We start from the raw sequence: 72089 nt of genomic DNA on the forward strand, positions 1-72089 counted from the left end.
GCTCCCCAAGCATCTTGTGTTTGAAGACATACCAGCTTTTGTGGACCTCCTACAACCCTTGACTGTGAACATAACTTTGTACCCTTCAGCTAAGTGTTCAGGACCTCTGCACTAGAGAATTATTTGTAAAGAGCATGTAACACTTAACAGGTTGTCTTGGAGAACTTGTTTAATTTTCACTGAAAGGTAAGCTTACAATATCAGAGACAAAAAAACAGAGAACAGTATATTCTAATAAACAGGCTGTAATGCCATAGGACAACTGGGTCACATGAGCAATCTTCAGCACATTAACATCCCAGTAATACTTACCAGTTGTACCTTCTGGTTCTTGCCCATTGACCATCCATGGAAACCAGTCTGCAGGAGAAGAAGAGAGGGGTGTGACAAAAGACAGATTTTTATAGTCTGCAGGCTTTGTGAAATTTTAATGTATCCAGGAGACACTACTGCCCTCTGCTGAAGGGAGCAATGCTCTCTACTCAGCCTCAGCCTCCACTGCCGGCTGCATTTGCTGTTTAAGAGCTCGCGGATACAGCGGGTCCTGATCCTATCCCTGATGCTTCCACCAGGGGCAATGGCTAGGCACAGGGACAAGTTAGTAAATGCCTCCCGATCTGCTACCAGACTTTGCCTTCTGAAACCTCTTTTGATGCATTTTGAAAAAAACGATCGATGTGGCCTCCCTGCTCCGGAGGCTGAGCAAAATCCCTATCTCTATTTTATAAAAGAGGAAACTGAGTCATGGAAATTATTCACTTGGGGGCACGGATTGAGTCATTGGTACAGTAAAAAGCAGACTGCAGGTTTTGCAGCTCCTTAGGCAAATCATCCAGCCTGGGTATAGAGCACAGAGCAGATAATCTTTCCCCTCTCAGACTCTGGGTGAACTGGAGTAGGGCAATGATGAAGACTTGGTTGTGCATGCTACATGGAAGGAATTGAAACCGGGCTAGACTGTTTGTTTGTTTAAATATAAAGGGTGACAGAGCAGCTTCCTTAGAGCAGCCAGGAATAGGAAAATATTTCCTGCTAGCCACAGACGAGGGAAATGTCTGCATAACTGGGGTGGGATGAAGGAAGGAGTTGGCAGGAAAAAGCCAGTGATCTGGGGCACTGCAGGGATGTGTGCATGACCAGCCCAAAAATCAGTACATCCCGCTACGTCCTGCGACCTCAGCCTGCAGCTTTCTGCTCTTAATGGGAGCACTGTGTGGGTAAAAACTATCAGGTCTGGAGTTTTTGTCATAGTTCTTCCACATTCCAAGGGCAGTTACTTGCAGGCCACAGAGGCTCTCTTGGGACCCCTACATAATCCTGCTCTACAGCATTACAGGAGTTGCTGGACTCTGATATTCTGTTCCCCACCCAGCTGCCAGCTGCTGGTGGTTAACCCAGGGAGGACCAGACATGCATAATAACTTCACAATTTAATACAGCCCAAAAGTTCTCCTGTTCTGGGTAATCTCTTAATTGCAACAAGTAGGGAAGAAAATGGTGTTGATCACTTTCTCATTTGTTACTGATGCAAAAGGAAGGATGAAAATCCTGAAACCATTGCAGAAGCCAGCTGTGCTGGATTTGAAGAGATGTGTAGAAAAGACAGGGTGGCTCCTCCCCCTTTTCTAACTTTGAAAAGTCAGCTATTACGAATCTTGTTTTCCCCTAGGGGTTGAATAGAAAACCAGTCCAATTCTAAAACAAAAGGACATAAGTGAAGTGAAATCTCTGCATACAAGGCAAGGACACAAAAAGGGTGATTTTCTTATCCCACCTTCAATCACTTCAATTTATAATTACTATGGTACCAAATAAACAAGCCTTATAATCAACTGGACTTTCTTATCCGAGCTGCAGTAAATTCATCCTTGAGATCTAGAACTGAAACCTTAACTCACCAAATCTGTAGCTTACCCAAAATCAAAAGAAACAACGAGAGATCAGCTGGTGATTCCTGTTATTTTCCAAGTTAAAACAAACAAACCCAAAGAGAAGTGCTAAAACAAAATACTCAAAAGTAAGAAAAATTCCTTTCAGGCTTCCTTCATGTACAATAAAAACCACGGCCTTTTTTCGTTCCTGTTTCAAATTGTAGTTCACCTATAAGCTCATCTCTTGGATGCCTCACCTTCCTGCTTCACAGTCATAAACATGACATTATTTATTGTACACCTTTAAAAGAAAAAGTGCTGTTTGGAGCAGAATCGGGTTTCAGCATGAGGGGAGGATCAAGGAGGGTGTTAGAATAACCTAGTTTGAAAGTGATACATACAGTCTTTCCTGGACAAAGCTTTGTCCATTCCCTGAAATTAACCTTTCACTATCTGTCCTGAGTCTTCTGACTATAATGTCTGATGCTTGTTTTATTGTTTTATTAATTGTCCCTCTTGTTTTATTCTTTTTTGTTGTTGTTGTGCTTTTTTCTTTTTTTAAAAAAATATTTATCTGAATTTTTGCCAAAGTATCTCCTAGCAAACAAAGTAATGGAGACACAAACCAGAATAATAACAACCACCACCAGAAGCAGAAAATGGTCAGAACTACACAGGTGAGGTTTCTCAAAACAGCTGTACAAATACTACAAAACCTCCCAGCAGTGAAGTGGCTTGGAATGAGGTCATTCCAGCAGGAACTGCTAGTGACAGCAAACATGTCACAACTGTAACAGAACAAATTTTGCAGAGCACTGGGAAATGTCCTGCATATCATGCATACACAGGTGGCACAGCAGTAAGCACAAAGCACACCTAACCCTCTTTCTCATCTTGATCTGGACGTTTTGCTTACTGTAACATACCTGCAGAAGAAGCTGTGGACCTCTGTCTCTTGTGACTCCCAGTACTTACTGGAGAGTGTCACAGATGGGAAAGTGTTTCCAGTTCCTAATTTTCTCCTTACAATCCTATATCCACCTTGCCTTTCCTGTTCAGTCCTTCCTCCTTCTCTACCCCTCTACATATCTTTGTCTTTGTCCTTAGATCATTGCTCATTATTCTGTGTAGGAAACTCCACGGGGCCCAGATGGGGAAGAAATCCTTCCCCTGGGCATAAGGACTCACCAGCTGGGGACAAGAAGAGTGTTAAGATGCAAAACAGCATACAGGTTCCAGAGGTCTTCATCCCTGTGGAGTGGAGGAGAGAACAGAGGAAAGCTAAGAGAAGAACTGGTATACCCTCCCCTATGCCTCAGAAATTTTCCTTGTTGTACCCATTTTCCTCTCAAGACCATTTGGTCTTCTCAGCCTCCCTCCTGTCTCCCTTCTCATGTGGCCAGTTTCCCAGGTATTTCTGAAACATTCTGGACTGAACTTATAACACCACCTGCTTTGTTCCTCTTTTCCACCTCCTTTCTCCAGTCCCCATCTCTTTTCCCATTTGGAAGGCTAAGCCCTGCTCCACACCCTCAGCATGCAACGGAAAGTTTCTCCCAAGTTCTCTCCCTCCATTCTCTTCTACTTTTCAGCTATTTCGAGGAGCACTGAAAGAAAAGACAGAGTCCCCATCACTTACTGCAGCCCTCAGCTTCCACTCTCTTCAGCAGCAGACGCTCTGTTTTTCCCCTTCGGCGCCCCCCCACTTTGGCTATTGGGTAAATCACATGCAGCCACACCCAGAACACGTTCTCCTTTTGGTTGTCTTCAAAATACAATTTCTGGGAAAAGAGAAAAAAAAACCAAAACACAAGAAGCCAGCGAGATGGAGGGATATGGTATCATCATGCATGTGGAATGAGGGGGGGAGCGAGGAGCAGCAGCCCACACCCTCATTCCAGAGTTTATTGTCCTCTGAAGGGGCTCCTCCCATTCCCCCAGGATGGCCCAGCACCAGGGATGGATTCCTGGGTCTGCGTTGCACACTGGTGTCCCGTTTCGTCCTGCCCTTCTACGCAGCCCGGCTTCTCCTCAGGCCGCTACCTCTAGCCACGTTTCCCGTCTCAGCTGCCGCCAGTCCCCACCCCAATGCTCCGGTCCCCTTCCCCTTTTCGCTGGCTGCCTGTGGCACCGGCACACTGCGGAGCCCGCATCCCGCTCTCGCGCAGGACGTGCCCGGATGCTGCCCGCGGCTCTCCGCCCTGCGGCACCGAGCGGGGCCGGGGCCGGGGCCGGCTGGCAGGAGGGCATCGCCGGGCACGACAGCGGTGACATCACCCCGCTGCCGCGCTGGCGCTTGCCGGCGGGATACAGTGACTGGGCTTCCCGCTGGACCAGGCTCGCAGCGGGCAGGGAGCACAAGGAGCCCAAGGAACGGGAACAGGTACCGGCCACGGGGCCCGTCCTGCAGCGCCGCTGCCCTTCTGGCCTGAGAAAGGCAGGCAATAAAAAAAAAGAATTAAAAAAAAAAAAGTAGGAAAATGAGAGACACAAACTGAGAAGGAACGATGGATGAGACCTGACCTTCACTGCCATCCTCCTGACTCCCCTGTGCCTTCAAGCACAGTGCGTTTTATGATTGACAGAGGTGCAAGCCCCACAAGTCCCACTGGATTAGCCAGTCTCCCCTAACTCTTCCTCCAACAGCCTCTGGATCTGACCTCCTCCTGTTGCTTTCACTGCTTTCTTTTCCCTTTACTGCTTCTGTAAAAACTCTGCTGGGTTTGAGGAGGCACTGGATAAGCTTCAAGAGACAATCTCAGTCCTGGAGCCAAGGAGAAGTCTAGGAAATGACCCCAACTCCCTACCTCATACAGCAATGAAAGACAGAAACCTTGTGTCCCCTAAGGCTCATCCTGGTAGCTTGGTAGCCCCATTTCTTCTCAACTAATTTTAAACTGAAAATAAAATCCTACAATGCCTTACACAGAGTTACTAAGGAAATACTCACTATGTCCTCCTTGCCATGCCAGATCCAGGTTGCCCACACATGACATAACTGAAGCCACCACTTCTTACCTGACAGTGAACATTGTTTTCAGCAGTGATCAAGAGGAAAACGACTGTTCCTTCTTATTTGTGGTCCTCCCAAGACTCCTGGAGGATGCAGGAGTCTTGGGAGGACCCTGCCAAGTGGTGGACCATACCAGAAGAGGTGCAGAGGGGCTGGGGAAAGCTAAGCATTTCCCTGCTCACCAGGGCAGCCCTCTGAACCTAAACATTATTCCTCTCTTTCACTGGAGCAAGACACCACCATTCCCATTTTCAGGAACCGGCTAAAACTGAGTCCACTGGAAATACTCAAGAAGGATATGATGGAAACCACACACCAGTTTGAGGAATCCTCTCAGATACTTGGCTTTTTCTGGAAGTCCACATAGCAGTATGTTTGGACAATTTTCCACACACCTTGGTTTGGCTTTTGTTTTTCTCTGTGCCTCTGTGTTGTCATTTGAGCTGTTACTGCTTAAGAGGCTAACTAAAACATCCTGAAGTTTTCAACACATTTATTTGGAAATTTTCAGTGATGCCAAATGTTTTTGTCTACCAATGTGTTGATGTACCACCATTTCCCACAGAGCACAGGATCCACAGCCAGTACTGGGTGAGGTTTCTGCTGATCGCTTTTGAGCTTTACATTTTTCTCTCAAACTGGAAGACATTCTCCCTCAGCTGCTTGGTGGGAGTAGATCCCTTGTGCTAGCAAAACCTCTCCATTTGGAGAGCTTGGTGCGGATGGGGACGATGCTGCTGGTGATGGAATTGCTGGCTGGAAGCTGTCCAGTATTTTACATACAGACGAGCCCAGAGAAATAGCTGGAGGTGTCCTGCTGCTCTTGCTCGCGGCGGACACCGGAGGGAGCCGCAGCACACCGGCAGGCGAACGCCCCTTTCCTCTCTTGCAGTCCAAGCCCATTCTCTAAGAGATGTGGTGCTGCATCTGCAGGCCTTCATCCGGTATGAAGCATCTCCTCTTAGCTCTCCTCTTTTTCAGCCTACTGGATTAGCAACTGTTCAGCTTGGTTTTTTGTGATAGAAAACAATCTGGATTTCCTCCCCCCCACTCCTTGACTCATGACATTGACAAAGATTGCTGGATGCCCTTCATGGCTGGGAGAGACGAATACTTCACATACTTCTGCACGTTCTCTTCTCACTAATGTTGCTGTTTTCTGCTTTGCATGCTGCTGACCTACATCACAGGGTACCTTGGGGGACATCTACAGCTGATGACTCAAGCTAAAGCATTCTTTCTTCTAAAAGTTTAAAAGGTATCAGTGCCACAGTATGATGGGAAGAACTGTTCAAAAGAGAACTGTTTGCCACAGTAAATGGCGTGGGTGACTCATAAAGGAAACACATATATACATATATTCCCTCAAGGGCTGACCCCAGTGCCTGTAGGTGTTTACCTAAGATCAGATGCAGCAACAGTGATTCAGCAAAATCTTATATTCCTTTCCAGTTGTATGGATCCCATTATGTTTATCTGGGATGCTGTAGAGATGGTAGAATATTTTGGATGAGATACAAAATCAGCCTTCCTGGAAATTAAAATCTCCTGGTGCATTTCATCCTGTAGACTACTGCATCTGAACAGACAGGTTAAGTGATCCTGGGGCATGCTATTTGCAAAGGTCTTGGAGACTTTTACTTCTCTTTGTTTCCCTGGCCTTCACATATCCTCATGGTAACAGGGCATTAAGTTACATGCGAGTGATAAGAAATTAATGAACTGCTGTGAGATCTGTGAATGCATCATGTCAATAATGCAGCTCTAGTAGTCACGTGAATTGGGGCTGAAAGGAATTTTCTTGGGACCCCACTGCTGATGGCGTCCTTTAGTACCTGAGGTCTGGCACCATCCTGCAGTTGCTCCACTGGTGTTGCTGAGGTCATCAGTGGGAAGGGACATGAGTTAAAGGCCGGACCCATCTATCACCAATTTTGGGAGCTTCACATCTTCATCACATTGTAGAAGAGTGAACACTGCCAAGTACAGGAGCCTAGACAAACAATTTGTCTCTATTTTACTCACAGTTATGTTTTCTGTTGTCCCATCTACAAAAATAAGGAATTTTTAACCCCTTTATTTCCAAATCAACAAGGCAGTGCTTAGAGGGGAGGCAGACTTGCAGTCACGAAACACACTAAGGTAGTCCATGAAACTCTAATTAATACTGGCTCAGCTCCTTCAAATCCATTCAGCATTGTGAAGAACTGAGCACAAGAAGAGGAAATCAGTGAGCTCTTTGCTCTTTGGTTGGTGATTTGGCCCTGTGCTTCAGGCTTCTCATGGCCAAGGTGGTTATGGGGAGTTGTCAGGGCCTTCCTTCTTCACTGGTTGTGCTTTGGGGTTTCCTTCTCTGCTCTTTCTGTAGTTCTTACTCACAAACATCCTTCCTTTCTGATCCTTTGTACTGTCTCAGGGTCGATTCTTCCTTGCTGTTTCACCTGTTCCTCCACCTTCTCCTTTCTCCAAGGAGCTGAGCTCAACTATGGCTTTTCTCAGGGAACTTTTTCCAAAACTGTTCTCTTAGGGGATGCATAACACTTTAAGCTTAACAAAGATATAAATCCCTCCTGCAGGCTCAGTTATGTGTGTCCATACAGACTCTGGAGCACATAGAAACACCATATTTAATTCAACTGGTCCAATTTTATATACAGATGGGGCTGTAGACACAAGTAAAACACCAGCAAGGACATGATGGATTCTCGCCCCGCTTCTCCCATCTCTTCTGGACATCACAAACTCTGGAGCAAAGCCAGCAGGATTAATTCTCCTGTTGCAGCACAGCAATCGTGCCCTGGAGCAGTAACCAGAGCTGGCTGAAGAAGTCACTGCTGGGAAGTAGAGCTGTGTCTTACAGCGACACAGACAGGTTCACAGAGCTGCTCTGGCACAGATCAAGTCACAGCTGAGCTTTCCAAACAATACAGTATCTGTCTTACTTAAAATCCAGCCTCTTATACCATTTTAGTATATTTTAGTAGTCCTCCATGGTGGAATTTTAGTGGTTTTGTCCACCCTAACAGTCCAAAGCCAGCAAAACTATATTAATTATATTTAAAAATAGCATACCCTGTAAACTTTTAAACATCATTGGTGAAGGGGGCAAAGCTGTCGACTTTAAAAGCCATTTGCTTTAAATTCTGCAATGTTTATGAAAGATCAGTTCTCAAAGCCTTTTTAAAACTGGCCACATCCAAAATACTCAAACTGTTGAAGTCCTTCTCTGTGTCAGCATTGACAGCACTCACCCTGCTTCTGAAAGGACTTAAGAAAGAAGAACAAGTTGTACTGAGTAGAAGAAATGCAAATGATGTTATATGTTAGCAGACAGATTGATGAGGGTTTACATTGTAGGGAAATTAGGAAGCACCACTTTCAGGTTTGCATCCCTCCATTTCCTATACTTTCATAGGAACTGTAAAGTCTGACTTAAATATTCATTTATGTTTTATTCTACAGTTGACATTACAGGAATCTGAACAAAGATTTTGGGCATTACTGCAACTACATTTATATAAATCACTGTGTTTCCCATAGGTACTGCTGACTTCAGCCAGGTCACCTGAATTTTCCTGTGACCTTCCCCAGGTGTAGTCACCATTCTATTCAATGGCAGACTGATGTCAAGGCAAGCCATGTTAATGAAAGTCTGTCCTGATGTGAAATGTGTACATGTAAGAGGCCTGAACTGCTTTAGCTCACCTCAGCTTGAAACAGATGAAAACAGCAACAAATATAGATAATTCTATATATCAACATCAACTGCACCTTCACAACATGCCTATAAATGGGCAACACTGGTAGCTGAAAAATCTACTTTGGTACTATTCTAATAATTTCTTGCCTCTGTCCATCAATGCAGCTGCCCTGATATGTATCTTCTTATGAAAAAACCTTCAACTATTCACCCTTGAGTTTTCTTGCCATGTCTGCCATCTCAGGTTTCTCTCCAATTTAATTCTTGGGGTTTTTTTTGTTATGTTTTCTTTTTCCTGCATCTAATCTATCTTTCTTTCTTTCTTTCTTTCTTTCTTTCTTTCTTTCTTTCTTTCTTTCTTTCTTTCTTTCTTTCTTTCTTTCTTTCTTTCTTTCTTTCTTTCTTTCTTTCTTTCTTTCTTTCTTTTCCTTCTTTCTTTCTTTTCCTTCTTTCCTTATTCCTTTCTCTTCTTTTTCTCCTTTTTCTTATTTTTCCCTCTTCCCAAGTGTCGTCTCCCAGTTTTTCTATCTGAATCAAGCTTTTCTGACTCTGGTGTTCTCTCTGTCTCCTTGGTTTCCTTTCAGTCGCCCTCACTGGAATGTTGGCAGAAACATATTTTTCTTTGAAAACAAAGCGACTAAATAAGTAAAGGAATAAATAAAATAGCTGGAAGCAGATGGGAGGTCTCAGTTCCAGAAGGGTCTGTATTCTGCGAGCTTTTCTCACTTCCTAGCAAAGAAGGAGATAGTTGCACTCCCTGCCCACCCACCCTTGCCTCACAGGGAGCCAGGCTTCCCCCTCCCCTGGTGTGAGGACCTTTCTGGGAGTGATGGATTGCACTGCAGCGAGGGCTGGGAAACACTGCAGGGAGAGGAGGGGGAGGGATGAGGAAGGAAGGGAAGGAGAGAGGGAGGGAAGAAGGGAGGAGACTCGCTGCCAGCGTCAGGATAGGAAGGATGTAACGGGGCTGATGAGGAGAGATGAAGCGGGGATTGGAAAACGGGGATCGGGAGGGCATGGCTGGGAGAGCGTGCGTTTCTGCAGGCAGCACGGCTCCGATGAGATTGGAGCCCAGGAATGATGGAGGCACCAGGCAGTGGGGGCAAGGCTGGCACTGGGCAGCAGGGGAGACGGGCGGGGAAAATGGAAACGACATAGGGAAAGGGAGGAGGAGAGAAAGTCGGAGCTAGAGAAAATAAAGCTTTGGTTGTACAGCAACGATAAAAAGACAGAACTCTGGCAATCTGGATATCCTTGGAGCTGTAACAGAGGAGGCAGTGTTGATGTAGAAACACTCGAAAGGTCAAACAAAGAGTGCTGCAAACTGTACTGAAATGAGCTTTCATTGCATTCCGAAGGGTGGTAACAGGATGACCTCTGGGCAGTAGCGAGGTACATCTGTGCCGGCGAAACTACTGGTGATGGAGCTTGCAGCGTCTGGCTGCTGCAGCAGCTTCATTGCCCTGTGGATTTTGGCAAGGGGGATGCGTCCTTTTGCCTGGGCACTGTGAGGAATGCAGATGACCTCCTCCCCACTGAACCAATTGCAAGTGCTGCTGAAACATAACATGAGTTGTCATTGTTTGTTGCCTTTCACGCTTCTCTTCTCGCTCCCTTTTTTTTTTTTTAATATACATTTCTCCATCTGTTCCTCATTCATTGCCCAGATTTTTCCTCCATCTCTCCATTTCCAGCATTACCTTCATCCCTCCCTTCCTCTTCCTCTCCCCTGCCCACTCGCAGGCGCAGCGCTGGGAAGGGAAGGGGCTCGGCGGGCTCCTGGCGGCGGGAATCGGGGCCGCGGGGCTGGGGAGGATGGGGAGCCGGGCGGGGGTGCTGGCAGCCATGCGAGCAACCCGAAGAACGCTGTCCCGCCCTACAACTTCGCGGAGAGACCCTTCCCCCTCCCGCCATCCACTCATCCTCCTCTCGCCATCCACTCATCCCCCTCTGGCTACAGCTGGCTCTCCGCCCCCATCGCAGTGCACCAGCTGCGGTTTCCAGCGACACTGACCTAGTTTTGGCCTCCCTGCGAGGCACCTCTGTGCCCCTCCTCCCTTAGCACCTGGCGCAGGAGAAGGGAAGGGGAAGGGTCCCCTGGCGCCGCAGGGAGCCTCCTGAGCACTGCTCCTATCATGGCGCCGGACCCTGCGAGGGGAGACCAGAATTGGAGATGCAGGCGCCCGCCCCCTAATCAGCTCCATCGGCTCAAGGCAGGCGAGCGGAGCGGGGTGTGTAAGCACCCTTGCCAGCGGCGAGGGGAGACATCAGTTATATGAAGAAAAATGAAGAAACCGCTCCCCACGAATGAGAGAAGAAAACCTCTAGATTGCCAGCTCTCATCAGCTCCAGCGATAGAACTGCCGGACACAAGAGGAAAACACTAACATGTCTGGGATAAACTCGAGGACGTTTAACCTGCTGCCTGAAGCTCTTTAGCTCGGAGGGCAGATGTTTATCTGACTTAATGCAGCAAAGTGCCTGCGAGATACAGCCATCCTGTGGTTGCATCAGATCCTTCCCAACAGGCACTGAAATCCAAAGTCATCACTGCAACAGCATTCATCAAAAGACAATGGAGAAGGAGACAAAAAAGGGCAAAACAGGAGTCAAAAAGAGGTAAAGGAGCAGGAAACAAAGGCAGGCAGGCAGGAACTTTCTCAAGATGGTAAAGGAAAAATGCAGTCTGGGAAAAACAGCTGGAGAAGGGGCCAGGCAGACGACAGGGACTGGGAGAAGAGAGATGCAGACAAAGTGTTTTCCTTTCAAATGAGTGTGTCCATCGAAAGCGCATTCATCCTTCTGTCCAGCTCCTCAGTACCGTTCTCTGTTTCCCTGCAGCAGAACTGCAAATCAGTTGGGAGAAATGCACTCCTGTCTTGTGGAACTGGGAGCTGCTGGTTATATACCAGTCTTTGAAACTTACCAGCTGCTATTCATCCTTCCCTTTGTTTCTGTGTGCAACTATGCCCGCCTAGGCTTCTTTGTGTCTCTCAGTCCTCAAACTGTGCCCAGAATAAGGATAACAGGAGCCTCTGACCTTCTCCAAAGTTACCTATTCAATGAGATGCATGCACTCCTCCCTTATGTCCCCAAACGGTTGCTGTCTGTCAGGAAAGGTCTTTCAATGCCCCTGCAAGCCCTTTTCTTCTGTCAGGATTGTACCCTGAGCCTGAGACTCGTCTCAAATGCTGTAAAGAAGGCGCTTCCCATTCTTTCTATTCCACCACATGCACACGCAACTCTTATTTTGTCCCAGTATTAACAGCAAAATAATTATTTCCCCCCGCAGTAGCCTGCTGGCTCCCTTCCCACTGCCTGGCATAGGAAACGGGCAGTCGCACCCTCCCCTTGCCGGTGCGTTCGGCAGCGGTCACCCCTCCAGCCCTCCATCGCTCTCCATCCCAGCAGGGGTTCAGAGGTCCCCGAACGGCGCTACCCGGGCAGCATCACCCGCGCTGCCCCGGGCCCTCTGCCCCCGCCCGCTCCCCGCCCCAGGGTACTCCCGAGCCCGGCCCGCGCTGCCGCTGGCAGCACGGCGGCGCTGGCAGCCAGCCCGGCCGCCGAGACCTCGCCGCCGCCGCCGGCCCCAGCCGGCTGCCACGGGTAGGGCTGGGCTCCTCGGCACCGCCGCCACCAGCGCCGCCACCGCTGCCCGCAGCGGTCAGCCCGCCCGCGCCCGCGCACGGGCGAGGAGGATGTGGATGTGCGCTCGGGTGCGGGTGGGCAACGGAGGCGAGCTTGGGGCTGAACCCTCCTGCGCTGGAGCCGCAGCCTCCCCACCCCGACCCCTCTGCTGCCGCTCCGTGTGTCCGTGCCGGCAGCAGAGGCGGGCGGTCCCCACCGGGCTGGTCCCCACCCGAAGGCGAGGGCAGTGGAGCAGCTCGGCACTCGGTGCCAGGGGCAGCAAGGCATGGAGCTCTACGTAGGGAGCAGGATCACCTCTGGCATGGGAAGCCCGTGTGTGTAGGGCAATGGACTGTGTTTATGCAGAGACATGGGTGGGTTCGGTTTGATGAACCTCATGGAGTCAGGCACACGGGAGACAGACCCACCGGCAAGCTGGGGAGTCTCATTCTGGAGGGCATGGTGTGGGACTGAGTCAGTAAAACCTGGAACTTTCTGCAGATCCCCTTAGCTGGGAGTCCTTTGCGTTAGCAGTTGTTTCTCCATTTTCTATCTTACAGTAGTTAATTCAGAACAGGAATTAGTGCAACAGCAGAACCAATGAGAAGCTGGGGGTGTATGAAATTAAAGATGATTTTGCACCACTTGGCATAGTCCTCATTTTACATGGTATGAAACAAGAATGATATGGCCATTTTCCTGTTGAAACACAGGCCAGAAGTTGTTTCCCTTCACTGGACCATCTGTGTTCATATGTGAACCCAAGCATTCATGTGTGAACACAGGCCTATACCTTGCCTTATAAATATATTTTTTTTTACCATTCAGTCATCCAAGCAGGAAGCAGAAACATTGCTATGAGACTCAGCTGACCAAATGAGTAGCTACTGAAGACACAGGGGAGAACCCAGTCAGCACATGGGAAAATGAGTACAAATAATTAGGCTTAGCAACATTTGCAGGCTGGACTTTCCATCATTGTTGCATCACAAGGTCACACACCCAACCAGAGACAGTATATGAAACTTTACAATGTGAATAATGGGATAATATCCTGCAGGCTTTGGCTTCAGGACTAAACAGCTGGTTTGCAGTTGTAGTGAACTCAGTGACAAAAGATGTTTCATGGAATCAACCGTGAAATCAGATTTTGCATACATTAAGGCTTTGGACCAGTCCTTACATTATGCATTACAGAGTGCATGGGAAAAATCTCAAAAGAAAGGTGCCAGGATTTGTTAGTGTTCAGAGGCATCCATTCCTTGTTGATACTACAATTATAATTCTTCCCTAAAGGGTGAAGCTTGGTATTCTTTCTGGACCACTGACACTGGGGGCACTGTCCAATATCGTTCTTGCACAATAAAATAGTAAGAATTTTGTCCTGAGAATAGATTTATGGATAACAGGAGAGACCTTGCCTTCACTGGCAAAAAAAAAAAAAAAAAAAAAAAAAAAAAAAAAAAAATCTTGCCTATTTCTTGGAAACTATAACATCTACATGCAACTCAGTTGCAGTGACAACTCTTTATTAAAAAAAGAACTGAAAAGCTTCTGCAGCAGTAGGCACGTCCTAGGTTGGCACATCCTAAGTAATAAATTGACCCTTTCTTCTGTTCTACCTCTCCAAGAAAGGACAAAAGACTCTCATGATTCATTCCAAACTCACCTAATATTCTAGATGATGGGAAATTGTTCTAGAGATATAAGGTATACAAACTGTGACAAAGCTCAACTACTACAATTCCAGCAGCTCAATGAACAGTAATAAAAAGGATACAGGGCTACATTTTTGCATGAGAGAGCACTAGGAAGGTAAGTGGTAGTTGGCAGAATAAATTGTTACTAATAATTGTAAGACCCAGCTGAAGTATCCCAAATGGTTTGAGATCAAATATCTTACCGTTACCATGACAAGTGTTTTTCCTGTACTTGTAGAATGACTTCCTCTCAGATGTCTTATAACCAAACATGCATTTGTATGGCCAAAAATCTACATTCCTGAATTCCCCAGCTGTGCAATTCTCCTCCTTCCACAAACTGCTAACCGTGTTTGAGCAGCAGAGGCACCTGTCTTACCATTTGGCTGCTTACTGAAATATAAAAGAAAAAAAATTCTGCTATTACTGTGTCACTGTACTTATATAAATCCTAATGCAGACATTTTTCTTTCCTCTTTGCTTTATGCTGTCTTAAAACCAGCATGCAATTCTCACTCTGAAATACATGTGCATGCTGGCAATGTGCAGTTGTTGCACAATCTTCAGTAGAGCAGTGATACCACAGTAGCTCTTTGTTAGCAAATTCTCTGTGTAAACAAACCCCATGCACCTCACAGCCTGAAATTAAAACTTTTGAAAGTGCAGACTTCATGCACATGGGAACTCTGTTCTAGAAGGTTTCAGAATGCAGTAATTCTGTCACAGAAAGTAGTATTTTGCCACTGTCAAAACAACAAAAATGCTGTCTAGCATTTTGGTGTTCTTTATCTATATCTATTATCTATTGCTAGTTTACCCTGCTGGTACTTGCCTACGATTGCCTCCTGCTCTCAAGTTGTGCTTTCAAGTTTGCTTTGAAGTGGGTGATAGTATCTTTTTCCTTATACTGTTGTACAGAGTCAGAAGGAGGGGAGCTTGAATTTGGAAATGGTCTCCAGCTTGCAGCCGTGAGAAGCCAGAAGCCTTGGCAAGCAACACAAGCAGATGGGAGAGCATTGGATGATGTCTGTTAAATAGGGACTTTGGCCTCTGACATCATCTGTGAGGTAGCCTTGCCTCATACTCATTAAGCAAATCGTTTTCAGAAGAGCTGCCTGAATCACATGTGAGGTTTGGGCAGTAGGACCCAGATGTTTGTAGAACAAAATGAACAAACTGTCGTTTGGGTGAGAGAATTAAGAGGGGTAGGACAGCAGTGCCACATGCTGAAGAGGTAGAAGAAAGCAGGTTGAATGGGAACATTGATGGTAGGATGGGTGTTTGGGAATGACCAGTGGCTGTACCCCATATTTGCAAAGCTGGGAGTGCAACACAGGTTACTGAGGAACACACATGTTGCTCCTCTGGTGTGTAGCCTGGGTGATGTGTCTAGAGGTTCTGAAAGTTAGGTGAAGGAGAAGTTCACACAGGAAAATGTGAAATATACAGCTGATACAATATAGTGAATGAAAAGGGTGTGGTACCGAGGAAACTGAGTAGGTGTTCCACAGAAACTGATCAACAAGTATGTCGGTTGATAAAGGGGATGTGTCATGTTTGTTTGCTGCCAGCAGTTATTATTTCAGATAAGTGACAGCAGCAAGGGATGGTGCAGCCCAGGCTACACGCTGGGTATGTCAGGCACATGATGCTATATGATGTGTGGCATGGGGGACTTGTCACAGGACATAAGGTGAGAGGACATAGGCTTAAGCTGTGCCAGGCGAAGTTTATGATGGACATTAGGAATAATTTCTTCACTGAAAGTGTGATTAGATATCGGAAAGATCTGCCCAGGGACATGGTGGAGTCATTGCTCCTGGAGGTCTTTAAGGAAAGACTGGATATGGCACTCAGTGCCATGATCTACTGCCATGGTGGTGTTTGGTCATAGGTTGACTTGGTGATCTCAGAGGTCTTTTCCAATCAAATTGATGCTGTGGTTCTGTCACACCTTTACCTGTCACACAAAGTACAAGGGTTCTGGCTTTGCACACCACATGCCAACAGCAGCAGCGACAAGCACAACAGGTGTTGTATGTTTTGCTGCACTGACAGACGGGGCAACCAGGTGGGCATGGCAGGACCTGGCCTGTGGTCTGCCAGGGCAGTAGGAGCTGGACTGAAGCCCGGTCTGGGGCGGGGGAGAAGGGCAGGAGTAGGTGTAAGGAAGAGCATGAGGAAGAGCTTTGTCAGCAGGTCATGGGATGCGATCCTGCCCCTCTAGTGGGCCTTAGTGAGGCTGCATCTGGAGTGCAGCGTCCAGTCTGGGTTCCTCAGTAAGGAGAGACATGAAGCTCCTGGAGCAGGTCGGTGGGGGAGACGAGGATGATGAGGGGACTAGAGCAGCTCTCTTGCAAGGAACGGCAGAGAGAGCGGGGCCTGTTCAGCCTCGAGAAGAGGGGGGCACCTTCGCAATGTCTATAAGCAATTAAAGGGGGGATTCCAAGGGGATGGAGCTAGGCTCTGCTTGATGGTCATGAGGCAATGGGCAGAAACTCATGCCCTGGAAGTTCCACCTGATATGAGGAAGAACTTTGCTGAGTAGGTACCAAGCACTGGAACAGATTGCTCAGAAAGGTTGTGGAGTCTCCCTCACGGGAGATATTTGAGAACTGTGTGGACACAATCCTGTGCCATGTGTTCTGGGGTGGCCGGCTGCAGCAGGCAGATTGGACCAGACGATCACTGTGGTCCCTTCCAACCTGACCCATTCTGTGGGAGGCCTCAGCCGTTAGACAGGAGTGGCCTCAGCCACCTCAGCGGTGGTGCCGCCGCTCACGAGTTCAGTTCGGGCCGATCCGGTTCGGTCCGACCCGGTTCGCGCCGACCCGGTTCGGTCCGACCCGGTTCGGTCCGACCCGGTTCGCGCCAAGCCGGTTCGGGCCCGTCCAGTCCAGTCCGGTTCGGCTCGGTCCGGTTCGAGGCATCCCGGCGCCGCCGCCCTCGCGCTCCCCCGCGCGTGCCAAGCCCGGCCCGGCCGTTACGGCACCGCCGCCGCTTCGCTGTGAGGCGGCGGGAGCGAGCGCGGGAGGCGGCGGCGGGCGGGGGGCTCGGTGCAGGGAACAGCCGCGGCCTCCTCGCCTCAGCCGCGGGGAGGAGGGACACCGAGGAGGGGGGAAGGCGGGGTGGTGGTGGGGGGGACGAGCAGAGCGTCGCGTCGCGTCGCTCGCTTCCCTCTAGGACCGCGCCGCCGGCGGGGAGGAAGGGGCGCGTCTCCCCGGAGCCTTCGTCGCCCCGCGCCCTCCTTCCCAGGCCCGGTGCCGGAGGGGGTGGGGGTGGGCGCCCCGCGGGTCCCCTCAGGCTCGGCGGTGCCCGGGGCGGGTGAGATGTCGGGCTGAGCGGGCGCGAGCCCGCGGGGGTGGGGTCCGCCGTGCCCGGGGAGGGGGCGGGCGGGGGGGTGGTTGGGACCGTCCCCTCACAGCCGTCCCGCCCCGCCGCGCTGCGCCCATGGTGATTGTGCTGCATCCCCCGCGCGCGGAGCGGGGCGAGCTGCCCGCGCCTCCCCGCCGCGCCCGCCGGGGCGCCCAGGTGGGTGGCGGAGGGGAAGCGGCGGCGGCGGCCGCTCGTGGTGCGAGGGGAGAGGGGCGGGAGGGGCGGGGGGGCTTCGCCCCCGGCCCAGGACCCGCGTTCCGCGGGCGGGTCGGTCGAGCTGCGAGCGCGCGATGGGGGCCGCCGCCCCGCGGGCTCGCTCGGCGGCCGCGTCCCCGCACGGGTCCGTGGGGATCGGTGGTGGCTGTGGGGGCTTATCTTCACGTGATGGAGCCAGGGGGATGTGTGGCTGGCGTTGGGTCTGGCAGCAAGATCTTCCCAACTAGGTTTCCTCTCCCCTTTTGTTTTCCGGTGTTTAAAAAAGAGCTGGTGGCACATCGGTGTCTTTACTGCCTGAGATCTTACCAGGGGCTCCGTGTTCCAAGCGTGCCACTCTGTTAATCTTGGATTGATTCCATCATTTAAGCAAGCATCCTCTAGACATGTTATTTTGGTTTGGGCTTTTTTGCTTTTTCTTTTTTTTTTTGTCACCGTTTATAAACCACTGTTTATTTTCTGTGGCAGCGTGTGTTTTAATGCATGGGTGTACATGCTTCTAATGCATAGGCATACACGCTTCAGAACTGAAACGTACTTTTCTCCAGTCTCGTCTGAATCCTAAGGGTTATTCTGGGGGAGAGGTTTAAAGGCTCACAAATAAATAGGAATAGTTTTTGTAGGTTTAGAAACTTAATTTCCTCATACGTTCCCCTGTAGGTATGGATTTATCTATCCATTGAATGTACATTCTTAAGTAAAAGAACAAACTGCTTAGCTTTGTGGGCTTTTTCCCCCTTAAAATTGGTTTCTGTGATAGTATGTTTGTGTAAAATACTTAAAGTTGCACATTTCCCCTAGTTATTTTCATGTTATAATTTTCTATTGACTTTCCTTACTGTTTTGAATAGCACCTTTTCTTCCTTTGGGATTTAGTGTATTTCATACCCTTGTATGTTTATGTCTAATAGGGATGTTTCTTCTTTTTTCTTTTTCCTCCCTAGGTGTTGGTGACTTCAGTCATTTAGGGGTTTAGTTCTGAGGAAGCAGAGACACAAGGATTTTTTTTTTACATAGAAAGCTGCAGCTCTTCACCAGTACTCTTTTTACTCCTTCCCATCCTTCCCTGCTCCTTAGGGGAGAACAATTTGGGAATAATTTTAAACATTCATTTACTCCCCCTTCCCTCCCTCAGAAATCTACCCTGGTCCCAGAGGCATCCGCTAGACAGTGCCTGACAGGACCAGGAGAACGCTATCATTGCTTGCTTGCTTTGGGAGCTTCAGTAGTACCCTTCCCTCCTTTGGGGTGTAGTGCAGGGAGGCATCCAGAAGACTTCCGTGCCACCGTTTTTGGTTAGTAGAGGATCCAGGAAAAGGGGTACCTAGCAAGACACGTGACCTCCTTAAGGGAGCCAGAACTGAAGCAGCACTTGGCACGCTGAAGGAAACACCCATCTTTAGTGTCTTTTTCGTCTTCCACTCCTTCCTCACCAAATTTCTGGTAAGTCTCTTCAGCCCATTCATTCACGCAGTGCATGTTTCCCTTCCCCCACTCCAGGCGCTGGGAGAGGCATGCACGGAGACTGTGGGGTGGGGGAAGGGAGGAGGGAAAACTGGCTGTGTACACACGGATCGGGGAGGAGAAGGGGGTATTGTACCACACTGCGGGGGAACCTGGCACAGGTGGAAAAGCAGCTGATGTGGGAGGAAATGGTGTGTTTTATTTGCACACGGGCGTGCGTGCGCACACAGGGACAGTGCATGGGCGTGAAAAAGCTGAGAGCCTGTTGTTGGAAAAAATACCAAGACCAAAGTAGAAGGATGGCTGATACTGACCAGTATTGGGCTCATGTTGCGGGGCGGAAAGAGAATGGATTATTTGGTGGTGATCGGGAAGTGGGGTGTGGGAATGAGGAATCTTGCCTTTTACTTGCAAGCGTGAGCACAGAGGAGGAAAGACAGGGGGTGTGGATGTCCGCCTTTCAGAGGCAGCTGTGCCTGGGAGGATTGCTGCTAGCATCTTGAACATCACTCAGTGCAAAGGTGGAGACAAGGAGATGAAAGCCATCATGGGGAGTGCAGTTGCCCGTCTGCAGGGGTGGCAATGAATTGGAACAATTAATATATTCCCATATCCTTTGGCTGTTGCAGTCTACAAATCTCAAAGGGAAAAGGAGGTGAATACTGTGATGTGCTTTCAAAGAGGTGTGCTTGGGGTTCACCTGCCTGCAGAGGCTTTCAGTTCTCCGATGCATGTGTAGAGGGTGGATGATAATGCAGCAGCAGTGGACAGATTGTGCTGCAGCTTTTCAATATATTATATAAAATGCATTTAAATAAATATTTTAATTTTTCAGATTCTTCAGCTTTTAAAAATGTGTTCTTTCCAAAGATTCTCAAACAGTTATGTGACAATCTTAGGAAAACTAGTTTCTGGTACGTAAAAGAGGAATTTTTCTTGATGTTGGCCTTAAGCATCACCATGAAGCAGCATTGTCAGGAACGAGTTGACTTATCTTAGATTTATTTTTCTGAAGATGTCAGTTCTTTTTTCTATCACCATGTGATATATTCATCATCCATACATATTTCGTAACATTTTCTTTAGATCATCATTCTGGTATCTTTGTGTGGAAAAAAAAATCACTTGTGCTTTATGCTCGAAACAGCTGTGAACTGTTTGCAGACCTGCTCTCCCTATGACATAGAAAGTCCTATTTCTGGGATGTTTCAAATACTGCTCTCTTCTCATTAAGATGAGACAGAGATTTCCATGACAGTGTATGATGGATTACATGCTGGGTCATGTGCTGGACAACTGTTCATTAGCTGTTTAACTGGTCTGCTATCTAAGATTGACTTTATAATTCAGATCTGCCTTGAGGTGTCTCCTGAAGGAGATGACTTGCAAGCATCTGCCAGCCATTCTTAGGTCTTCACTGTCTTGAAATGCATCCTGCTAGCCATTCTAGAAACTGCTGTAATGGTAGAGATGATTGGTTTATTGGAAGTGTGTACTCAGTTCCAAGCCTTAGCTAATTTATGATGAAAAGGAAATCAAAATACCTTTTCCAGCTTGAATAGCACTGTTCTGAAAATGAGTATTCAGGGACAAACATTAATGGTGTTGTTAATGTTACTCATAGTGAGGCGAGTGCTTGGAGCAATGTTTCTTCTCCTTTTCCCATGGTGGTTGTGACTGTCAGTCTTTTGCTCATTCCTTCTCAATTCCCTGAGATTTTTATTGTCAGTATCTCAGATGTAGGGATTAAACATGCCTAGAGGTATGCTAGAACTAAGATTAGGTTTTACCTCTCTTTTAGACACTGTGGAGTTTGTTATCTGCACAGTGCTGTACCTGAGAGTCTGAGCCAAGCTCTAAAAAAGGGGCTATTCTGGGAGGGGCTGCTGGTAATAACTGTTCCACTAAGGTGTTTCCCAGATCCCACTGTAGGCAGCGGGAGTGTGCTGCAACATCAGATCACAGGTCGAGCAGGTGGAACAGCTAGATCACATTGATCCTTGATGCTATAAACATCTGGGATTCCATTTATTATTCCCATAGGGAAGACACAACCTAGACTTTTTAATTTACAAAAGCATTGAGTAGTTGCATCGTGAACAAAAAAGAATATTGAATTTTTTTTGCATACTAGATACCTTTTATCTTACACATTTATCAATAATACATAAATTAATCAGTATCCCCTAAAAATGGTTTCTTGCTTCATCTTAAGGGAAATACATTGTGGTGAAAAAGAAAAAGAAATTAGTCTATTTTTCTCCTACTTTTGGGTGTTGAAGATAGGAGAATAAGTAAATGAGCCATGGAGACCAATCTCCCATTCCTGGAGGGAGAGGGAAGTCTCTAATCTCTGTGAAGAGAACACCTCCTTCAAGGCAAAAAGAGTGGTCTTCAGAGAAGATTTCCAGATCTCTCTAGACAGCTGATCTGATTGGCTGAATTCCCTGTTATTTCAATAAAACATATTCATATATGATGTAAAGTCGAAAAGGAGCACAGTGAGTGCTTTTGTTAGAGCAGCTGCTAGAGGTATACTGCAGATTTTAGGAATGTGGGAGGAAATAGGTTTGCATGTGCTGGGGAGGGAAGGAAGCTGCTGTGTGATTGCTGGAGTAAGGCCTGGCTTAAGCAGGGTAAGGGTTCCACGGCTGAAAGTTGAGGTGAGCTTTCATTCCCTCTATGAATTGCAAGGAATCTGTTCCACGCATTGTATTCCTGAAGCAGTTGTGGCAGTGTCTGCTTGGCTGGTGTGACACGCAGTTTGATTTTTATTACAGACCTTTTACTTTGATACCACCTTTTTTTCGTCTCCCAGTCTGTTACATGCAGTCAAGTTTATGATTATTTTTTGCCTTCGAATTTCATAAATCTGGGAAGTAGTTATTGAAAGATTGTACTTACTTTGACTGTAGTAGCTTTGAGTGAAAAGTGCATTTGAAGTGGCCATCTTGAAGTTGTTTAAACATCTGCTCTTCCCCTTATATATACCATAGTTACTTTGCAATAGATGCTCTCATGGATTAGGAAGTATTCTCTGCACACCCAGCATTGTCTGAGGCTGTGTCTTTTAGATTGAAATGGGTGGAGCTGGTTTTCAGGGAAGAATTCTGGCAGTAATATCCAAATTCAGAGCATAATGCTTTTGTGCATCTGACTGCAAGGCCAGCTTTCCTCCTACAAACCATTTTCTTGAAAATGTGGAAGGGATTTTTAAGATGTTCGGGTTAATAGGGTAAATGCAAGTTTTGTTATGTGAGATTTCTAACACAATCAAAATAGATTATAAGGTGAGGCTGAAACTGATGAATATATTCTGGTTTTAGGAGCAGAATGTTAGAAAAATAAATTCTTTTGGGTAGAAAAAAAATACGGTATTGGGTTGGAGTTGAAGGATCCAAGATTTAGGACTGCTAGTTTCTGTCTCTGCTGCTGGCTTGTAGCTTGTTCTAAAGTGAGCTTCTCAGTCATTACTTGCAGACTTGAGATTGTTGTTTGCCTTTCTTATGGTAAGATGGGAGCTTTTGTATATATGTTTATAAAACCATTAAGATTTTGAGCAAATGCGATGTAGTATTAGGAGAGAGATGAATAGCCATACCCAAGGCATTTTTATACACCTGCTGGTTTAATATCCTCATTTGATATATGGACAGCCCTTCTTGACAATGTTATAATTTCTTTCAAAAGTAGAAGATGGAGGAAAGAGAAGGATATACTTTTTTTCTTTCTTTTTTTGACCCTTGGCTGATTTTTAAGGAATTAAGTGCTGAAATGACAGTCAGGGAGAGGTGATGGTGTATTTAAGGGGGTGGAGGTGGGGCCACATAGAGAAGAGATTTGCGAAAACTTGAAGCAGATTTGCAAAGAAAGCAAAAATGGGGAGAAAATACTTGGTTCTTGTATTAGTGTTAGAACCAGTACTGAGGGGGAAAAGCTTCAAACCACAAAAACCCAAACTAAAACCCCAAGCGGGCAGAAATACGTGATGGTTTCTGATTTATGGTTTTTCTCTTTAACGCTGAGGAAGCGTGGCGGTGTGTTTTTCCATGCCCTCGGCGTTCTCCCGCGGTTGTGTGGGATGTGCCCGTCCCGGCCGGGGGCAGTGCGGCGCTGCCCGGCAGGGGCGGCAGGTGGCGCTGCTGGGCCTCGCCAGCCCCTCTGCAAATGGCAGCGCTGAGGGGCAGTGCCCCGGGCTCCGGGCTAGGGCTGCGGCGGGGCGTTCCTGCCCCAGAAACACAGGCTGTCCCGCTGCCCAGCACAGGATGTTGCTCCAGGAAGTTCCATGTAAACTACCCCGTCCAGACGTGCATTGTTGAGGGAGACACAAGTGGGGCAGGGTCTGAGAGATGTCAGCCATTGCCAGCCCAAGCCTCATCTTGTCCTTTCCAATTCGAGCTGCTTTGAAGAACAGAGGTTCTTCAAGAGATCAAAAGATACTCCTTATAACCTTCCACACCCATTTTTCTGCAAACACTCTTTTTCCTGCTTTACCTCGAACATCTTGACTACATTGAAGGGCTGGTCTGGATCTGTGATCGTGTTTCCATAGCTTCTGCCTTTTTCCAGTCTGTTAGTATGAAGAACAACTGTAGTCCTTGGCTTTATTGTTGCACCTCATTTACCAAATCAATGAAAAACAAGTCACAGTCTTTGTGTTTTGTTACAATGGTTCTCAGTACCAGGAATAAAAATGTCCACTTAAAATTTTACCTTCTTATTAAGAAAAAGTTGTTGTTGTAGGAAAAAAAAATAGTTTTTTTAATGCTAGAAAAACCTAGCAGGTTCTTATGGTTGTAACTAAACAATCCTTTTGTCCCAAGGCCTGCTGCAGAAAGATTCTTTGTAATATCAAGTAATAGCAATTATATACTAAAGGTGTTTTTGTGTTTACATTGTCTGCTGGCAGCAGTCATTATGACTACCAGGCAAAACGCCTGTTTCTGTCACAGAGTTCAGTTCTGCTAGGAACTCATGTCAGTTATATTGGTGAAAGTTACGATTTTTGCATCTTTATTTTAATAGGAAAGTTTAAAGGCGGCACAGAAAACTGTTCTGGTTTTCTCCAGAATTCCTGTTCCCTACACTATGCTTTTCTTGAACATAAAGGAGTAGTCCATTTTTGTACCTGTAACTGGTTTACAGCTTTAAAAATAAAGCTGTAAAAATATATTCAGTAAAAATACATTCAGTCAAAAATAGTCCAAGTTCTCCAAAGCAAAAGGAGCAGAACCTTGCTATTATCTGTTCTAATCCTACTGAAATTCTTCAATTTGAACTGTGGTTTTGGTTCTCGGTCCTGAATTCATTGGTGCTGTTTATGTATAAAGGTGATCTTAAAAAAATTATTTGAACCAAGAAAGAGCTACCACTGAAACTCTGGCCTTGATTTTGCTTTATTTTACATGTCTTAATGTTCTGACATTTTGTTGGTGCTCCTTGTTCCATTGGTTTTTCCATTATTATGTGTTCTGGATACTACTTAATATATTTCTAAGTATATCACAGCAGATGTGAAATATTTGTGAAAGCAAAACAGTCCTAAATAGTTACCTGGAACATTCTGTGGGAATGAATTTCTGTTCTTCTGGTCTGCTTTTTTAACATAAAGACTTTGTCACACTCTTCCATTTGTGGGGGAAAGAGATGAATCGAGTTTGTTACTGGGTATTTTAGCAGTGCCTAGGAGAAGGGCGGAGTTATTTCAGTAGAAGGAATTATCCTAATCATGAAGCAATGGCCTTCAGATGTGGCCATTCAAATTGTTTTCAGTTACATCTTTGTGTACTTCTTGAGGATAAAGGTGGGATGAGGACCAAGACCTAATTTCTAGCATTTAACATTCATGGAATGTAAATGGATTTGTTTCTGTTGTTGGTACTTTTGTTTGCAGTGTAGGTGTAGATATTATTTTGTTTTTTGGAGGTTGGAAGTTGTAGTCTGTTGAAATGGACTGACTTGTGCAGAGGAAGTGGGACTTAGTAGAGCAGGGATCATGAAGATAAGAGCCTGTGTACTCTAACAGAGTCTTATCTTCTCCACTGTCTAGCAGTTCCATTGGAAGGAGGCCTTGAAGGTTGCAAGACAAGTCCAAGATGTGCAGTTCAGTTGCTCCCAGGCTGTGGTTCTTAACAGACCGCCGCATCAGAGAAGATTACCCTCAGCAGGAGATCCTGAGAGCGCTGAAGGCCAAGTGCTGTGAAGAGGAGCTGGATTTCCGGGCCTTGGTGATGGATGAAGTGGTGCTGACCATTGAGGATGGAAATCTTGGTGAGAATGAGCTAAGGCTGGGAGTGTGCTGAAGGGCTACTTGGAAAAAGATTGTAAAATGGAGCATTGGTACTATTTAATAACAAATCCCATGTATCCCAGACTGCCTGCCATTCATCATCTAAATCATGTAGATGTACATCATGCATCATAGTTTTTATTTAGAATGTATTATGTTAATCAAATATAATTATTCAGTTGGCTAATTTGCATTAGAACCACTTTTGCCCTCCCTCTGTAGAAAAGAGAGGAGGATTGTTTCATTTTGGTGAGTCCGGGGTAAGAACTATAGGACCCCTGAATTAATAAGAAATCACAAAGCTTAATTTTTGCTTGAGTACTTGAACTTTGTGGGACACATTTAAGGGTTTCAGAGGGATGTTTTTCTTCTGTTTGTGTTCTGGCTCCAAAATAGAAAACACTAGAAATAATCTAAAAGGAATTTTCAATGAACAGTACGAAGTGTCATGGAACTAGAGGTTATAATGTGATGTAACTAAAGCATGCTGCTGTACAGATGTGGAGTTATGTGAATTCCAAAAAAGAACAGTGGTGATAAAGTATGTGCATCAAATAATTTGAGCTATTACTACAATTTGCAGAATTTAAAACTAAATGGTAAGATTTCTGTTCTATTTTCCTTCTAGCTTTTTTTTTCCTGTGGTGATTAAAAAGTAAGAGTAAAATGTTAAGTTTCATTAGAAATGTTAAGTAAAGGGATTATTACTATCTTATTACTTACTATCTATTACTGTAGATAGTGAGCTTATGTGATGAGAAGATACTAATACTACCAATGTCAAGCTGTGTAACACTTATAATTTATTTCTGTTTCAAACATTTTTTAATTTGGATTTCCTAAAGCAAGGAGATTGCAGTGTTTTTTGTTTTTTTTTTTTTTTACTTTTAACTCTTTCATTCCTCTTCCCCATTTGTCAGTAAAAAAAATGTATTGCTGGAGACCCAGGGAAGAATTACATTTCTGAAAGTTGTTTTAGAGTAATTCTGTGTGGGAAGAACATATGAAAGTACCCTCAGCCGTGAATAAGGGGCTGCCATGTATACCTTGTTCCTCTTTGGGAAATCATATGTGGGAAGGGAATCATAAAACTGACTCTGGGGAAGAACTTTGGTCAGAATTTATACCATATTTTGACATGAATCAATCAAGTATAAAACATATGCATGGTAAACGCAGTATTTTTTATTCTGGTATTTCTAAATTTCTGTTTACCTATTTTGTCTTTTAATCTGGGGAGTCTTACGATTTTTATCACAGATAGAAATTCTGTAGGATGTCTTCAAATCTAGGTAACTTCTTGTCAGAAAGTTTGAGCTCTGAGCGTGTTTTCCTTTGGACAGTGTGTGATAGGAACACAGACATCCTGTACTGTAGCTGCAGTCTCTGAGATGCATAATCAGTCCTTCAGTATTTCAGTACTGTTTTTTGTTTCTTGGTGATTTCTTCTTTTCTGTCTTCTGTCTATTTTTAGGGAATTAAATAGGGCAAGTGTAAATTGTGGACCTTTCTGCTCTCCTCTGTCTAATGTCTCCTAGTGCTGTGTCTATTGCAAGGAAAAAGATAAAAGTAGTGCAAGTTGGAAAACTAATATTGAAGAATGTGTAGTATAGGAACAAGAAAAATTAAGAAAGTTACTAGAACAAAATACAAGAAAAGGGAAATTATTCTCATACAAAGTGTTCATTCAATACGATGTAAATAACTGACCATTTGAAAAAGAGTGAGATAAAAATGCTGAAAGATTGTAGATAGGATTTTTTTTATAATTAGTCTGGTCTGTCTAATTGTGTTGTTTTGTTTGGTTTTTTTTTTTTCTGAGGGGTGAGAATTGTCTTGTATCAAACAATTCTTTCTCTTGGAGAGCAATGAAAAATCTTCCCTCTTAATTTTCCCGTTGTGTTTTTTCTAGAGCTTTTGCACATGCTTTGATAAAGATTTCTGCTAGAGGACACAAGCAAAAGCTTTGTGTTTCATTTTACTTTTTAAAAACCTCAGTTGGCCTAGGAAAATCCTGTAGCAAAATCCAGGAGGTAGTGCATTCTCTACCCTTTTTGTTATCTACTGTTGTGTGAGGGATCCAGGTTGAGTAAAATTTTCTGTGACATAGAGGAGTTGATGAAGAGAGTGTATCTTCAGTGGATAATCATGTGCTTTTGTTTCCTTTTCTATTATTATTTGTCTTGAAAGCTTGGCCATTCAAGGCTCAAACTCTGAATTTAATACATGATATTGGAGGAATAGCTGAGGTTTTTTCCACATATTCACACTTTGATTGGAGCTTTTTTGGTCCCCTAAAACCAAGACAATTTCTTAAGTAAATTGCTAGGAGAATGTTAAATTTACACAGTCAAGTTGGATACTACAGGGTGCTATTTAAAACCTCAAAAATGTGGTATTTCCTTAGGTGATAGACTCAGTAGTTCTTCTAGTGGGCTTGCTGACTGTCAGGAACGTGGCTGAAGACTTCAGATGCCAAGAGTTCAGCAGAAGACATTAAAAGGCTTAAAATTATTTACTTCACAGGAGTAGGAAATTTTCCTAAATTTAGGAAAATTGAGCAGAACTGTGGGATACATACATGTGAAAATTGTCCCTTCCACAAACCACACAGCTTATACCTTATCAGTAGAGCACGCTAATGCAGGTATCAGTGATGCCCAGGCCAAAGTCAGAAGCTTTTGTGATGCTGGAATTTACAAAATTTGTGCCTGTCAGAAGTGATAAGATTTTCCAAGAGAAAGGTGGGCAGAGGAGGAGGTTGTTTCACTCAGTGGATTCAGCAGCAGCCACTCCTTGAGACAGGTCTCTGCTGTACTGCAGGGCTGGATGGGAAGTGTGGCTGGATTCCCAAAGCAAACCAGCAGTGTAGGCCCAGCAATCTCTGCTAGTTCCTTTTCTTTCACAGCTGAAACTCAGGATGACCCCAAATCCCAAGCACCCCATACAGTCCCTGTATCAGTAGCCACATGGTGAACCTGTCTGCAGCTCAGGATCCACATTAGATACCTCAACACAGCATGAGTCCAGAAGTGATTGTAAATCCAAGTTAAAAGATGTAGAATTCAAGTTTTTCCTTTTTAGTCTAAAAGGAAATTCTTAAATTGATTTATGCTTAAACGCTTTAGGAAATAAGTTCAACAAGTATTTTTTGAAATTAACTGTGGTTTATGCCTTACTTGAATAGGTGTCTGCTTACCCAAGCCATGCACTCCTTTATCTTTTCCACAGTGGCAGTAGTACTCTGTAGATTTCCAAGGCAAAAGCTGAGAAAAAATAACTCAAAGAGTAGAGCTGTATAAATTAATTTTTTCTGCTTCTATGGTGCCTTGAGTGTGCTGAGATGGTTACTGAATCAGACATGCACAACATTGTTGCACAGGAATGGACAAGAATGCATGTGTGGAAAAAAGTGGAGGGTGATACTGGGTTGGTTTGATCTAAACTTGTGCTGTGTAGCTGTAGCCTAAGTTTCTTAAGAGCTAAATTTTTGAAACTAAGCCAGTCTAGGACAATCTGCTGCTGAGTAGAGCAGCTGTGCTCCTCTTGTCCCTTTCGAGCATTGCTGTTGCTACTTGCCTTGTAAAGGACTTCATGTCTCTCTTGCCTTGCTTTCATGTTGTACCTCAGCTAATTAAAAAAAAAAAGCTTCTCTGTCTGCTACTTTGCAGGATCTTGCATTTGTGTGAGTTGAGTTGGCCAACCCAATGGAAGATTAACTCCAACAAATATTTAACGGTTTTCTGTTGGAATAGATTGTTGCACTAACCCTTTTTGTGGTCACACAGTTCCTAGTTCTGGTACACAGGCAAGAAAGAATGGGGTTGTTCTTTCAGGGAATGGCTTGTATTTATGTTGATTTAGTTATAGCTCCAGAAATACTTCAAAACAGGAATTTTCTCGTGGTTGGGATGTCTGATAGTGTCAGCATTAGGATGATTTTGTTTGTGCAAGGCATTTGGTATTTACCAGATGTAAGGGTTACAAACTGAAATGTCTAGTTTTCTAATCTAGTTTGGCAATTCCTATGTTTATTTGAAATACAAATACAAATAGCAACTAATGCAACAAAACCCTGCAGGACATTTTTTAGACATTTATTTGAAGTCTTAGCAGTGAGTCCAGTCAAAACGTGTACTTTTAAGGTATATGTCTAAGCTTGCTAATGCAGTGATGTAACAGGCTTGAGGATTTTGCAGCTAAACAAATTACACCTTGTGAGCAGGGGTGTGTAGTGTGGGATGAGGTGGAGGTGAAGGAAGCTGGTAGGAAAATCCCACCCTATAGAGAGGGGAGCTTGTGGACAAGAGACAAAACATATCCATGGGTTGTCTCCTCATTCTGAATATTCTTCTTCTTCCCTCTGTCTAGAATTGAGTACTACCTTTCCCCACAGACTCCACACTTTAACTGTAGGGCCGCATGGTTCAAGAACTGTTCTTTTGTGAAGAAAATGTTAGGGAAATTTGGATCCTTCCCTCATTAAGATGATATATAGTAATACTTTCATTAATTTTTTTTTGCTACCATAACAGCAGAATTTGGAATTCACTGTGTCAGCAATTTACCAATTGTAAATTGCTTTATTGTAGATTTTTGGAATCTCCATGTTTTCTGATACTGTCCTGTAAAGGAAAATAGTTTTAAGGAAAGTAGCTTTGATGAGCTTTGAACTGTTGAAGATGCTGGAGTGACTTAAGTATAAAACAAAGTATTAAGTTTTCCTAAGACTTACTTGGCTTTTCCTTTGGGAATGTGAAACCAAATGATCAGCTTAGGTGAGGAATAAAAAGGGCATAGTAGTTGTGTATTCTAAAACAGTAATACATTGTGCACAGTCAGCTGACTTTTCCTAAGTCGGATGGATAGCATCTGGAAACAGATCTCTTACCTTCATTTTTGCTTCAGAGGGAGTACTTAGAAGATAGATTCTTTTAAATTTGGTAAAGGTTGGTGTGCTGATTTAGGCATCTGATTTAGGGTTTCCAGTGTGGGCCTGAACTTTGCAATTGAAGGCAGTGTCTTGTTTAAGTCTTTAATATTTTATTTTGTATGATCTGTTCTTCATTTCTTATTTTGTTTGAACTAGTAATGAGTAGTTGTGATCTCTGATTTTTTTTTCACATACTGGATTAGACATGATTTGAAATAAACATGGAGGAATTGGCATAGTTGAAAGATTTCTGTAAAGTATAGAAAGCTGGGGAAAAAAAGGTAAGGGTGGATAACAAATTCTTGTGTTTTCATGTAATGGTAAAAAAACCAACTTTGAATCAGTTAGATCCATGGTAAGAGAGGGCTTTTACATATATGAAATGGTTTCCATATCAAAATATCAAAACTCTGTAATATTTTTATAAGTCACCTAAAGACTGTCTTCTATCATACTGGAGGGAACATAGTCATGTCCTCTTCCTTGGCTGTTTCAGTAGTCCCCTGGCACTTGTTAGTCCAGCAGTGCACCTTAATGTAAGAGCTTTTCCTGCAGCATGCTGCAATGGCTTTGGGAGTGATGGAACAGAAGCAGGCAGCCTTGGCAAGGTGCCTTTTTAAGCACTGCAGAGTTGGCCTGTTTCCTGCTATTAACTACAGCCAGAGCAGCCATTACTTCCTCTGCAGAGTTGGGAAATTGGTTTGTGACTCAAGTGAGAGTGGGAGAAGGAACTGTATTGTGTGCAAAGGACTGGAAGGTGGTTAGACATGAAGTGGATTTTGTGCTGTGGAAAGTGCTGGGCTTAGAATCACTTGAAACTTCATTTTTTATGTTCTTTCACTGTGGAAGTTGATCACTTCCAGTCTGATTGATGCTAAAACCGTAAGCATTACTGTTAGGCAGCTATGGACTATATAGAGGAGATTTTGGAATGGTAGCTGTGTTTAGAGGGTGTAATCTAGTATGTGACACCCCAGTGTTACACTCCCAAGACAAACACATCTCTACTAGAAAAAAAGTTACATTTACTTTATTATTGTATTTTAATAACAGTGCCTTTCAACAGTTGCCACGTGTGTTAAGAAGAATTGGTTTGGTTTTTTCCAGAGCTTTGACACCAAAGACAACTTTCTTACAATGCATATAGAAAGAAAGGATTTATACTCTGTAACCATCCTGGGTGTTCTTGCAGTTTTCTTCCTCCCTGTCAGGGATTTCTATTCTTATGTGAATGATTGTCATCTTAAACTGATACTAAAATAACAAAGGCTAACAGTGAATTTGATCTTCCCAAAATTGTTCTGTTTCTTCAGTATGTCACCAGTTGTAGATATAGGCTCAGTCCAAAGCCACCTTGGCAAGGTAGAGGGGTAGGAATGTTTCTCTAGGGAGATATTTTATTATGTTAATTTCAGAGGGCTGTGTTAAGGTCTGAAGTTTTTAATTTGCATGTGTTCTAGAACAGCCAGCCAGGAAAATGAGACTTGTAGGGCACATCATCTTGAACATACGTGCATGTCATCATATCTGAAAATGCCAGAAAGCACTGCCAGATTTTTAATTGTTGTAAGAATTCTCAGGAGTGACCATCTGGATGATAAACAATGTAAAAAGGGACAAAAGCAAGATGAAAGAAGTGTTTCCATACATCCTAGTCGAGAAATGAAAATTAGCCTAACATTTCATAAGACAGTCTTTAACTGGCTCGGGGTTTCTGTGTCACTTTTCCAACAATCCCTCTTCCAATGCTGTGTCACCTAAGCAAGTTTTGCTGGCACATTTGTCTGAGCAGTTGTATTGTGAACTGGGTCTGCATACTGATGTAGTTTTAAACCAGTGTGTTCTTGGTGGCAGGTGTTTTTTTTAGACTTCATCAGCCCTCTGAGTCAGGGAACAGCGTGGCTGCGCAAACAGTTCTTCAGCACTTAAATCAGAAGGGCAAACTGTGTGTTGGAGTGGGAGAGATTAGAAGATAGCCCAAGTATTGATGTGAAAAACTTTATTTTATGGAACTGATGGCTATGCTTGCTTTCCCAGATTTGTGATCAGAGAAGTACTCTTATCACTTGTTCTTTAAGCAATTGACTTTGTCCACTTTTCTCATATTTGGTGGTTGTCCATTTGTGAATGATGGGTAGTTGATTCTCAGTGACTGTAAATGTGAGAGAGATTGGTACTGCTGAACCTTGACCAGTATTGAGATAGTCTTCCAGTGTGCAGACCTGTGTTTGGATTGATAGGGGCTTCTAGGAGTACCAGTGTCTATGGATGAGTCGCTTTATTTTCTTATTTTTATAAACTCTTATGTGTGAATTTTGGTGAAATACCAGTTTTAGGAATTACAGTTTCCTTTTGTATCTGCCCTTTACTGCATGGAAAGAATGGAATGAAGAGCAGAACAACAACAAAAAGAATGTCATTGCTGAAATGATCAATTATTTCCTTGTATTGTAAATAATTAACATTTACGATGTCATAAAAATCTGTAATGGTGTCCTTATAATGATTATTCTTTGAATAATTATAATCTTCTTTAGAGAGATTTCCATCTCTCTAAAGATCTAGTCCATTTTAGGATTAAAAGTGTGATAAAATGCCTTTTTATTTGTCAAAAGTTAAGCAAGTTGAAACAGAATGTGTTGCAGGTGCTCTGACAACTTGAGCAGAATGCCTGACAGCAAAGGTATTCTGCTTATGTTGTCAGAGGAACCCTGCTTGAATTACACTAATTAACTGTGTTAACTTCTAGGAAACTTTCTTATTATACAGAAGGGTTTTCTTGCTCTGTACTTCAATATAGGGCAGGTATTGAGCTGGGGGCTCTTACTGTGTTTCTTACCCATCTTGACACATCTGTGAGTAAAGCATGGAAGAACAGATATTGGGAGAGACGCACTAGTGATTTGATCCATTTTGTTAAGGTGTGAAGTAAAAAGACTTGGTATGCCAGTGCTCTTGATTTTTTAGGTGAGGAGGAGTTTGGACTTCACTGACACAGTTATTAGGGTCAAAGATTTTGTTCACCATAATAGTTATAATGTAACACCCATGAAATAATGTGCTCAAAATCCATGCTATCAAATCCTGTTTCTTGGCAGTTTCGGTCTAAAGAATAATTAGATCTGGTAGGGAAACACAGCAGTCAGAAGATCAATAAATATTTCCCTTGAGTTCTAAGAACTTGATTTGAAAGTATCCTCTAGGTGTCATGTCAGTTGTCTTGTTGTGGTGATACAATGCTGGGGAATGATTTGAGGGGGATGATTTCCTTTATATTGAAGTTTTTGCAAGGACAGAAGAAGTCTTTTGTAAAAAGCTATGTAAGTGTTCTCTTTAGCTGTTCAAAATATACAGCTATGAATTGTTTGACAAGCAATTTAGAAATAGAGCATAGAGCTGTTGGAGCGCAATGCAAAGGTGATTCTCATTACAGGTCCTTTTGATATGCTCAGTATCACAACACTGGGCATTCCCAGTCCCTGGGAAGGCATACAGGGGTTTAAGCCAACTCAAGCCCATTGCTGTCTTCAAAACTCTTTTGGCTAATCATTTTGTTTTTATTCTCTAGGCTAGGCTGAGCCCTGGATACACTCCCCCATGCTGGTTTAGTTACCTTGGGGGGACATTCAGGCTCTTGCTGCTCTCCTGGACAAACATTTACCCATGCAATTGATTCACTCAGCTGAGAGTCAAACAATCTCCTAAGTGTTACAAACCTTTATCTTAAAAGCCAGCTTTTGGTCTCTTTTGTCATAGAATGGTTTGAGTTGGAAGGGACCTCACAGATCATCTCATTTCACCCTCCCTGCTATGGACAGGAATACCTTCTGCTAGACGAGGCTCCTCAAAGCCCTGTCCTACCTGCCCTTATCTATTCAAGGGATGGGGCAGCCACAAATTCTCCAAATTCTCTAGGCAGCCTGTGCCAGTGCTTCATCACCTCATAATCAAGAATTGCCTCCAAATATCCAAAGCAAACCTACCCTCTTTCAGTTTAAAGCCATTCCCCCTTATCCTGTCACTACATGCCATTGTAAATACTCACCATCTTTCTCAGGTACTAAAAGGCTGCAATTAGGTCACCCAAAAGTCTTCTCCAGGCTGAATATTCCCAATTCTCTCAGCCTTTCCTTATGGAAGGGGTGCTCCACCCCTCTGGTCATCATATGATAAGGTCAACTTGGTTAGCCACAGTTGTAATCAGTCACTTCCCATATTTTCCTAGAGCTTCATAGGCACATCATGTTTGCTTATCTCTGCTGAATCTTCCCAGGAGTTTACTGATCCATCACATGGAGAAAAGAGCTGTGAGTACATAGAATCTGGAGTTTGGAGCATTTGCATCAATGTTAGACTTGTTTTGCATCTGTCTTTGGTTGAAGTAGTAAGTAAAAGTATATTTTTTCCCAGGTTCGTGCCCTAACCTTAGAGATGGAATATTTTCATCTTTGACGTGCTGTATGCTTTATGTAACACAGAGTGATATGATACAGAGAGAGATCAGCTTAGGAAGGCTCTGTGGTCTGATGACTGTGTCAGTATTTGGGTTCCATATCCAAGGAACTGCCCTTGAATGATGAGGTAAAAGGGTATCTTCTCCACCAATTTGGCCTACTGTGCAAAATTGCCAGAATTCCTTTGTGAATCTAGTGTGAAAAGTCAAGCTGCTTCTTCCAAGGCTCTTGTTATGCTCCAGATAGTACTGTGAAGGTCTTGAATTAATGAATAAATTATTTTGGTTTCCCCACCCCCAATAAAAAGTTACTTGCTTTGTCATCTGAATGGTTGACCTAACTGCTGAAATTGCTGATGTCCTGACATTATGCTTACTTCCTGGTTAAGTCAGGATTTATTTAAAAGTATAATTTGAGACACTCAAGATGGTAAATGGATGACAAGTCCTAATTTATAATGCTTTCTTCCTTGCTTTTCAGTAAGAACACCATATTGTTTTGCTTTCTGCCTTATGTATGAAACAAAATAAAAACATGGTTTCATCTGTTGGCCAGACAGGTGACACAGGTACAAAACTGATACCTCACCTAGTTTGGGCAAGGAAATCTCGAGTTTTAGTACAGATTATGTTTAAAGTGATGTATTTATGTCTTATAAAGCATTGAATCAGGATTTTTTTGACATTGCAAATAGGTCTCACATCACCTATCTTAACATAACAGTGGGCTAAACCTTTGCATCCAATTTTTATTGGTTAGAATTTGTCCTTCCTTATTAATAATACATCTGATTCTTAAGTCTTAAATGTCTCTTTGAGGCTGTCTTGTGATTTTTTTTTTTGCCAAATCATGCAGTGGAAGGAGGGCACTTCAAGGAAAAAAGAATGTTTTACCCCAAATCTGTAAGGATCTTTTTGGAAGGACAGGCTTGGAACAGTAACTCAGTTTGGCTGAAGTGGCTTTTGCTAGTGAAAGTAGACATAAATTTGTCCCAAATTGTTACCATTTCAAAAAATAGTCTGTTAAGCATCTTAAAGACTTGTTTAAACTTCACAGCTAAAACATTTGAAACATAGCTGTGTATTATGGAAAAGAAAGATCCTCTGGTGTTCTGGCCTTCTGTCTCCTGTGAGATGGAGGAAAAAGTCTGGTCTGAGCACACAATTTATAGTAGGCATCTTCTTTCATACTGGTTATACCTCTTCTCTCTGACACAAAGACCTGAATGGTCCATCCAAATATCATGGGGACAAGATGGTTGAAATTGGTTTGGGATTGGGGACTGAGATGCCAGTGAAGAAAAACGTGGTGTCAAGGCAGTGTACTTGGCAAACATGCTGGAACAAGAAACAGTAGCAGGAGGTGATTGCAGAGAAACTCTTGCTAGATAAGGAGTTGCTTCCCTCATGAAGGAAATTGGAGATTGGAACTGGTGGGAGCATGGGTTTTGTGTTGAAACTTGCAAACTGAACAAGGAGACTCAAATGGGAAACAAGTTTGAATGCAAAGCAGACAAGTGAGTGGTTACAATGGTATTCAAAATTGCAGGCAGAGAAACTACATGACAGTAGGAGAAATCCATGGTTTGGAAACTAACTGGAATGTCTAGGGGAGTCAGTGCTATGGGGGGATGAGCGGGGAGTGAGAATTTGGGGCAGAACAAGCTGGTCTCACCCTCAGATGCTATTCCACCATGTCAGGCGTTACTTAGGTGCCAAGGGATGAAGTTTTCTTTTGATTATATGCAAGTATGAAGATAAAATTCTATTATAAGTAGCAGCAGCAAGTGACCTAAACTTAGAAATGGGCAAAATTGTATTTGGAGTTTTGTCTTCTTCGTTGTGAATTTGTTTTCAGCTAGTACATTTTAAATTACTTAATTGCTTGCTACTTTTTTGTCAGCCTCCTTGAAGTATGTGGTGTTCTGCTCTGGAAACGTAACTTGCAGTATGGTGGAGAGGACAGTTTGTAGGATGCCTTTTTTGTGATTACAAAAATTTGTGACAATTGAAGCAGAACATTGCTGGAAGAAAAAAATGTTAGTCTGGTGATTTAAATTGAACTGCTCAGAAATTGCCTTTAATTGCATGTTTTTGCATTTTCTGAGTGCCCAGACTTTGGATGCTAGGATCAGCTTTGTGAAAGAGCTGAATACTTAGATCCACAAATGAAGTCATGAACAGCATGAGCAACTGAGAAATCATGGTGTCTCAAACCTGGCATCTAGAATTCCTTTGTCAACACTTATCTCTGGGTTTCCCTCCCCCATATGGGAGATCAGTAGAATATTCACTGATTTCCCGTGGTGTTAACAAAATTAATTATGATTGTGAGGGACTTAGATATTATTGTGATAAGCACAATACATAAAACTCAAGAAGAAATTAACAGTGGTGTGTTTTATTCAAGGATTTCAGTATACCAATCCATGGATTACACACTAAAAAATGTAAAAGAAAATGCAGTCCTCAGTCACTACTTGTTACATGAGTGCTGTACCTTCTGTGCACATTGGGTATCTCCTGTGGGGATCAATAATGTGTGTTTTTGTAATTGAAGACAGTATGTGAGTGGGGTAGTAGATCTGTGCTACAGACATCCTTAGTTGTGGCTTTTTCGAACCTTTGTGTGCTTGGCTTTGTGTCTGCAATAGTTTTCTCTTAATGTAGCTCTGAATGCAATATTGAATGCCTACATTCTTTGTAAATAAAGTATGTGCACATAGGGACTGTGCTGGATGCATCAACATTGTTTACTATCCAGGTTTTGAAAAATGTAGATGTAGGGGAAACCAGGAGTGCTGGAATGATAACTACTTGGGTGACCTAATACTCTTGTCTTTGAATAGTAGTCCATGGATAAATTTACCTTGAAGATAATATGTATTCTGTCAGTGAGACCAAGGAATTTTACCTAAATACCTGGGGGAGTTGCTCTTATACCTTGTTGTCCCTTTTACTTGTTTCATGAATATGTAAATTGGCATGTCCCCATTGTTATTGTCCTCAGCTACTCTGGAAATTGGCTTATTCCATTCTTGGAATTCAGTTTGCATTCATTTGACAGTACTGCTTTCAGTGTTTATGTTTCATATTTTATGAAGTGCCTTGCAGGCCTTTCTTCATGGTTAAGGATATCTTCATATATATAAAAAAAGTAGCATATTACTTTTGGACATCAACACTAAGTGTTGGGCATTATGTTCCTGGATGAGGAGCAGACTCACAGGGTGAACTGCATTCTCTGTTCTGTGGTCAGGCGGGATGCCCTGCTTTGAGTTGAGATTTTTCTTAATATGAAGTAGGAGAGCACTGACTGAGCCTGCAGTGGCAGAGGCAGCTAGTTGTTATGATCATGAAATTATTTTTTGTGAGGTTCAGATCCCTTGTACCAACCACACTGTTCTAGAAAGCAGAGCTGTGCAAATCTTGCCTCTCCGTGTTGTGGGGCAGCTTTCTTTCCTATGCCATGCCTTTTTCTTCAATGAAGGTTGTTGTTAATAACAGAAGAGGCCATACCAAGTTCTCCTGCGTGTGTTACTATGTGTCCTTGTTCCCCTGACTCAGACAACATTCAGAAGATCCTGTAGACTCAGAGTAAAAGTTTAACTGTCCTTTGTCTTCTGGTGTGCAGCCCATCTCTTCTTATTCCCAGTGAAACCGAGTTTTGGTAAGTGTATCTTAAAAATCGTTTCAAGGTTTGAAGTAGCTTTTGTTCCACAAAACTAGACTAAAACTCAACTCTGGACCTAAAAAGGACTACCCTTTGTGTCCCTGACAGCTTTCTGCCCCTGCATCTTTCTGTGAAGGCCTGTCTTGTTGGATGACTACATCCACCAGGAAAATGAAATGATGATGTGTGAGGCCCATTTTCAGTTGTTTCTTTAGAGCTTAACAATAAAATCTTACAGCTTCTTTCCCCACTCTGTTACTTTGCTTTCCAGACAGGATTTGCCTTTACCATATATTAAATTTCTTCTTTGATCTCTTTCCAAGTTTCCTTGTGGTCAGAGAATCAGACCTTGGGTCCTGTCTCTCCCCTACAACTGTCAAACCTATAAAAGCACCTTCCACTTCTGGCATGAAGAACTCGATCTTTAATTTTTGAATGACTATAAGAGCTTGTCAGATCATCTTGATAATGGAAAAGAAAGACAGGATGTTGCCCAGTGAACCCACATATCTAGTTTGAGATATGAAACAGAGCATTGTGGGGCAAGCATCCTACTGTTACAGCTGGGCATAACAATAAGTAACTTAAGAGCCCAGGCATACTGCAGGAGGAGGCCCCAGAGAAGCACAGGGATAATTGAGTTTGAAAGGGACCTTTAAAAGCTGTCTGGACCAACCTTCTAGTTACAGAGGCCAACATGAAAGCTGGAGCCAGCTCTGAAGTTAGATCAGGTTGCTTGGGGTGTATGAAGTCAGGTTTTGAATATCTCCAAGGATGAAGCTGACGCAGCCTCTCTATCACAAAGTTAGACCACCCTCATGGAGTGGGTGGTCCAAATACATGGTCACAATGTGTTAGCATGCTGTATCAGTTGCTGGGCTCTTGTCTAGCTCTGTGCACTCCAAAGCAGAGCTGCATGCGTGTGATCTGCTCCTTTGTGTGGGGCACAAACCCTTCTCATATTCACAGCCTGTCCTTCTAAAGAAGCCTTTATCTATTCACCACAGTACCTCAGGCATGCAAACTATCCAGCTGCCAACTGAGGAGAGATTATGGGTTGAAGTCATGCCAAGTGCAGGTAGAAAGGTAGAAATAACTTAGTATTGACTGGAAATTTTTGAAATGTGCATGTTCATATCCTGCTTCCTTTTGTTTTTCTGTCAATCTTCCCAGGATCATTCTGGCCTAAGACTGAAATGGTTCTTTGTGCACTCCTCCTTACATGCTTGGGACTAAAGGTGAGGCAGGATCCTGAAAGTGCATGCCCTTTGTGGATGCTTTGAGTCGAATAAATCCAGTGGTTGCAGGCAGAAAGGATTCTGTACATGTAAACTGCATGTCTTATTGCTTGTAATTGTTAGTCCTGCTCAAACAACTCTGGCAACTGGGCCTTTGTAGCCATTTTGCTGCAAATTTTTCTGAACCTGAGAGAGTGGAAGCCACTGGAGAATGTATTGCCTGCATAGGACAGGAGTTGCAGAAACAGAAATCAGTCTGATTGGTTTGATTTTACAAAGCTGGAGGCTGGGCTAGCATAGTGACCATCGAGTTGTAAATGCAGAAATACCCACCTCACTATAATTCTAATCTCGAAACAGCACTATTTTGACAATTTAAACTGTTGAGATCCTTGCTGTCCTTGCAGTGATCCAGGTTCCTCTGTTGCAGTTCACACCTGGATTCATCAGATCCTGCAGTGAGCTTGTTCAGCTTGCAACACCTGCAAGAAATTGAATTCCACAGAAGAACAGAAGAGTTTCCTGCTGGTGTGGGAAGCTTACCAGCTAACCAGTGGATCTGTGTATGAGTGATAGGGAGTGGGTGGTACTACATGCCACTGCAGGATTGCATGGAGCTGGAGAATAAAACTGTTGCTTTGTGAGTGCTTTCTTCAGCGCAGGAATTTCTAAAGAGGTGCTCATTTCTTCCCCTTTCTTGCTTAGGTCTTCAAGGTTCATAGCATGCTGTCAGACCTTTTCCTTTCAGAATTTTTAATCTTTTTGTTAGAGGCAGAGTCTAGGAATGAATGTAAATTGCAATTCAGTAACTAAGACAGATCAAGAGTGGCAGTCGGTAATGAAATTCCATGGTTCTGTTGCCGTATAATGGAAGAACTTGAAGAAAAATGTAACCTGCAGATATTTAAAGGCTGAGTAATCTGTGGAAGAGCTAAATGAACTAAGGAGACTTATCATATCTGAAGTGGTAAAAAAGCTTTTGGTTCTCTTCTCTGCCATTGACTTGTTTGTGATGAGAGCTGTAGACCCTTAGTGGTTTTTATTTCTTTGTTAGTTGGGTGGGTGATTATTTCAGACAAGAGAGCTTCAGAACATGGAGTGTAGTTGAAATGTTTATAAAGATATTTACCAGCTTGTAGGGATTGGTAAATACAGAATTACCCTTACAGTCTAGAGATTAGTGGTAAATTGTCTGATCTCTTAAATGTATTGCCTTCAAGGGTCAAAACAAGCTGACAGTGGGAGGGATGTCCCTTCTACTTGCTTTAGCGTGGTGTCTTTGAGTACGGTACTACCACTACATGATTTTTTTATACAACTGGACTGGTTGGAAGGACTGTAATTACGAGGAACATTGTCTTTCAAGAAAGTTATAGGTTTTCTGGAGTGTATTAATTAGGGAGCATACTAAGTATCTTAATAAGTTAGCATGTTTTTGTGACTAGGTGGAAACTTCTGCATACAGATCAGGTGCAAAATAATACTGCTGTGTTATATCTGTATTGTCATTACAGTATGGGCTTGGAGCATGTGTATATTGCAGCATAGTTTTAACCCTCTAAAGTCAGAGCAGACAAGCTCAGTGGGTTTGCTTACAGAGGTGTAGGAAAAATAGATTTCTTCATTCTCTACCTTTGATTTGTGTATGGTTATACGTTAATGTCTGTCAAAACTAAGAAATTTTGGGTTATAGCTTTTGGTCTAGAACAACTTTTTTAGGGGACTGAAGGTGTTCATAGAGGAAAATACTGTACTCAGGATGACGCTTGAACTGTTGTATACTGTATGTTCAAGTACAAGTTTTTCTCTGACACATTAAAACAACAGACTCTCCTAATTGACAGGAATTGATATTATTTCTGCAAGCTTTAGAGTCAGTTTTAATGCAACATTTTTCCCAAAATACAACAGCTAAATTCCTTCTGTTAAGAAGGATACATTTGTTTCCAAAATAAGTGCTTCCAATTCATAAATTGAATGCAGTTTTGACAAGGCCTTAGACTGCAGTGACAGGTCAAAACAATAAACTGAGGGGATCTTTCCAGTCCTCAGAATTCAGGCTCTGCTAAATATATTTAGGAAAAATTGGAAAGGAGAGGGAGTTGGATAGAATTTATTAAAAATTTTTGACAGTGTAGACATTCTTTTAGGTATCTTTTCTGCAATGGGAGACAGATATGAAAGGTCTGTATCTTCATTACAAATTGAAACTCGCATTGGATGCTTCTCCACTTTGCTTAAGTAAATAAATGGCATCTCCTGGCGTCAGAAGATATTGTTTGGTAGCAGACAGAGATGAGGTGCATTATGGTAGGCATTTTAAAGGTATTTAGTAGGTTTTGATATTACAGGAAAAAAATCTGATTAATCTCAAATGGGAGAAAAACCTGTTACAGGTTGCTTGAAACCTTCCTTGGGATTTCTTTCTGCTTTTGGAAATACCTTTGCAATCAGCCTTTTTGTTTCAGGTGTATCCTTAACTTTTTTCTTCACCTGCTCTTCAGAATGAACAGAAACAGCACATGTAAAATATGGGAAAGACTGACTGAGTCTGAGTTAAGAGTGGAGTTAGTTTACATATATTTAGCAATTCTGGGTTAATAGTTGGACTTGACTTTACAGGTTTTTTACAGCCTAATGATTTTATGATTCTGTTCTTGTTCTATAACACTGAATTAGGATGGTATTGTTTAGTATTTATGACTTTCTGCATTTGAGTTGGGGAAGGGATTCCAGAACTTGTTATTTGTAAGGCTCTCAATGTTGGTAGGTGATACAGGACAGATACCTGCCACAAGTGGATGTTCTTTCAGTTGAGGATGTTTTAGACTTCTAAAACTCTGTCAGTCCTGCTTATTTGACCCAGGAATGTTCTGAGATCACCTTGTGGAACTGTTGTACAAAAGACCTAGTGAGACACAAGAGGCCTCACCTAAACCATGTAGAAACTAAAATATCATGTCTGGCTTATAAACAGGTGTCTGCTTTTGAAGTGTGATCTGTGCTGAGCAGTGGGTTTAGGTATAGGTTTCATCATAAGGGCTTGCTAAATTTACAGCTCCTGGTTTCCAAAATAGATTTTTTTCAGAATACAGTGGCGTAGTACTGTTCTAGAGATATCATTTTTTTCTCTGCTCTGTGTCATTTCCTTGGTACTGCTGAGCTGTGGAAGTGTATCTTGGTGGGAAAGCCTTTCTGGTTAAGTTTTTGTGGAGAAGTAGGTTGAGGTCATGTTAAACACATAGGGTTGAATGTTAGCACTTGTTAGTTTGGTTTGAAAAAACTAGTGAGCAGGATAGGAAGAGAGAGAATTTGAACTTAAAACACCCGGCATAGAACTATTGGAGAAGTCTGTTTCTGTGGACAATAGAGTAAAAAATAGCTTGGTAATGCTAGATACCAAAGAGGCTTTTACATGGCAGTCACATTTTGAAGGAATTGTGACAACTTAATGTTCAGACTAATAAACTGTGGCTGTCAGGTGATAAGTGATATAGGAAAAATTCCTGTGCAACTTCAAAGGGGGAAGTTCAGTTTGGTGTTAATAAATTTGTGGTTCTCTAAAATTTCAGTGCTTAGCTGCCTTTCAGAGGTTAAGTTCTGGTTCAAATAAAATTGCATTTGAAGTGTGATACTTTATCTAGCATACAGCTGCCACAAGCAGCCACTTCTCAGAAGAGGAATTTTAACTTCAGTGACTGCCTCTGTCTTTGGCAAAACCCCCAGGAATTGCCAATTGCTCCAAAATACTTATATATTTCAATGAAGTTCTGTTTTTCAAAGAAGGTTTGAAAAAAGAAGTTGGAAAAAAAGGACGTTTATCACCCAATTTCTGGAAAGTTTATGTTGTTTATAGTTGGGTTATAAGATAGGTACATAAAATTAAATTGATATAGTGGCAAGCTTTTGAGATATAGAGTAGTATTTAATGAATATTAATTCTACTTCTGTTAATTATTCCTCAATTCTGACACAGTCTTGGCAGAATATATATTTGAAGTATGCTGAGTTTTGAAAATTTTATAGATTTAGTTGTGATGGAGGTTAGTGGAGGGAATGTATAACTTGTTCTTGCAGTAATCTGCTATTTAGGTTTGGGATATCTCCCTTCTGAGCTTTAAGCTTGCTTTAACATGGCAATTAGGGTGAAACACATTTAATTCCTTGCAAGTAAACTGTAAGTAATTATTAAACACTTTATAATGATTTAATGCAAATATTATGCAGTGTCTTGTGGGTGACAGATATTGGGAGGACAAATGAAATAGGAATGCACTGATTTGAGAGCAGGAGTGAGTCCAGGCTTGTAGAAAAATTCAGTGATGTCTGTGAGAACAACTGATGAATTGTGAAGAGCAAGTAGCAGGATGTAATATCATCAAAATACGAGGAAAGGTTTGTGTGGTAGAAGGCTTGCCTTTTTCTCCCAGATGACTGAGTTGAATTCATTATAGCCTGCTTGCTGAGTGACTGTTCATTTGGGAAACGTTAGCAGCTCCATGGATGGGTGGATGAATAAATTTGTATAACAAAGTTCTGAGAGCTGGAGACTTTCAGGGCAGCCTACAGATCTCTGAGGAAAAATCTGGGTAATATATCTGGAAGTTCCCAGACCCTGCTAGTTCTTGCTGGAAATGTGGTGGGAGCTAGTGTATGTTTTATGCTAGTGAAATTTGATTCAGATTCTATTTCTTGTAGTGCTGCATGCACGATGACCAACCACTTACATGCTGGAATGTCTGTTAGAAAAAGTATTCCACATACTGGATCTGTCTGAATACTGAAACACTTTTTTCCTGCTTTGTTTTACTTATGTATTTCAGAGAGCTGGTGTTTATTGGGACTTTTGCTAAAGACAGAGGTAGTCACTGAAGTTACAATGGCAGCCTGTGGCAGCTGAGGCCACAGAGTGAGAATTTTTTGCATAGTTACCCATGTTGTACATGGAATTACATGTATATTAACTGTGTTGTCATGTTTGGGAACTTCTCATAGCCACACAATTCTCAGACAAATTCCATGAAATAAATATAGGAAGTCAATTTGAAGGGTGCACCTTTTGTGCCTCATTCTTGCCCTTTTGATCTGTTTTGGTCAGAAATGGATTTGATAAGTCATGAGCTTCTATGGGTAGCAAGGCAGTGTACCAGCTGTTTCCAGGCACAGTGAAAAGCTTTGTCTTTTATAAATTTATTTAATATTACTAAGGTTTAATCTTTTGTTAAAAGTGCCTGATTTTTGCTAAAGCAAGATATATAAAGTATCTGAAAATACATTTGATGTCCTTGCAGTCTTGGAGTTTTTAGACTTACATTCTGAAACTACATTCTTTCTGTGAAAGCATTTGCATTGTTTCAACTAAAAGTACAGTTGTTTGTAACATGCAAACTGGACATGAGCTATTGCTTTGCAGTAGTTACTAATCTGCTGATGAATGAGTCTTGTAGAGATTGGAAGGGATTTGTGTAGGCTGCGAATGGAATATAATGAGTTTCAAAAATGTAAGCAATTTAAAATACTGCTTGGATGTGAATTAAAATGTTTAGAAGTCACACACAATTGCTTGAAATCTCTATCCTTTTTAGCCATCCATAATGCCATCGTGGTTTTTTTCCCCAGTATATTTGTCCACCCTAAAATTGTACTAAATGAGGTTTCTGAGAGACATCTATCATCCTGAGTATCTTACTATTTGAATAAGCTCTGCTGTGCTGGAGATTAGTGTCTCAGGAACTGTTTAAGGGTGTAGATGCACATTTTCTGATCTCACAGGTAACAGCAGCAGTCATCTCTGCCTCTTTCTTCTGTCTTTAGTACAGTTTAATGCTATGTCTGTTTTCTGTGGTTTTCACAGGTTCGTGTGATGGCTTCTACCTTTTGGGTCAAAATAATCATTTTTAGCAGAGACCAGCTGCTTTGCATTTTAAGCTTGCCTGCTGTGTTTTGGGAGTGAAAAGCAGGAGGAGTGGCTGGACCAACTGATGAATAATCATGCATTTACCCACTCAGTTCTATCATGTGCTGCTTTGAGCTGTTTTTGAGATAAACTTGAGGCTCTGACTTTGAGGGGTGTGGTGTAACTTGTGAGGTTTATTCCCAGGTGATTACAGTTCACATTGCAAAAATTCCTTTTGTACTTTGTCTGAATACTGTGATGATTGGTGTCTAATGTTATAGGTGTGCCATGTTCCATTTTGGAGAATTTTGTCTTGCAGAGGAAGAACAAAGACAGCTGGAAATGAGTGAAAGAATAGGTCTTGTTGAAGAGCAGGGTTTACATCTGTTTTTACTATGTGATATTCCAACTCATGAGTCTTTACGTCATAGAACCAAAGAATACCCATATATTTCGTGATAACCTGAAAAATTGTTCCTCAGGCTCTGGTAAAATGGTTGTTATATGATGAAAAAGTTCAGAGTATTGGATAAGCTTGAATTCTCCTTTCCTGGCTTATATTATTGGTACTTCAAAGGACTGTATAGCTGTCTCTTTGCTGTGTCGGCAATGTCATGGGCATCCACTGAAAATGTCAACAAATGGATTAACTTGTTTTTTGTCAAGGTATTTCTGTGTGATCTAAGTGTCTGCCTTCTATGTGTTTGTGAGGTCAGCTCATTGTCCACAGGCAACAGTGAGTGTAACTTGCTTTGCTGTTTTGGGATCAGGATGACCCTATAACTGCAAAGAAAAGAGGGTTCATCTCAGCTGTGTGCAGTTTTGTGTGCCACACTGTGAAAAAGGTCACTTGGTTTGTTCAGCCTGGAGAAGAGGAGGCTGAGGGAAGACCTTGAGTGGACTGTAGCTTCCTCATGAGGAGAAGCTGAACAGCAGGCACTGATCTCTTCTCTGTGTTGTCCAGTGACAGGACTCGAGGGAGTGGCCTGAAGCTGAGTCAGGGGAGGTTTAGGTTGAATACTAGAAGAAGGTTTTTCACACAGAGGGTGTATGGGCACTGGAACAGGCTCCCCAGGGAACTGGTCACAGCACCAAGCCTGACAGAGTTCAAGAAGTATTTGGATGATGCTCCTGGGTACGTGGTGTGGTTATTTGCGCTGTTCTCTGCAGTGATAGGAGTTGGACATCATGAGCCTTGTGGGTCCCTTTCAACTAAGCAACATCTATGATTAAAAAAAAAATTACATCTTTACTACTATGTAACATCTCTGTAGTCTTTTTTTCCCTTATTCTTCTTTACATTCATGAATCAGTCCTTTGGAAAAAAATTACCTGTACACATTAGTATCTTCTGTGTTACTGCTTTCAGCACATTAGAGTGAATAAATATTATTTTATCAGCCCACTTGGCAATAATGACCATTAACCTGATTGTTAACTGATGGGTCTCAGATGGAATGCTGAATGCATGCTTGTTCCAAAATGGCAGAATCTGGCTCTCCTTTTTACTATAATAAAGCTGCTTCTGTTTGCAGCACTGTGTTGCTGGGAGACTGCAGCTAATTTTTATGGTGCATATCAGTAGTAGTGATTCAAATTGTACATTTCATTCAGTAGCTCTTCTTTTTATTTGTAAACTGCCTTCTGTAAGGGGAGAGAAATTTTGTTCTGGGGAGAACAGTGTCCAGACCAGAGAATGCGTCTGAATCTGAAACAAAAGCTCAGACTGTTCTGTTGATAACATCATTGTACTTCCAAAGTCAGTTCAGGGGGGATGGTGACCTGGCTAAATTTACACCAGTCTGATAGTCAAGTCGAACACAGGTACTCAGAAGAATTCTAGGTGAGACAAACACATCTCCTCAAACTGCTGTTTTTCTTTTTCAGAATCCATGGTGCAAAACTTCAGCATGTGGCGTGACTTTAAAGCAAAACAACAAAATAGACTGAGAGATTATGAATTGGAAAACTATGTCGTTTTGGTTCACAACACAGATAACGGTGGCAATTTGGGGCTATGTAGGAAATGCAGTCCTTTTTAGAATGATTGTTGCACAAGCTTGCATGTGGATCAGGATGTGCATGCAATTACATTGGCAAAAAGTGAGTGTAATTGGGCATGCACCTAAATGGAAAAATACATGTGTAAGGTGGAATCTGACTAATAAGTAAAAAAAAATCTTCTGCTTGCTCAATCTGTACTCCTTTTCTGGCTAAAGGAGATGATGGTCCATTTTGTGCTTTTCACAGCCTGCTTAGGTTTGTAGCAGTGTCTTGTTTTTAATCTTGCTTGAGATGCCTCTCTAAAATGGGGTGTGTGTGTGTGTCTGGAGCCTGCTTGCTTAAACACGCGAGTCATGTCAGCTGCAATGCGGCAGTGCTTGGTGCTAATGAGGTGAGCAGCCAGAGCACCCGTCTGCTTATGTTTGCTCATCTCTGTGCAATTATGGCTGTGGGGATTGGAAAAAGGGATTTGTATTGGATGTGGCTCTGTTTTGGCCTTTCCAGAGTGTAATTCTGTGTTCTCCTGAGGACTGGGCAGCGCATTTCAACTTCCATTTTGGGAGTTAGGTGCTTGCTTCATAATGTTTAATGCAAGGTCTAAAATACATCCTGGTTGGGAGAAGAAAAAAAAAGAAAGGAAGTACAGAGCAGGGGAAACCCCCCGTTCTTCTCTCCCCCCTCCCACCCAATTCTCCCCCAATTAATTCTAATGCACCTTGAAATGAAATATATGGCTTGGCAATCGGTGCCTTCATGCAGAGTAGATACAAGTCTGTATTTGTAATGTAGCATCTTTGGAATACAGTAATTAGGTAATAAAATTTGGTTAGATCTCACAAGTTACAGGTGGCCTTTGGTAGGCACAAGATGGAGATGCACTGTGATTTCTCAGCTCACACTTTTTTTTTTGTTTCCTTTTTTTTAACCCTTAAGGTGCTGACAGCAGTGTGAGCTGAGTATTTTTTGCTGAAGTTATACATTTTTGCTTTGAACATAAGACAAATAAAGTAAATATCAAACCTTGTTTGTCTTTTCCCGTCCTCAGATGCCAGACTATCTCCATTGAGCTTGATGCCTTCCTGTCCAGTCTTGTCATATGCCTATTCCTACAGCTCCTCTTTCAGTGTTTCTTTTTCAGAGAATTACCCTGTAAAACTATAGGTCATGATTAAGTAATATATTGATCTTGGTGACAAAGCTGGCTTTCCTTCTAGTTCCTGCCTTTGTCACAGGGTGCTTCCCTGTTAGCTGATAAAATTATTTCTGATTACTTAATTTAATATAAATCAGATTGTTGAAATGTCCTGTTAAAAATACTGCTGGTTTTTTGTGTTTTTTTAAGGATCGTATCTAGTCTCTGTTACTTTGCCAATATGTTGTGTAACGTGGTGCCACAAACAGAGGGATCAATACAGCTGGGACTGGGAAAGGTATGAACTGCATCCTGTAGGCAAGAACCAGCGGTGGGAGGCAGGAACCTCCTGAGCTGTTGATACAGCTGATGTGAGTGTAGTGTGCAGCTTACACCCATAGAAAGGGTGGAGTGTCAAGCTGTAAACAAATGTCCATCACCCTGGGAAGGAGCCCAAGACTGTATGCCCTAATAAAGTCTGGTTTTTGCTTGGTCCTAGTTTTAAGTGACTTAAGAGTGACATGAGTGAAACAGCACAGCTGACAAGATGCGTGTTAGGGAGAGTTGTGCTGTTTTAGCACTCACTGTTGAAGTCTGGTATCTCTGATCACAGCTAGTGCAGTATTTCTGTGCCTGTTTATCTTCTCCTGGAGACCTTATGACTTAAGACTGGGATGTTTTTCTCTCTTCCTTCTTTAGGTCTCCGGGTGAAAGGGGAGCTCATTACCGCTTACCCACAAGTGGTGGTTGTGCGTGTGCCAACACCTTGGGTCCAGAGTGACAGCGACATCACAGTCCTTCGCCACCTAGAGAAGATGGGCTGTCGATTGATGAATCGTCCTCAAGCCATCCTCAACTGTGTCAACAAGTTCTGGACATTTCAAGAACTTGCTGGCCATGGTGTGCCTCTTCCAGACACTTTTTCGTATGGTAAGGCTGTTGGATCAAAAGGATAGCCTAGTTGCCTAGACAACTTGTGCTTTTGCAGTGCAAAAGATGGAAGTGTTGGAAATCCATAGAAATTTAAGTAGCATGAGGCCAGTTCCACAGTTAAGTGTTGAGTAACCAAAAAGGAAGTTGAAGTCGTGACACCCAGATTCGGTTTTGTCTTTGTTGATTAGATTTTGATGCTTTGGAAAGAGTACTTGAACTGTACCTCAGCCTTCCAAGCAACTGACTTTGGCTGTTAGTGCTGTAATACTTTCCGTTCTTTTCCAGTTGCCCAAAAAACAGACAAGAGCTTGGGGTACTAAATGTCATAAGTACTACGGAAAACTAGACTTTGGTACAACCTGAAAGTAGAGTAAACTCCTATATGAATAAAAGTGTCTGCAAATACATTAGTTTTTGTGAAAGGACAAGAGTAGCAAGGAGTATGAGCCCTTGTGTTCACCTTTTAACAATAGTTTAGGCTTTGTTTCCCACCAAAGCAGTTAATTATAATTTATTGTGCCTGCCTCTGGAATCTCTGGTATCTATGGTTCCTGACAGAGTGCTAGATTAGGGGAACCATTTGACTGAGCTACCCTGATGCTATTTCTGCTTTTAAATACAATCTGTTAAAGAATTGTAGATACCTCTCAACCTTCTGTTCCTTCTGGGAATACCAGTGCTTTCCTCCCCTTTGTGTGATTGCATCAATAGGCTTTTATAATGGGAACATGACAAAATGAGAGAAAAAAAAATTGACAAAACTATGCTTTCTGTCATTGACTATGAATTACCATTTCCATCAATTACTATGAAAACACATTTGAGAAGAAACATACCCTTTCTTTATACATGTGGTTGCACTAACTTGTTGAGAAAGAAATGAGTTTTTGATTTTTTGGGGGAAGGAGAGACCATGAATGATGCTTAATAACTGCAGAACATACCTGTTTGATCATAATTCCCTCCCACTTCTGGTGGTGTCTTCCTCTGGAGTTTGACAGAAGCATGACTTTCGTTTCCTTTCTTTTTTGTTTTTGTTTTTTTAAACCACAGGTATCAAGTTATCAGTGAGATCTGACTTGGCCAAGTAAAGCAGGGTGTGCTGGATGACATGTTACTCCATGACATGCATTAAACTCCATGGCAGGGTCGTGATGACTGCTGCTGGCTTTATGACTTTGTGTCTTGACTTGACTTCTGCACTTTACTGCGTGATGTGTTAGAGGGGGCTCATCCCTTTGTCTGCTGACTTTTCTCTTCTGTATTTCTTGTGCTGTGGTCAGCCTTCTTTAAAGTGAACTCAAGTAACCTTGAAGTATCAACCATAATTGTGTGAATGGCCATTAAAAGCTACACTCTAAGGTCCTTAGAGATGCAATGAGATTAAAAGGTTGAAGTACTACTTCAGGATATAGAGAGAATGAGATACGGGAGACTTAAGCCTTCAGAAGGGGGGAGGTGAACTGACAAGGTCTAGGTTGTTGCTGCTCTGTGAATTATGCCTTGTCATTGTGTTCTGTGTTCTTTCCTGGTTAGTAGTTTGGATGGAACTGTGTTATGTGTCTGCTGTTTTCCTGTTAGACATTTGAAAAGATGGAAGTTGATAAAGTAAAAGGGATAAACTGGAACAAGATGGTAGAATTGGGGCATTTGGATTTGGAAGATTAGATCGAGCCTTTTGGGATTGTGATCAAGAGGCCTTTGTCAATTTGTGTCTTGAGTTCAAAAGGAAGTAGGTCCTAGTATCCCACATGTCACAAACACCTTCAAAGTCTGATCGTGCTCCATGAACAAGGTCCGACTAACTGATGATTTCTCTGCATTATCCAAGCTGTAAGGGTGGGAGGAGTGTATGGCAATTACATCCCAAATTTGGCCACAGCAGACTGGTGGCACATAATGTTGTTGGTTTTCTTTTTGCCAGGTGGTCATGAGAATTTTTCCAAAATGATTGATGAGGCGGAAGTGCTGGAGTTCCCTATGGTGGTGAAGAACACGCGGGGTCATCGAGGTGGGTGTGAGGTCAGGGGTGAGGGCAAGGAGCATTCTAAGCAGCACTTCAAGATTTTGTCTCATCAAGGAATGACAGTTAAGAAGATCTGTTAGGTGTTGGACTTCTTTCCAATACGTCTAAATTTTAGCACCCTTGAATGCTGAATGTTGAATAGGCTGCAGCACTGGGAAACAGTTTTAGTAGAACCCAGTCTTGCAAAGGCAGGGGGCAAAACGTTCAAAATTATGGTGCACTGGTGACTTCTATGAGGAAAGCTTTGAACTGGAATAATGGGAGGTCTGGACTTTGTGAAGTTGAAAGAAGCCTACCTGGATTTTAGGGATGTTTTAAAATAGGCCTAAAAAATGAAATCTCAGTTCATTCAGTGACTTCTTTCCTACTCAACTTTGTCTATAATTAGGATTCTGATTTAATTAAAATTTTACGTATTGTTTGTAAAACTGAATCTCTGTTTTTCAGAAAAATACCTCTGACAGTGTTGGTGGTATTACTGCAGGTTCAGATTAAATTGCTCTGTCTTTTGTTTTAAGTGTTGAATATAAAACAAACATCAACTTAATTTAGTGTTAAATAGTGGTTACTAAAGGAAGGCATGTTTAAATCAATTTTGGAGGTTACTTGCACCGGAAGTTGCTCTGTTTTTAATATACTTAAAAACAAATTGAATAAATACTAGAGCTATAAAGATACTAAAACTGAGGTTAAAGCACAAAACCAGTTGTTACTTCAAACAAAATCATAACTAGAGGACACCACTTCTTTCTTTCCGTCCATCAGTTTGCTCTCACTCTCTGCAGCTCTGATGCTTCTCTTCTGCTGGCATGAGTGCTTCTGTAACCATGTAGTAAATGGATTTAGGAACTGGTGTCAAATGGATCTAGATGGGTTATTTTTACTCCAATTAATTTTTTACATGACTTAGCACTTACTTGCACAAATGCTCATGTTGATGTAACGGAAGAGAGAAAAACGCTGGGACTGAGGAAGATTAACCTGCTGCTGATGGCAGCAATACCTGTTAGTGTGGTTTCAAAGTGTGGGTGGAGCTCTAAAGTCAAGGTGGACAGTTTGATGTTGCAGCAAGGTGATTTTGACAGCTGTGGAGTATCTGAAACAGTGGATTTGACTTGATGCTGCCTCCAGTGAAGATCTACTAAATAATTTTAGAGTTTCAGCTATTGATTTTCTTCTCCCTTTTTTAGCCAGGATTCCTGTAAATCTGTTTACAAGTTTTGCTTTAGAGCACTTTAAATTCCATGCATTTTAATGCAGATTTATGGAAAGTACATATCTTTTCACATTAAGAGAGTTGGGGAAGCTTTATCAAATTAATTGAAGAGCAGCCATTTGCAAATTATATGTAAAATAAATAGGCAAATGTGGTCATAGGTTGATGAGTAAAAGTCACACTCTTCTAGGCCAATTTTCTGCGCAGTTTGCTGCTGCAGCAGATGGGCCAGTTGTGGTTTTACCAAGATGTCATGATGCTGGATAATTTGCAAGAACTAAGTGGTTCCTCTCCAAGGCATCATTCTTCCTTTTCCATTTCAGGAGTACTGTAGGATTATTAATTGCCTGTAGAAGAGTTAAAGTTTGGAGTGGGAGAAAGGTGATGGAGGGTTTGGGGGTTTTTTTTGAATTTTAAGCTTACATTCTCATGACTCTGTAGTGAGAAATTCCATGTTCCTCAAGCAGTATTCTGTGTTATGGAGATCTTAAATCCTATCTAAGCAGAAGCTGCTGTAGTAGGGCATAGGACCACTTGATGGAATTCTTTACACATTATTTATCCTAGTTCTGCTACTGCTGCATTTCTGTTCTCCTACTTAAGGAGGGCAGTTTATCAATTTATGTTTGTACTCTGTTAGCACCATAACAGAATTGAATGACAGTTCTGCTTCAAGGTAAAGTGTGCAGCCTTATTGCAAAACATAAATCTAATATGACATAGAGCTCTTAAGAAAGGGGAAAAGAAGTTGGGAAATGTAGGTAAAGATGGAAAGGGATGCAGTCTTGTGAGACTGGAAATTGGATAGAAACTAGTTCAGGGATAACTTTAACCAGTATGAATACAACTAGAAAAGAACAAAGAAGTCTTTGGTGTGGTCTAAAAATAAAAGGGAATGAAATTACTTGTTTTAGTAATTAGAAATTACTTGTTTAGTAATCCAAGTCCTAGTGATGTTTGCTTGTAGAAAACCTAGTGATTTGTCAAGAGGGTTTTTTTTTCTGTTGTAGGATAATCCATTCATTTTATGTCTTGTGGAATCTTCTGCTAAATTATCTTGGATACTGTGGAGTGGAACGTTTTCCTCTGAATGTAGTTGTTCCACTGCAGACCTCATTCTGGAGTTGTGAGCCCTTTTAAGTATTGGGAAGAGCAGCTCTCAGGAACTTTTTAACAGAGAAGTGGGTGATTCTGCAGTGGCATACTAGAGTCTTCAGAGTTCTTAGATGCCCAGTGTTCAACAGTTTCATGTTGTTGGTTCTTGTGTGTCAAAGCTGTAGGCTGTGGTCCTGTCCTCTTGGATGAACAAAATTGTTATTAATTACATGTTGGCTGCTCTTTCAGTATTTTTTCCTTTTATTTCCTCCCACTAAGGACTTGTACCGAAAGAAGTTGAAACTGCAAGACCATCTCCTTTATCTAAAGCTTTTTTCTTTTTCCTTGCTTCTTTTTCTTTTTTTTAAAACTCATGTCTCCTCAGCTTTGTCAATACTTGAACACTTAAAAGCACTGAATCAGTGGAACACTTGCCCCTGGAAGAGTTTGTAAATGGATATAAGCTACAGATGGGGCCTCTGAGAAGGGGCAGTGTGCCAGTCAGAGGTCTTACTTTCACGTGCTGAATCATTGATGCAGCTCAGATGGGTAGCTGCTTTCAACACCCCGATGTTCTTTCCCCCATACAGGTAAAGCTGTGTTCCTGGCACGAGACAAGCACCATTTGGCAGACCTAAGCCATTTGATCCGTCACGATGCCCCGTACTTATTTCAAAAATACGTTAAGGAGTCCCATGGCAAGGATGTGCGCGTCATCGTAGTGGGAGGCCGTGTGGTGGGCACCATGCTCCGCTGCTCGACAGATGGGAGGATGCAGAGTAACTGCTCACTTGGTAGGAAAAGCATTGCTCATAGTTTTGATCAGAATATTTCAACCCAGTTGAAAAATCACAAAGCTGACTGAAGTAAGCTGCAGGTGTTATTTTGTGTTAATTGTGCTTGTTGCTGGGGGTTTAAAGCGGAAACACAAGAGTAAGGATTAAGTAAGAAGCATGTTGAGGAAAGAGAGAAGGAGAGATGATCTTTGTTCAAAGTGTTTGATAGATGGGATGATGACAAGCAGGGAAAAGTTCTAGAACACAAATGGAGCAACTGATGTGATAATGGCAGTTTGATGCTAATGCTGTGTTATCATTTCTTTCATCCTGTTGAGAGGAACAGAAAATGAAGGAAGACAGAAAGCAACACTTAAAAGAGGTAGAGGAGTCAGTCATTTGGCAAGAGAGTAGAAGAAAATGTTAAGTGAGGAAGCTGTTGAAGGCAATAAACACTTGGATTGCACTGTTCATTTTCTGTGCTGCCTTAAGTCTGTCAGGTTCCTCCATGCTACCTCTTCCCACCATATCTGGGAGAAAGAGGAGGTTACTGCATTGATGGTAGCATGCTCAGAACTGAGATTCTGCATAGGTTTGGTTGTTGGACTTGAGGGTTTCTGAGGGTAAAAGGAGGAAGGACACTTAAGTGTACCTGGCTGAAACTGTACTGAATCTGAGCAGGGATGGGATAAAATGTGTTCATGTATAGTGGAGTTTTGGTTAGTTAAAATGCCTAAGAGATTTTTGTTACTACTTAATGCAGAGGAAATATAGCCTGAAAGATTTTTCTGCTAATTTTTTTGTTTGTTTGTTTCTTATTATTTGGGTTATTTTTCAATTTAACTATTGTGATAGATGAAGCTTGAGTCGGTTAATACTTAGGTGATGGACTGGGAACCTGACGAGCTGAGGTTCAGACATAAATGTTCATTAATTCTTGCTTTAGAGACAGTAACCTGTGATAGTGAGTACAGAGGTATGTGAGCAGATGATAATGTCTTAATCCCCATTCCTCTCAATTATATCTACAGTTAGAGCTGTAGTCTTACCAAGAGCTCTAGGTTTAATTTTGCTGAAATATTTCTTCTGATCACGTACAAACATGTAAGGAAAGCCTCTGCCTTAGAAGGAACAAGGGTAGTTTGTTACTTCATTTTTTTAATATCCTGGGATCATTAAAATGTGTATTTTTTCTTGACTAAAAAGTCATCGCTTAACTTTTTTTAAACAAATCATAATCTTGACGTGCCAAAGGCAGGTCAGAATCTTTTGAAATCCTGGTGTGACATCAAGTTCATTAGTAGTCAGTGTGGAAAGGAGGTCACTTTCTAAGTCATCAGCAGTGTGCTTGCAGGCTGACTTTGAAGCTTCCCAATTGAAAAGCACGGCCCGGTTGAGAAGGATGTCAGTCCCTTGTGACCTGAGTGCAGACAGCAAGTTCTTTTCACTTTTTCCAGGTGGTGTAGGAATGATGTGCTCGCTGAGTGAACAAGGCAAGCAGTTGGCAGTCCAAGTATCAAACATCCTGGGGATGGATGTGTGCGGCATTGACCTGCTGATGAAGGACGACGGCTCATTCTACGTCTGCGAGGCCAATGCAAATGTAGGTTTCATTGCCTTTGACAAGGCTTGTAATTTAGACGTAGCTGGTATCATAGCGGACTATGCCGCTTCCCTGCTGGCCCCCGGCCGCTTGACGCGGCGCATGTCCTTGCTCTCCGTGGTGTCCACGGCCAGCGAGACTAGCGAGCCAGAGCTGGGCCCTCCAGCTGGGGCCGCTGTCGACAACATGAGTGCTAGCTCCAGCTCTGTCGACAGCGACCCTGAGACCACGGAGAGAGAGTTGCTCACCAAGCTCCCGGGGGCTCTCTTCAACATGAACCAGCTACTAGCCAATGAGATCAAGCTCCTTGTGGAGTGATGCCACGTGTAAATAGGTGACCAACAGAACTCTCTCTTGTAAATTTTTTTTTTAAAACCAACTTGCAATGCTGTTTATCAGAGACGCTCAGAGGAGTGAGGAGAGGGGGGGTGGGTGTGTCAGTCGAGAGAGCAAAAGTAAAAGGCACACGTGCTGTGATTGCTGTCCCTACTCATTTGCGGAACATTAAATTGTCTTCATTCTTCATCAGTTTTACAGTGGAGATGCTCAGTTCGTAGCCAAGCAGCAATTTTATTTGGATGCTGCTTTGGTCCCCAGATATATTGCAGTTCATGTGTCTTCACAGGCAAGCATTGAAGCGTGATTCACACTTGAAGATTTTCAGAAAGTTGTCTGGCAGCTCTCTAGAAACTTCTGTGAATTACTGCACCAGTTAAGTCTCTTCTACCTCTGTAAGGCTTGATCCTGTAAATTGCTGAGTGCCTCAAATTCTTTATATGAGTTGAAGGTATTAAATACCAAGTATTTCAAAATTCCTGGACACCTACTGTTCCTACTCTTGAAGATAGGAGCTGTAAGTTCAGGGTCCTTTTAAAGTCATCACTTTCTGACCTTGCAGGATACGGCCTTTCAAATGATGAAGCTGAGAGAAGTGTCAGTTGACTTAATGTGAACTTATTGTAAAAATCTAAATTGTACCATCTTGGTATTAAGTGGCAGCTTTATGTCTAAATTATTTATAAAGCTTTTAAAAAGGAGGATGCTTCTGTTTTTCTCATTTCAAATCCTGATTTTGGAAGGTATATAGGGCAATTGGCCATATTCTATTTGTGGGCAGAAGTGGCACGTTTTTAAGTATTTTTTGCATGGTTGGAGGAGATAAACAGCACTGTAATGTTTGGTATACAAAATGATGTTTAATCTAAAAATGTGAAAAAGAATTACACTAGTTTAAAGCAAACGTGCATTGACTTGTATTTGTTAGTGTTTTAGTCTTTCTGAGAGAGATCTGCAATGTTAATGTTCCTTTTTCTTTAATACATGCTAGTCCAACACTCCCTTCTCTATGCCTGCATCTTTAACAGTGGCCAAAGCGAAAACACCGCAGACTGTTAAGAAAACACTGAGTTATAGCCTGTACATTGGTGGGGGGTTGTTTGTTTGTTTTTGTTTGCTTTTTTTTTGGAGGGAGGAATGTGGTAAGGTGTGGAGGAGGGAAGAGCTGGTTAAAAGTGATTAGTCATCTAGAGGAACTTTAGAATAAAGCTGCAGTTCATACAATACTTACCAGGCTTACTTTTTCCCCACTGAACATAAAAACCTGATGTTGGCATAAATCCAAAGAGTATAACTGGGGAGAAGTATTCAGTTCTTAGCTTTGGAAAACGTGGCAGATTTGAAAAAGGCAAAAAAAAAAAAAAAAAAAAAAAAAAGGAAAAAGAAAAAAAAAAAGAGAGCTCAGCCAGAGTTTAAAAAAAGAAAAAAAAAATAACCTAGGTCCACAAACAATTAAGGGATTGATCCTAGACCCTTACATGTGTGTGGTGTGAGTGCACACACTCGTGTGTGTTTGCGTGTGCACAATTGTTTTGCTTTATTTTTTTGAGGGTGTTGGCTGTTTAGCTCCTAATTTTTTTCCAGACTTCCTGATTTTCCTTAATCCTTCTGGCTGTGCATTTTGTCATTAGCCTTGAGCTGGTTTGGAAAACAATAACCAAAACAGATACTGAGTCCATTTTTCAGTCCCTGTCTTCCTCCTCCTTTTCCTCCTCCTTCTCCCTTTTCATTCCCCTCTTATTCTTGGGGTTCATAAAGCCCCGGAACTATATATATATATATAAATATATATATAAAGATAAGCCTCTTTTTTAAAAACAAAAAGTAAAACGTTTACAATTGAAAAATCATCTTGTGAAAATAGGTTTGTTTGGAGGGGGGTTGTGTGTGTGCAATGCTGCTGTTTTCTGGATACTTTAATGGAGCATGTCCCATGTACCCTCTGAGGTTCTGCACTGCCCACCTCTGTGGCCCTTCCTCACCTCTCTGCTGCTCTGCTGTTTTACCTTCACTTGGACCTTAAACACAACTCACGGACACTATGCAGAGAGTCTTCAAGAGGCAATAAACAGAACAGTATTAACCTACTTTATGGAGGTTTGATCATGCTTCTTTGTACAGTTTGGTTTTTTTATTTTAAAAGGAATGTAATAAAATGGCTTTTTTTTTTTTTGTAGAATTAAATATTATTATTAAAATCAAGTGAAAGGTTGACTGTTGGTGTTGAGCAGGAGGGTGGACCAGCTGGTCCAGCAAAAAAAAGATCTTCAGCAGTAAAGGTATTTTCAAATCCTTCTTACTGAGCCTTCAAGTGCACAGGTTATACCAGAAGAATATAAAGGTCTTCAACTTCTGTGAAGAGTTACAGAATGACAGAACATGAAAGTAACCTAATTCTCTAGTTACTGAGCAGTAAACTGTCTCTTCGAAGAGCTCTACTTCCCTTGCTTGTTTATCCAAGGGCAATTTGGGGTGGAGGGTGGCTCTTTTTTTGTTGTTGTTTTTTCTTTTTTTGTCTCTTCCTTTTTACTGGTAGGTGCCTGCATTCCTTGACAGGCTGATAGGATCAATCCTTCCCCTTCTAGCTGTGACATACATTGAGCACATGTGGAATAACAGCAGGGAGTAAACAGGTGCTAGTTGGTATACAAAGGCCTTCGTGTTTCTATCACAGGAAACATCTTTTAGATGAAAGTTAACTAAATATTCTGGATTGGTTTTTTGAGTCCCCATAGTATCTTGTAGCTCACAGGAGCCTTACATTTCCATCACCCTTTCAGAATGTCTCGGTTACACCTCACAGTTGTAAAATTCGTGAAGTAAACATAAGATTTTTTTAAAAAAGACCAAGTAGGTTGAGAGATTTGCTGTTTGACTCCCTTCTGATAAGTTGCTCCTCTGGTTGGTCCTTCCATTACTAGTTTAGAGATAAGTCTATGCATAGTGGTCACAGAGGGAGACAGGATTTGAAATATCTTGTGCATGTGTTTGGATATCTGGTATTGATGCTGCGTGAAAACCTTGCTTGAGGGTTCATTTGTACAAATGGGCACACTTGTCTCATGTATTTACTCCCTACTTAACCCACTGCTCATGAAACAGTGAAATGCAAAGAATGGCCTGGGGATGCAAGGGGGTTGTCTTGTTTTTACTCAAAGGGAAAAACACCAACAAACCGGTCCATGGTAACCAGGCAGTATTTCCCATTGAAGGTGAATTTCACAAATGTCAGCTTTATACGCTTTATTTTCTTCAGTTCCATGTGCTGAAAATCACATGCTAAACTTCCATACAGTTGCACTACCACTACCTCCATATGTGGGTTTGGAAACGTGTGCTGAAAAAATGATCAACATTGTGGTGGATTACAGTGGTGCCAATACAGCTGATGGTGATACAACTATTTTTGCATATTTTAGTGTTTGAAAGAGCCACTTAGAAACTCGTTTGCAAGAGTAAGTTTCTTAAACTACATCTGATGAAATTTTGTTCTCTGTAACACTGGAGATTTTATTCTGTTCAGTTTACTGTGTTTGTAATTGATGTCTTGCTGTCAATGTATGGATTGTATCTTAATCTTTGTATTTAATGCTTTAATGTGTTTTATAAAATCTTTTCTTGTAATGTTACAACACCTTATCTGTAAAACAGTGTCAATGCTTGATGTTTACATTGACTGTTACATTTTTTGTTCTGAGCTGACGGTCAGTCTTGAAGCCTTTTCTCCCACTTCGTGTGCTATCTTTGCTGTGTGATATTTACTCGGGAAATAACCTCTGGAACATCTGGGTATGTCAGACGCAAAGGAGATACTTCTTCAGATGTTATACTGGACTGCAAAATCCAACAAATGAAACCAGTGACGCTTGCTAAATTCCCTCATTGCAAAAATTTGTCAGTTAAATACATAAGGGACCATAAGGGCTTAGAGAGACTTTGAAAACAGATCATACAGTATCTTTCTCATGGCTCACTCTTTTTGAGAAGGTTTATGGGCTTTATGGCTGGTGTGAGACACACGACCCACTCCTGTTCTCTCTATGGAATAGTAGGTGCTCGGACAGGTAACTTCTGTTGCTACTGTCTTTTTTAATTTTTAATTTTTTCACTGTTTTAGGAATTGTTTTAAACTGAACACTGCAGTATTTATAACCAGGTGTTTGCTGCCTTTTCCTTTGTTTTATTTCTTTAAATCCTTCTTAACCTTTGAGGGTGACTTTTGGAGCATTCTGATGGTGGATCTGCTATTGGAAGTCTCCAAGCCTCCCATGTTTCTAATTTGAGTTGGAAAGCTTTTGTTTTGTTTATTTGTTTAAAACAATGACACAAATTAACTGCGGATTTCGGGTGGGATTTGCTGTTGTGCTATTTTGGGTGACTTATTCTCCCTTTTTTTACAGAAATGTGTTCTAACAGTTCACACTTTGTTACTGTTCTTTGCAAAACTTTTCAGGAGCCAAAAAAGTCAAACAATCCAGAGAAAACCCCTTCTCCCCTTTCCGATGGCAAGAGTGAGAACTTATGAAAAATCCTTGCGAATGTTCCTTCCTAAACTTTTCCCCCCAGTAATGCAAGCGGGTAAAATGGTAAATGCAGCAGTTTGGTGACATCCAAAACCGACCTGTTGTCAGGTAAATTGACACTTTTCTGCTCTTACTCTAACCTTCATAAGTTTGCTAACTTGTCTGCCTTCCTTTCTTCCCATCAGTTAATTTTGGTGATACTTGTTGAATGATTTCTTTAACCGGATTTAGAGAAAACCCTGCTTTACTTCCTTATTTCCCCTCCTTATACTTGTTGACTTGTGAGAAAACTGTCATTGTGCTTTAGTGAGGTGAGACAAAAGTGACTCCCCCATGCAACTGTATGAGGGATAGTCTTGTAATACATTAATTCCCCTTCCTCTTTATCAGTTTTAGATTGTCTTCAAGTGTACTGTTTTAGCTTAGATTTTTGAAAGATATGTTGCTTTCCATTTGCTAAATGAACATAAAATATAACTGCAGAAGTTCAGTAGTTGATAGGAATGAAAAACTAGTACTAAGAATGTTAATTCTATTAAAATTCAATAGAGCAGGATCCTGTAAAGAGGACAGATGGACGAATATGTGTGCTGCAGAAAAAGACTTGAGCTGATGATTTCTGTTTGTGGAGGATGGGGTGACACATTTTATCTTGCTCTTACTGCTGTATCAAAGCACTTGTACATTTTATCCTTCTCTGGTAACTCTCTCCCTTAATCTCAAACAATGTAAAAGTACTGGGTACTTAATATTTTTTTACTTAATTAAAGGGGGAGAATCTTGTATTTTACAAGAGGTAAAATACAGAGGTAAAATAGCAGACAATTGGAATACCCTTCCAAGTTGACAAATATTAGCCTACAAAAAGGCTTCCAAGTTTCCTGATGCAGTATTATATTTCCCATGACATCTGTAAAGAATTAGCACTTGTTTCAGATTATTTTTCTGTGTACAATAATTACTCCTCTATACCATCATAAAAGAGTCAATTTTTCATAGTCTCAGTTTGTATTTTCCTGAAAGAAAGCAAACTTACCAGCAATATAATAAATTATAGCTTCAAATTAAGGTGGGAGGGAATAGTTTTAGAGCCAAATTTTGCTCTCAATTACACTGAGATAAACCTGGAATCACTCTGTGAAGGTCAGTGGAGTGATATCCAATTTCACTGGTATAACTGAGTGTATAATTTGTGTCTTTTAATTTTACTTGGAAGGTAATTTTACAAACCTGTTATACTTATGTTTCCAATGCTTTTTCCTTTCAGACACACCCACTTCTTGCGTCTCAGCATTGGGCAGGCCTATTCCTTTATTTGTGTATATTTTTGTGCATCAGCTGCTATAGGACACGGGTGTAACACTTTCAGGCATGTGGTTGGGTGTCTTTTTGGGGTTTGTAATAATGTCTAAAAATAAAAATTTCTTTTCCTCAGATTTATTCATTAATTCATGTTGGATCACAGTTTTGCATTTCTAACCTGATTTTAGATACATACTATGTGAAGATTTTCTTGAAAGAAATACAGTACTAGTTCTTTGCAGAGTCTGCAATTCATCTTTGGTGGGGAGAGTTTACCAAAATTTACTGCATTCTCTAATATTTAAAGTTTTAATATTTTATATTGCTTGAAAGGTGGTTTTACAGATCATGCTCCTTCCTCTGTATGGAATGGCTTTCAAAGCCTTGTGTTGATCTTGGTTGTGCCCAGTGCTTTGCCTAGTGTATGGGGAAATGTAGAACTTGAATAGGCCATGACTTCTTAGACAAGGGATGATGATTATGTGCATGCTGAACCAGAACTTCTTCTATATGCCCTTCTGCTGCAACAGAATAATAAAACTGGTAGGTGACAGCAGCAGCAGCAGAAGACACTCATGACTGTGACCTGAGAAACCTCCAGTACTGGGAGAAATGGATTGCAAAGTACTAACTGGAGTAAGGGGAATGGAGAAGAGAGGCAGAGTCCCTGAACTGTCCCTTTGAATGGTGAGTCTGATTTACAGAATTCTGACCATCAAAAGACCACTTGTAATACAAGAGGCACATTGATCTATCTCAGTTGGTGTTTGGTTACCTGATGCCCTAATTGTCATCTTTGATTGAGCATTCCAGTTTCCCCTCTGCCTTTGTTAGGCATAGTACTTGTCTTAAAAAAATTAAATTTCACCAAAATCACCACATATATAGAGTACTGCAAAATAAGGCTGAAAGGAATGCATCTAGCCCAGTCATTCTCTGCTCCACAGAAGACTTCATATTTGTGGCATTGGTGAAATGTTCATTGTAACCTAGTTTAAAAACCAAGGAATAAATGAGGAAGATTCTGCAAAATATGGAATTTTATTTTATGAAGGTAAAAAACATCCTTACCGTCAGCCAACCATCAGCCTCATAGGCTGAGAGCCCAACTGCTTTTTTTTGCTAGTTAAGAGCAACATGTGTGTGTATATGTATGCCTTAGAAATGCCATGATAATAAAGAACAGTGTTATTTTTGGAAATTTCCTAAATCTCAAGGTAGCAAAAGAAGGTTCGAATCACCAACAGTTAAAATTCTTTTTGGAAGTGGGAAGTGCAAATATATAATGTTTCTGAGTTTGTGGTCAAGAGTTGGTAGTTTCAGCCACCTCTTCAGTTCTAAATGGCTCTGAAATTTCTTTGATTTCACATTTCTATCAGAAAAAACATTTTGAGCATGCGCCCCAATCAATAGTTTTCCCAAGTTACATACGTGTATTACTGCATACATTGTAAAACTTACATAAAACCAAGAAGTTGAAAAAGGATGAGGTAAAGATTAAATGAAGACTATTTTTGAAACATTTACTTAACTGTATTCATTAATGGTGAAAAAACCATTTTTACCCTGCAGCCTTACAGATTGTCTTGCAGAGTTTCCTGGGGAGTGTGGGCTCCTCTCTGGAGCCCACTGATGTAGACACCATAAATACTTATTGTTGCAGATCAGGATGTTCCACTGTAACAAAACCTCCACGCTAAGTAATTCTCCTACTAGAGGTTTAAATGCTGACTCTCTAGTAGGATGACTGCTCCTTCTGAAAAGAATAAGATGAGAGAGCAGCACTGGAAGCACTGACAAACTGCCTGACATAGGAGAAGTTTGTATCAGGATCAGCTAATAATATGGAGAATCATGTCCAAGTGGATTGGGAAAAAGGAATTGTGTCAGAATATATACTAATATGCAGAATACAGCAGTATCTTTTGTATTTTCATAGATGTTTCTACTTCATTTACAGCTAAGTATTAGTCAATAAATTCCAAGTTCTCTTTTCTCTTGTTACCTGGGGTAGTCACACTAAAATCAGGAACAACACATATATACAGAAGCTAAGCTGGATTGCATTTTGATATCCAGGCAGCTAAATAGTCTCCAGTGCACATCAGGTGCCACTTAGGACTGTGGACAGCTGGTGTGCTTTTCTCATTAGCTTCTTAGTTATCATGCAGCCTTTCAAAGTATTCTGTGGACCGCAGACTGGAAATCCCAGAACTGAATTTTTACGGACTGAAATGAGATTGCATGTGCAAAATGGAAAATATTTTGGATAGAGAATTGGTTGGAATCTTGTTAAATATAATAATGAGCAAAGTCTGTATGTGAGACGAAGCTCATAGAGAAAGGGTTTTAAATCCAGTCGGGCTGGAGATGTGATGAAGAGAAATAATTTCTGATAGCAGAGGCAAAGGAATCTGAAGCCTATGTCAGTCTGTAATCAGATAGAAATGAGGCAGGAAAACAGCTTTTGCTGATCTTGAGCACTCCCAGCTGTTGCTGTAAGGAGGAATCTCACCAGACTTTCCATATGTAATATATGCTAGGCATAATGGCCCTTGGGAACTGGATCTTGGGGAGAAGAACTGGAAGTTCCATTGATGCACAAACTAAATGTAGCACCTGCCTACTTGAATGGGTGGTCATGTGGAGTAAAGGTGTTTCTGCACTGAGTTTACATGACGGTAATATTTGGGAAGAAGGGTGTTCCTCTGGCCCTGGATATGGGCCTGTAGCTGCTGCTTCCCAGCATAGTAGGAGAGAGAGGCACATAAAGGTATGTTAGCTTTTTTGATGAGCAGAGACCAAGGTGACTTAGTCACTGGTCAGGAAAGAATTATTTTTTTTTAATCATAAACAGGAAAGCATTTAGAATGCTTTCAGATCCTCCACGGTTCTCCATGTGTCTGTCAGTACAAAAGAGTTCTGGTTTTGGTTTTTTTCTTTTAGATGTGACATACCCCAAAGCATCCTGTTTTCTGCAGCTTTGATGTGATAGAGATTTAAAGAAGACAGATTATTTTCCATTCTTGTCATAGACTTTCACAGGCAGGCAAGGGGTGATATTTGTGAAAAGAGGAAATGAATACGTTCCTCATGCTGACTGAATAGTAGGTGATGGATTAAGCTGATAAAAAAGTTAAAATTCACATTGCACCCATGCAAGGCATTTTCAAGGTATTTCTGCATCCCTCCTTTGTTCCCTTTAGAAACAGTACAAGTGTTACTAGAATATACAGTCTGCATAGTAATATGTCTGTATTAAGCTCTGCCAAGTCTGTGCATGAAGGGCTTATAAAAGATTTATGTGAATTTCTGTGTCTGCTCTTTTATTTGGAGGCAGGTTGCTGTATGCAGCTATGTACAGTATTCTGTCTTAGAGTAATAGATATTTTTTGCTTATTTGGAAGGAGGGAACTGTGTTTGGACAGTTAACTATATAATACTGTTATCAATTTCTATAGGAAGCAGAACAGCTAAGAAAAAGTATTTTTGTGTTAGTCGAATTACAATATAATTGAAGTTTTTAATACAGGAACAGAAAAAAAAAGTTTTATTCAAAGGTCATTGGAATTTTTTTCAATAAAGTGTTCTAATAGCAAGAAACTAATTTCACAGAATCACCGTATCAGTTAGGTTGGAACAGACCTCTGAGACCATCAAGTCCCAGCCTTTGAACGAACACCATCTTGTCAGGTAGACCATGGCACTGAGTGCCACATGCAGTCTTTTCTTAAACACCTCCAGGAATGACATCTCCATCGCCTCCCTGGGCAGGCCATTCCAATGCTTGACAACTCTTCTGGGAGCAAATTCCTCCTCGTGCCCAATGTGAACCTCATTCACTGTTGTAATACATAAAATTAAATAAGAAATTAATTAATTTATCACATTTGTGCATTTCCAGGTATACGTGCTAGTTTCCAGAATTTAAATTTCAGAGGGCAATCCCTCTTGTACAAATTATCATTTGTTGTTGGAGAGGGAGGGAAGGTCCCTGTTACATAAGCCAGTTAACCCAGTTGTTGCTACCTCTTCGACCAGTCATGCATTTCTTCTATGCAGATTTCCTGGAAACAGTGATATTGCTGAGCTTCCTTGATGCTTAGTTTATCTGTGTTGTAAAACAGTTACATTCTGGGGAGAGAGAAACTGAAGAGGTGAAAACTGTCCATGGTGTTACATGTACTGAACGGGAAGGTGCTCTGAAGCAGAGAAAGCCTAAGCAGTAGCTGTTTGCAGTTACCCTTTTGGTTCTGTCATACCAATGTAGTGGGAGGCTGGGAGTCCAGATGAATGTTTCAGTTACACCTTGATGAGGAATGGGAATGTCACACTGACTGTGCAGCTATATATATTTCATCTGTAAATATTTCATTTTCAAGAAGTAGGGTTTGTCCAAGAGGGTGTGTGCAGTTTCCCTTCCTTGCTGCTACTGTGCAGAGCACTGCCTGGTAGTCTTTCATTCTCTGGATTCTTTCTGTTCAGTGGTATTGTGCATTAAGCCTGAAACTTGCAATTTGTGAGTTTTAGGAGGAAACTCACTGTGCTTGTGTGTATATTTTCCCATGCATCTAACCAACACAAGGCAACAGAAACAACACAATTGTTACGGTTACCCTGCCCACCGACCTTTACAACATTGTGTGGGAGGGGTAGTGCAGATGTAATGTGATGTAGGAATGCTTGTCCCTGCCCACATGGAAATGGTTGTTTACTGGATGGCAAGTACTGAAGTTTTATCAGTGGGAGAACTAGGCAGGAAAAGTCTGCAGTTTGACTTTGCTAAACTTTTACACAATTTTTCCTCCACGTGAAATATTTCCACAGGAATCTAAGGCGTGTGGAAGATGCTGGATCACCAGGTGCAGGGATTGAACTCTACCCGCTGGAAAGGTAACAGGAACTAGATTTTATCTTCAGAACACAGCCCACACTGCTTCTCACTCCTTGACCTGGAAAGGCCTTTTCCAACATCAGAAGGGGAGTTTGGTACCCATGGCTTAGTCCTTGGTGTGTCTGTGTGGCAGCTATCAGGGAAGCCAGATAGGTGCTGGAAACAGGTTTTTTTTATGATATCTGCTTGCATTTTCGATGTTCATGTTTTAGAGCAAAGACTAACTTCTTCAATGATTTGTTTCTTTAGGTTTTTCTACAGTAGCAGCAGGTCTTCTCTTGCCTCTCATGGGAACACTTAGCCTTTTGATAATGCCTCCTTCGCAATGAAGGGAAGAAAGGATGGATCATCAGGGATGTGCAACGGAGTGATGTCCACATGGGGTGTTAACAGTCATGATGATGCCAGTCCCACTAACTTGGAGACTTGAATAAAGAAGTTGAATTGTAATTTATGAGAGTGTGAGATTCTTTTTGGTACCTTTTGCACCATCTCATCTTTCTTGAAGGGCTGGTTAACTCGAGAAATCTGTTGATACTGTATCAAGCCGCACCTAAGCCAGAAGAGTAAAACCTGTTGGGTATTCTTCACTTTATTAATCTTTTTTTCCCTCCAGGAATTTCATTCCTAAGAGGTCTAAATGCTTTATATTGACATGAATAATCTTCCCAAATGCCTTAGAAACTTTAGCATCAGGTTTTATCAGTAATGTTACAAGTTCACCCAAGTCACTGAGGATACAAGTCTCCTGAGTTTCAAAAGTGAAGTCACCATACTGATCATGCTGTACTTCATGGTCACTTTGGTGACTGCTAGAGAAAAAGAGAAGCAACTTGGTTAACCTACCAGAGGTAATGTGCCTTTGAATTTTGAAGCCACAGTGGCAGGGCTTGTTACAGAGATGGGCATGGACATTCTTACTATCTGTTGTTTCTGAAGACAGTTTATCTTACCATGGGTTATAAACCTTGCACATAGCTCTCTTGGTTTGTTGGTAGTGAAGCATTGTAAAGAATTAGACACGTACTGATGGCATTTCCATGATATGCCTACTTGAAATTTGTACAAAATTTGCAAAAGTGAAACAAAAAGGGAAGCAAGATGCTGAGTTGGTACATTATCAGTAAACACTTCTTATCCTTGACATTCTTCCTGTTCCTTTCATGGATATTCATTTCATGTAAATTTTAATTCCTGCTCTCTGTGTGCTTGTTCTAGTAATTTACACATGAATGTACCTAGAAACATGGCTGGTAGACTGTGCAGCTATGCCTTTGCTGCAGTAGCTGCCGTTTATGGTTGGGTTTTTTGCAGATCTGTGTGTCACACCCGTTCCTTTGGCACCTCTGTGAGCATGTGGAATGGCTGCCCCAATACAGTAATGGCTATTTCATCTCTTGTGGTTCAGTGCCTGTTTGTGTGCTGATGCATATGCTGATGCTTCCTTAAGTGCTTTTCTGCCTTAATATTTCATGCTTAAAAAGTAGAACAGCCAAGAACTTTCTAAATTCCTTCTTAGTTTCATATATCCCATCTTGCTGAGCTGCTTCCAGGCCCTGTATGTATTTCAGTTCTCTTATTTTTTTGTGGGTGTTCAGCAGTATTCTCTGTTCTGCTGCCTCAAGTTTGCTTCTCCTGCCTTTGTAGTCTTTTTTTTTTCTTCTTTTTTTTTCCCCCCGGTCTTTTTTCTGCTCTTAACTGGCCCCACATGTTTTTATCCTTGTCCCAAGCACACATGCACATATGGTAGCCTAAGAATATTTCTTACTCAGTGTCTATCACAGATAACCATTCTTTGTATTACTCTAAGAGCATGTTCTCCTTTTTTCAGAGTGAGAAATGCTCTGTTACTGCACATTTCCTTTTGGTATTTCACAGCCCTAAATGTGTTAGAAGTAAAATAGAAATTAAAAGAAGTTTATCACTGTGTAATGTCTTGGTAGTGAGTGAAAGTTAGCAAATTGCAATGCTGAGGAGAAAGTTCCCGGCTTTTGCACTCATTTATCTATCTTTGTTGAGAGGGATTAGTCCTGCAATCCATCTCTTCATGTACCTCACTTAAAAGTTCAGATTCAAGAGCTGTGGTCAAGAATCTGTTGGTGTCTTGTAAAGTTTTGCTTTCCTTTGTCTTATCTTTCTTTGAATTTAAGTACTGGGTATCATCAATTAAATAGTAATTGGATATTCATGATACAATATTTTGATATAACTTTTACAGTATAGTGAAAACAGTGTGATAGTAGTTCAGTAGTGATAATACTGACCTGAGCTGTGATGATCAGGGTGTAAACAGTTCCTTTTGCACGTCTGCATTTCCTGTTAATTGGAATTGCGCTGTTGTGCCAGCTACAGAAGTGGAGTACTTGTAAAACTGCTTTGCTTAGTGTGATGAGATCTTGGGGTGGGGTATATTTGTATTGAGGCCAGACTTTGAGAGAGGTTGTAATTTTGTTTAGCATTAGATCTGGAAAACCTCTGTAACTTGTCTGGAGTGCATTCCCAGTTGTGCATGATGTAAACAGACAGCTATGTCTTGACCACTCTCTTCTTTTATTTTTCTGGGTCATTTTCCTTATATTTTGCCTTATCACCTTGGTTGCTTCTCCAGTGCACTCTTTCCCTGTCTAGACAACTTTGTTTATCACTGTGCGTTTACCTCTAGGTGGTCTGCAAAATCCAGGTTTGGAATCAGACATTGCATCATCATCTCTCTGACCCTCTCATCCCATGCTGTCATCACTTCAGTATTTTTCCAGACACAGCTTTAGGCTGCCCTGCTGCAATGGTAATGTTGAGAAGGGAGAGCGTGCAGTGCAATGACCAGGTCACCTCAAAAACCTCAAGGGTGAAATCCTTGAGAGAGAGGCTGCCACTGTGTGCTTCTTTCCCCTGCACTGACCCCCTTAGTTTAGCTGGTGGTGCACAGGCCAGTCTGATTAGCACAGGCTGATAAGCTCACCCCTGCACTGCTTCCTGGCTTGGGCACTTCAGCCTAGACGTGGGCTGGTCACAGAGATCGGCCATCACCAGGTCAGTGCTGCTGTGCTCTTCTGTGCTTTGCACGTGCCTGGTGCCGAGATTCGGGCAAGCTCCTTGGTCTCCTGAATGCCCTCATCTGCCTTGGATCTGCTGTCCCAGTTGGTGCAAGGGAGTTGAGTAAGTAGTATTGGGCTCCAAAATCATGTTAAACACATTAGGAAGAGTCTCTGTCAGAGATGGAGTACACCTCCATATTTTTATCAGTGTTTTAATTAAAATAATAACTTGTATATTTTATAACAACACTTCTAAAGATTTCTAATGAAGGCAAAAGTCTTCCTTCTAGTTCTGCTCATCTTTTTCTTCCTGCAGGGCATATATAGCACCTCTAGGGAATAACCTGCTGCTTCTTCCCTGCAGCCCCCAAGAGTGAGGAGAAAAACATAGGGTACAGTGATGTTCTTCCAAGGGAAAAGACTGGGAGGCTGCTCTCTAGCATTCCTGGTAACCATCCATGCTCAGCAGCTTAGCAGTAACAACAGTTGTCCCTAACAGTATGATATAGGAAGCAGGGAAAGAAGGGACAATATCCCTTACAGCTGTGATGTCACTAATGGACCAGAAGTCACATTTCTGTGGGGATGAGACAGGGTGGAGAACTTGGGCTTTTGGCAAAATAAAAAACCAATCTCCACAGTTTTCTAGTGCTTTCTTTCCAGACTTGTGGACAGTGCTGTGTTACAGGGAAGAATATCTGCCTGATCTTCCCTATAACATCCCTCTGCACAGCTTTCTGGTGTTCTATATGCAAGGTAAGACTGAGGGAAGAAGTGCTCTCAGAATCATTCAAAGTGCTCTCTGCAGCCTGAATACTTCTGTGTCTTGGATTGGGGATCTCTCATCTTAGCCCAGTCTTAGTAACAGCTCGTGTATTTTGAAAACAGCTGAATTTGTGAGCAGTGAATGGAAATGAAGAATTTTAGCCCAGTTATGAGACTTCACTCTGGAACAAGCAACCCTTGAAATAGGAGAGGAGGCCCAGTAGAGGGAAGGAAAGAAAGTGTTTTCAGCATCTAAATTTCCAGATTTAGTTGGGGGTATGTGTGCAACTTTCTGTTGTAACACTGCTGGCTCTGATACCATCAGTTGTCATGGAGTCACTTTGGGTGGGAGATGTTAAAGGAGTCCAGCCTTGGTTACATGAAGGTGACTGTTTGGTGTAGAAGCAAAAGGTTAAGGCAGGTTCCTACTGATGCTTTCCTATCTAAACTCTATTCCTGTTCCTCCCATTGCTCTACTAAGATATCTTTTTGCTTTGTGATTTGGTAGGAGGCTTTTTTGCTTTAATTTCCAAGGTCGACAGTTTTTAACTGTTGCAGATTTCTCTCCTGCAACCAAATTAAGGTCTTGAGACTGGCTGTTTTAAAGATATCTATGCATCTGTTAGCTCGCCTGAAAGGGTGGGGTTGGGGCACAGAATTACGTTTTTCTGCTCGGTTTTGTGGGCCGTAGTTAATGTCCCTTTGTGCAAGCAGTTTTGCATCACTGGTGTGGAGCCCCTGCTGGTTTTTATACCATCTGAGTTAGCTGTGTTTCCTTGGAAGTTTAGTTACTCATTGAGGTGAAGCTGGCATGCAGCGTGTGTTACTACAGAGTGTACCGAAGATGAGCCTACTTTGGAAGGCAAATAGCCAAAGCAGATGACAAATGTGACAGGACACAGGAAAAGAGCATGTCAGTAGCTATGAGTTGTAACTCATCTGTGGTGCAGTGACAGCTATCCATTATGCTGTAGAGTCCATTGGATGGAAAGAGATGAAAAATA

General features: G+C 42.0%; 2 protein-coding genes across 2 annotated transcripts in view; one reads left to right on the plus strand and one right to left on the minus strand.

Annotated features, from left to right (window-relative positions):
- The window catches only part of MFAP5 (microfibril associated protein 5), a gene marked incomplete at its 5' end in the record, with an annotated part of 11115 nt that extends 7348 nt beyond the window's left edge, over nucleotides 1-3767 (minus strand). Inside the window, 4 exon segments of the mRNA XM_084224591.1 lie at nucleotides 313-360; nucleotides 3060-3122; nucleotides 3511-3680; nucleotides 3682-3767. Of these exon segments, the coding sequence (XP_084080717.1) occupies nucleotides 313-360; nucleotides 3060-3122; nucleotides 3511-3680; nucleotides 3682-3767 (367 nt within the window).
- Nucleotides 3768-18699: 14932 nt separating this feature from the next.
- On the plus strand, nucleotides 18700-56548 carry RIMKLB (ribosomal modification protein rimK like family member B; the record flags this gene model as incomplete). Its single annotated transcript, XM_084226737.1, has 6 exons — nucleotides 18700-18942; nucleotides 25013-25233; nucleotides 49281-49511; nucleotides 51439-51525; nucleotides 54442-54645; nucleotides 56085-56548. Exons 2-6 carry the CDS (start codon nucleotides 25059-25061, stop codon nucleotides 56546-56548), a joined length of 1161 nt encoding a protein of 386 aa, XP_084082863.1. The 5' UTR covers nucleotides 18700-18942; nucleotides 25013-25058.
- Nucleotides 56549-72089: the final 15541 nt, after the last annotated feature.

The sequence above is a fragment of the Fringilla coelebs genome, assembly GCF_963513975.1.
Source record: "Fringilla coelebs genome assembly, chromosome: 2".
NCBI lineage: Eukaryota > Metazoa > Chordata > Aves > Passeriformes > Fringillidae > Fringilla > Fringilla coelebs.